At 32.6% G+C, this 72,089-nt stretch overlaps 3 protein-coding genes and 1 pseudogene across 3 annotated transcripts; 1 reads left to right on the forward strand and 3 right to left on the reverse strand.

Annotated features, from left to right (window-relative positions):
• Positions 1-8,971: 8,971 nt before the first annotated feature.
• On the reverse strand, positions 8,972-9,892 carry LOC141516888 (olfactory receptor 4P4-like). Its single transcript, XM_074227846.1, has one exon. The coding sequence runs from the start codon at positions 9,890-9,892 to the stop codon at positions 8,972-8,974; it is 921 nt and encodes a 306-aa protein (XP_074083947.1).
• Positions 9,893-29,380: 19,488 nt separating this feature from the next.
• Positions 29,381-31,864, reverse strand: LOC141519582 (PACRG-like protein pseudogene; annotated as a pseudogene).
• Positions 31,865-35,532: 3,668 nt separating this feature from the next.
• LOC141519583 (olfactory receptor 10AG1-like) lies at positions 35,533-36,492 on the forward strand. Its single transcript, XM_074231785.1, has one exon. It carries the CDS (start codon positions 35,554-35,556, stop codon positions 36,490-36,492), a length of 939 nt encoding a protein of 312 aa, XP_074087886.1. The 5' UTR covers positions 35,533-35,553.
• Positions 36,493-51,494: 15,002 nt separating this feature from the next.
• On the reverse strand, positions 51,495-52,415 carry LOC141516889 (olfactory receptor 4P4-like). Its single transcript, XM_074227847.1, has one exon. The coding sequence runs from the start codon at positions 52,413-52,415 to the stop codon at positions 51,495-51,497; it is 921 nt and encodes a 306-aa protein (XP_074083948.1).
• Positions 52,416-72,089: the final 19,674 nt, after the last annotated feature.

The raw sequence follows: 72,089 nt of genomic DNA on the forward strand, positions 1-72,089 counted from the left end.
TACACTACAAATTGAGATAAATTAACTTGAGCATAGATTAATCAGTGATTATGTCACATCTCCCCTTAAGATTTCTGACTGCATAGTTCAAAGTTATAAAAGGCTAATGTCATTAATATATGTGCATTTTTTATCCTTTATTATTTAGTCTTATTGCTTCTCAATATTCTGTTTTGTTCAGACAAACATAATCAAAAGCAGTTGGTCATGAAAGCAGGGAGCCAGACCAAATTAATTATAAGATTAGTAGAGTCAGGGAATGGAAAATAGGCATTTTGGGGAAATCCATTCCCGATTTTAATCAAAGCTGAGATTCACACTTCAAAAAACCATGATAGGGATACTAGATTGTTTTTGGAAAACTATATGTAAGTAACTGCTAAGAGAAACATTGGAGAACTTTGTTTGCTTTGAAAGTAGCTAATATAGAACAGCTAATTCTAGATACCTGAATCTGAGAATTTCATGATCTATGATGTTTATAATATATTGTTATTAAGCAGTCAGCATAAAGGAAACAATAGACTTAAAGTTTATATGGGACATCCATATACATACATATGAATAATTTTTCTTTTTTGATATCCTCCAATTATAGAAAGGCAAGATAACTTGGCCTATTGGATCTGTTACTCTAAGTTAGAGGTATAAGGATTCTTTGGAAGAAAGTAAGGAATAATCATCACTATTGAACCTGACCTTGGGTCCGATGACTTTGTGTAAAATCTTTCCTTGTAGGCATATAAGAAATGCTATCTAATTCTAGAGAGAGGTGATGAAGTCTGAGTGCAGATTAAAGTATACATTTTTTTAAAAAAATTTCTTTTCTGTATTCATACATTTTCCTTTGTAATATGACTAATATGTACCCATATTTTGCATGAATTCACATGTCTAAGCTGTATCATAATTTTTGTTTTCTCAGGTGAAAGGTGGGAGGGAAAGTACTGGAAGCTATTTCTTAATTTTTTTTTTAATTTATCTCCAAAAATTTTACAGGTAATTGGGAAAAATTAAAAATAAGAAATATAATCTGCATGTTTTTAACATCCTGCCTTATAATTTATGTGGTACATAGATATTTCATTAAACTGAGCCTAATAATTTTTCAATATTACCTCTAAAGTATGTGCTAGTCCTATGTCTGTGATTCAATGAGCCAATGCAATATTGCATAGCAGTGAGAAGGTGAAGTTTTCTGAATTTGAAGAGGCTCAGTTCCTACATTCTAATCTAATAACATTGCTATTTCAATAAATGAATTAAAATTATTTTCTTGTGCATTGTCAAAATTTCCTACACTAGAGGTCTATTATATATATATATATATATATATATATATATATATATACATACATATTGAATTATAATGAGACTTTTACCATGCACACCATTCTGACTTGTTTGCAGTTCATACAATAATAGAATATTAGATTTAGAACTAGAAGGAATCTCAGAGATTACCTAGTGCAAATCAGTTTTTTAATTGAGGAATCAGTGATTCAAAGAAGTAATAACTTTCTCAATTCACACAGGTAATAAATACAGAATTTAATTTAATTTGGTAATTTATATTCAGGTCTGAATGCTAGTTCTTCACTGCTTTCAAAAATGAACACTTCTTTTTGTAATTAATATACATATTTGTTTATTATTCAAGATTCTTAAAATTGCAAGTACTAGATTCCTTTTGTAACTTGACTTTTAAAAATATAATAAGAGACATTGTAAACAGTTGATTTTAAAATTTTTAAAGTTTTAAAAACTTCTATGCTATTCTATATGTCTTTTTTTTGGCTTCTTCCAATTTTTTTTCAGTACATGATTAATATTGAAATATTGTAAGCACAATATTTAGCGGTAAATTTTTTTTCAAATTTTCTTTTCAAAAACAACAATAAACACATTTTATCAAGTCTGCTTTCTTTGTCTGTGATCAATTAATAATAAATAGAAATTATAGTATAAATTGAATCTTACTTATTTTTAAATTTTCTAAGCTTATCTATGGAAATTTGTTCATTTCTTGCATTTCCTTTTACATCACTAAACTGCTAAATTTTTCTTTGGATATTTAAAGTATTTGTTGAATAATACATTTTTTTTTTAGGTTTTTGCAAGGCAAACGGGGTTAAGTGGCTTGCCCAAGTCTACACAGCTAGGTAATTATTAAGTGTCTGAGAAAGTATTTGAACCCAGGTACTCCTGACTCCAGGGCCGGTGCTTCATCCACTACGCCACCTAGCCGCCCCAATAATACATATTTTAATAAACATAAAGGAGTTTCCACCCTTCCTTCTTTCCAGGAATTATTGGTAATGCATTTCTTTGTCTTTAGTGGAGATTAGTCCTTTGGGTGCTATTCCTATATGCCATTCACTACTCTTAAATTTCAAGTAATGGGAAAATTGAAGCACTATTAATTTTTTTCAAAGATGGTACATTTTCAGAAAAAAAAACAGGGCCTAAAAAAGTTTTTTGGCTTATTTTGAAAGGTTCCAGAAGTAATATACCTACAAATGTATCACTAATCTGTTATAGTTTCTTTGCTATTGTGTGATGAACCCAAACTGCTTTTATTTTTCTTTTGTGTTGAGTTGCTTGTCATCATTAAATCCTTTTTTTTCTCATCTAGACTCACTTCATTTCTTATGCTTTTGCTTAGTCATTGCTACCACCAGCCCAGATTATCTTCTTTGGAGAAATCTTTAGGGAGATATTTATTTGTACCTATGATTTCAGAAGGCTAAGGGACACCTCCTTCAATGATAGACAAAAGTAATTGTTCAGATGTCTGGAGTCACTGATAAGTATTATTTTTCCCAATTTCATATGAAAGTTACATATCTGAAAAGGACTTCCATTTCTAATTCTCAATTATATATGCATTAATTATATATGCAGCATATTATGATTTCTTTAATGTGAACATGCTATTTGAATGCAATTTTCTCTCATGTCCTCCAAAATGTTAATGAATGCTTAAACTAAAACAATTCATAAATCACATTGTGAATTCTCCAATGGAGATTCATTGACTAAAATTTCACTCAATAGGTGATTTTACTATCTGACTCTAATGCTCACATAAAGAGATATGCCTTATAAATGCCTTAGTAAGAAATTGATACAATATTCAAGCCTATATGAAGGATAATCAAATTTTACTTTGGTTGATACTTACAGAGCATAATATGCATGCTTTTAAACAGGGGATTGATTTTACCTATCCCTAACATTACATTTAGTATAAAGAGAAATCATAAAATCATTCCATAAAATTCACCTGACAATTCAATCATTGTATTATTCTGTTCTCTCATCCATTGCTTCTGTCACAATACTTCACTGACCTTTAAATATATTGGAGCATCTTCTTATGAGTGAGGGAAGAGAATCATGATTCATGATATTTTCTATCACAGAGATGAAATATAACTATTAAATTTTAGTGAGTATTAATGATAAGGGATTGAGTAGGATTACTCAGTGGTCCCATTATTTGATTTTATTCCAATCATATGCAAACATAGATTTCAACATTTATCCTTTTACAAGCTTTTGTGTTCCTCACCTTTCCCACCACCCAACCCTTCCTCCCTTTTCTTCATGGAGAGGGTCAATTTGATATATGTTGTGCAAGTACTATGGTGCTTACAATATTTCCATATTAGTCATGTATGAAAGAAAAATTAGAACCAAGCCAAAAAAAAATAAATGTAGAAAAGCACAAAAGTTTTTTTAAAAAGTGAACATAATATGCTTTCCTCTGCCAACTGGCTCCATAGTGTGTTCTCTGGAATATTCCATATCAAGTCTCACAGAATTGTCCTTGATCACTGAACTGATGAGAACTGAGTCCATCAAAGTTGACCATTTCACAATGTTGCTGTTAATGTGCACAATGTTCCCCTGAGTTATCTCACATTGATCAGTTTCAGTAGTTGCAAGTCTTTTCAGTTTTTTCTATTCTACGGTCACAATGATTTCTCATAAAACTATAATATTCCATTCCATTCATATTGCATAACTTGCTGAGTCATTCCCCAGTTGATGGTCATTCCCTAGATTTTCAATTCTTGGCTACTTTAAAAAGAGAAGCTATAAATATTCATGTATGTGTGAGTCTTTTCCCCCTTTTTATGATCCTTTTAGAATATAGAACTGGTAGTCACATTGCTGGGTAAAATAGCATGCCCAGTTGGATTGCCCTATTGTAATTGTTCCAAACAGTATTCCAAAATAGTTGGATCAGTTCATAACGCCACCAAAAATGCATTTGTATTCCTGGTTTCACATGACCACTCCAATAATAATAATTTTCCATTTTTGTCATTGTAGCCAATGTGATGTTAGCAGTATTTTCATTTCTCTAATAACAATTTTTGCACTATATATATATATATATATATATATATATATATATAATTTCTTCATCTGTCAACTACCTATTCATTTATCAACTGAACAGTAGTGTATATTCTTAAAATTTTGACTCAGTTCCTTATATAGTTTCAAAATGAGTCTTTTATCAGAAACACATTGGAAAAATTGTTTTCAGTTTTCTGCATTTCTAATCTTGGTTTTATTCCAAAGAGGATTTTTTTTTTAATTTAATGTAGTTGATATTTTCCATTTTTGAATTGATGATGCTCTCCATGTCTTCCTTGATCATCAACACATCCCTTCTCTATGGATCTGGTAGCCTATTCCTGGATCTTCTAACTGGCATATTGCATCAACCATTATGGATAAATTCTTTATTCATTTTGACTGTATGTTGGTATAGGTAATGAGATGTTAATTTATGCCTACCTTTTTTCTACTCTTTCTAATTTTCCCAACAATTTTAGTCAAATCCTGAATTCTTATCCCAGAATTTAGAGACTCTGGGTTTATCAAATAGGGCATTACTGTCATTCTCTATTGTTTACATTTACCCAATTGCAATTTATAAGATTAGATTTTTATTTAATTTGCTTTTTTTAGTTGGTTGTTTTTATTTTAGATGAGTTATTTTGCTTTTCCAGTTCATCAATTTTACTTTTTAAAAGAATTGATTTCCCTTTCCAGCTGGTTAATTTTTACTTTAAAAACTACTGCTTTCTTCAGTCAATTTTTCATAATTCTCCTCCATATCTCTCATTTTTTTTCTTAATTTTTGTTCTCTCCTCTCTGAATGTGGAAATATTTTTGAGCTCATTGAATTGATCTTTTTTTGGAATTGAGACCAATTCATAAGCAAGCTTCATATGCTGGCATTTTTTATTGATTTCCATTCTTGAAATGACATTTAATCGTCCTTATCAGAATAGTAGCTTTCTTTGGTGGGCATTCTTCTTGCTTTCTTATTCATTTTGAGAGTTGTGTTCTCCTGGAACTCAGGGGTTGTGCAAAGATTTGTGTGCTTGAGGACTGGGAGTCTGGTCATAGTTTTTCCACTCTGGAGTTTCAGGTGCTCAGGGTTTGTTACCTGCATTAAAGTAACCCATCACAGTCTTGCCTACTGCAATAATGCTTCAAAGTTTGAACTTTGCTGACCAAGATGGGGTTGACGCCATCCCTGTTGGACTGCTGTACCACTGGTCAGCTGAACCAGGACTTAAGCTACATGATGGCTAAGAGCATACTGTTGGGTTCACATATCACTGAAAATTTTAACTTCAAAGAGTTTATGTAAATTTCCCAATATCATACAAGTATTCATGAGGAGATCTGGGATTTAAAATCATCTCCTTTGATATCTCATTACTTTATTGCTTTACCTTTTCTCAGCTGAAATTTCTCCAGTGGATTATTCAAAAGCCTCCGGGAAGAATTATGTTTACTGATTTATTCCACAGAAAATGTTAGAGAGAAGAGAGAATTGACCAAATTCTATTTTCATTGTTATTGCAAATCAGTGAAAAGTATCTTGCTCCAATTCTAATTTCTGCAGAAAGACTTCCTAGTCCTCATTAATCTTATTGTCTTCTCTATGACACTGTGTCCAATTTATTTTCCATTTTTCCATGTAATATTTATTCATCATCTCCTTCATTAATTGTGATCTCTTTGAGAGTTGGATCTTTTTCATTAATTATCTTTCTGTTCCCCTCACTTTTAGTAGTGCTTGGCAAACCATAGGAGTTTTATAAGTAAATTTTTCACTGTATTTCAATAAACTGTGAACTGATTTGATAAATTAAACACAAATAGTGTTTATGCAACCACACCCTTTTGACCCACATAGAACTTGCTTATTCAAATCATCAATAAGACACCCAGGCTATATTTGTTAAAAGCCTAATATTTGGCAGGTAGTACTGTTATAAGTACTGGGTATACAGGGGCAACAGTTAAAAAGTCTTTGCTTATGATTAACTAACAATCTACCTAAGTGAGATAGCAAGCATATATTACATACCTATATATCTATATCTCTATGTCACTTATAGAGATATAGATATTATAGATATATAGATATCATTATAGATATAGTTTAGATGTAGATGTTATATATAATACTATAAAAGATTGTTCTATCAGAAGATATTTAAAAGGATAATCAATAGTTTCAGATAGTAATTGTGTTTAAATTTTGAAGGAAAATGAATTTTAAGAACTAGAATTTAGAAGGGAAGATAATCTATTCAGTGGGGAGGGGTAGAGAAAAGGCCAGAAAGATTGCCATTTGTCAGGAAAATTATTAAAAGCAATTTCATTGTTTTGTCATGACATAGTCAGTCAGTAAACATTTATGAAGTGCCATCTATGTAGGAGGCACTATTAAGCAGCAGGGAGAGAGATATGAAAACGAATGATATTATAATTTTCTATGAAAAAGGAAGCTGAAGGAGGAATGGGAAGTTACTTGACACAGGATCATGATGAACAAGACATGCTTCCAAGTGGGACATGAGATGATTGCACTAGTTAGTCTCCTTAAGTGGAGGTTTAAAAGGGAAAATAAACAATTTTGGAGAGAGTGTGGGAAGATTGGGACATTGATGCATTGGTGGTAGGGTTGTGAACTAATCCAACCATCTTGGAGAGAAATTTGAAGCTTTGCCCAAAGAGCAATAAAGCTGATCATACACATTGACCCAGAAAGACCAATACTAGAACTTTTTTTCCTATAAAAAAAGGAAAAGTTCCACATTTTAATATTTATAGCATTTAATTTATAGCATTAATATTAATATTTTGAAGTGGTAAAGAATTGCAAATTGAGATGATGTCCATCAGTTGGGGGATGCCCATAAGTGAATTGTTGTATAAGAAACAATGAAGTTTGGTAGCTAAATGGATAGAGCACTGGCCTTGGAGTCAGGGGGATCTGAGTTTAAATCCTGTCTCAGATACTTTATACTTATTTAACTTCATGTACTTGGTCATGTCACTTAGCCCCATTGTATTTCAAAAACAAAACAAACAAAAAGTCAAAACCATATAAACAAAAAAAGAGACAATGAATTGTTGGATTTTAGAGAAGAATGGAAAAAATTACAAGAACTGAACACTGAGTGAAGGCAGCAGAACCAAGAGAACATTGAACACAATAACAATAATATTGCGAATTGATCATCTATGATTGATGCAGCTCCTCTCACCAGTTTAAAGATCTAGGGAAAGCCTGGGAGATGTGCTACGGACAATGCCATCCACATTCAGGACAAACAACAACAAAATCAACAAAAAGCACAGAATCTGAATGGATACTACATTCATTTTTCAAAAAAACCCTTCTCTTATGTTTTTCCTTCCTATCCCCCTATCCATGGCTTTCTTTTCTCACACACAAAATGACATACTAATGTGGGCATGTTTACCCTGGGTTGACTTGTACAATTTTTACCAAACTTTTTTTACCAGGGGGGAAGGAGAAAGGGAGGGTGGTAGAAAATATATTCCTTGTGAATATGCAGGTGAATGAATGTTGAAAGGCTTCCATGATATATAATTGGAAAAGTAAAGATAAAATATCTAAATAAATAAATGGAAGTTTGGAGATGAACTTTTTATGCCACCATCCAATAAGAAAAAGTAGTTTTCTAATGAGATGGGAGTATCAAAGATAATATGATTTTGAAGGATGCTGAGATTTTCAATGAAGATATTTAGTAGAACATGACAGATAAGGGACTACAACCTCTTTAGGAAATATGTGGTAAAGGAGACAATTATACAAATCAATGCATTTCTGTTTCACTTGTGCATGAACATCATTTCAGTAATTCTTCTGCTCCTGAATCTAGGATGTAGAAAGAGACTTCTATCTTTGACACATAGGCATAAACAATAGACTATAAAATCTAAATCATTAAATTCATCAACACATCAAGCAAGCAAGGAAGCAATATTTATTAAATAAGTTCTTATTATGTGACAAGCAATGAGCTATACACTAGAGATGGGAGTACAAAGAATAAAAAATTTCTTTATAATTATATTATTTAATTATAATTGTATAATATAATTATATTATAATTAGCTTACTAATTATAATGATAGAATAGATGATTAGTCCTTAAAATACAAAGTTAATAAATTAGATTGTATGATTTAGGATCACAAATCCTACCTGATTCTTCATTTATATACTACTTCTCCCAATTAGAATGTGAATTCCTTTATAGCAGAGAATGTCTGTTTTGCTGTTTGTATTCCTGCTGATTAGCATTATTTTGCACATTGCAATCACAAGGGGGTTTTTTGCTATCCATTAATAATTCATGGAATGTTCAAAAAAATTGAAGTCGTGGCAAGAAAGAAGATGTCCTTCATAAGCACATATATATGTACATGAATAGACATACATGCATACATACATATATATTTATATACAATCACATATATATGCATGCATATATGCATACTTATTTGTATATATTCATTTATACATGGATATATGTGTATACATATACTTGCCTAAGCAAATGTATGTGTATATGTATGTACATTGAAATTTCAAATATCAGTTATATTTTAATCATGAAGATCTCTTTTGGTTCCATACTTTCTGCATGGCATTCTTCATCTCTGTATTTCGCAATGTATAAATGAGAGGATTCAGCAGGGGTGGGATTACTGCACAAAATGTTGTTATCTCCTTATCATTGATATGGATGCTGGGAGGTGGAACATAGATGACAATACAAGGCACAAAAAACAAGACAACAACCATGACATGTGAGCCACAGGTGGAGAGAGCTTTGCGGCGAACCTCTGATGAATGCTTTCTAAGGTTATATAATATGACAATATAAGAGGCCAATAAGACCAGAAAGGTAGCCAAGGCAACCAACCCAGAATTAGCAATGACTAAGATACTTGGAACATATGTGTCTCCACAAACCAGTTTCAGGAGAGGTTTCACATCACATATGTAGTGATCTATCTCATTAGAACCACAGAAAGGCAAGTGAAGGACCATGAGCATTTGGGCAAGAGAATGCCAAAAAGCAAGCCAACAGGCAAGAAGGACCAGCATGTTGCATCTCTGGCGGGTAACAATGACCATGTAATGCAGAGGTTTACAAATGGCAACATATCGATCGAAGGCCATGGACACCAGGACAAGCATCTCCACTCCAGCCAGAAAGTGACCAATAAAGAGTTGAGTCATACAGCTATTGAAGGAGATGTTTCTTCTCTTGGCAACTAAGTTTCTTACCAAACTGGGGATTACAGTAGAAGTAAAAGTCAGATCCATAAGGGATAAGTGACATAGGAAATAGTACATGGGCTGGTGGATCAAGTGGCTACATGTAATGGTAACCAAGATGATGAAATTGCCAAGAAATATCACAAAGTAACAAAGCATAAATAGCATACAACTCAATAGCTTCATTTCTGGGTTCATCAAAAGTCCCAAGAAAATAAATTCAGTGACATTGTTGTCAATTTCCATGTATATAGAATAAATATTGATTATTCAGGAAAATCTTAATTTATTTGAAATTATGGATTTGTCATGTAATCTCCAATTTATACTTGGTAGCTCCTAGTGCATGCAAAACCAATATTAGTATGACCATGAAAAATCCATCTGTTTTAATAGTCTCACTTATATACTTTAAATCAAAAGATCCCACACTGTCATAATTTCATTCACTTCATGGGGAAAAAAATCAATGAAATACATCTAATTTCCCTTTCCACAATATCAACCCATTTATATCTTCACTTCAAAATTGAAAAATGTCTTTAAAATATGAGACATTTTCCCAAAAGATGACTCAAAAGATATATATCTAATATGAGACTCTTTATTTTGAATCAAATACATTTGAAATGGTATTAACTCAATCAGTAGCAAGGGAGATAGAAAAATAAGATTAAATAATCTTATCCTTAATATAACTTCCCTTTTAGCAAGTGTTAGCATTCCCAAATGCTCTAATCATTTAGTAAATAAAGAATATGAAAAAATATTAAATTTCTCTATTATACATTATATCCAGAAAGTAGCTAAATGTTGAAAATCTAAATAAGTTCTAGGGAAATATTAAAAAATGCTAATTTTCCATGACAAATTCTCTAGGAAAGTCAACTTGAATATTCAATGAGAATATTAAGACTTTCAAGAAATAAAGATGGTTATAATTTATTAAGCAAAAGCAGGTGAAGAAGTAATAAATACCAAACAATATGAAAAATTAGGCACAAAATAATGAATTCTTTTTTATTAAAAGTCTGTTAACTTTCCTCCAAACAATTTGAAAATGTTATTTGTATTACTCAAAGGAAGTTACATTCGAAGTCATGATGATTTCAGAGATGGATATGAAGGGAATAGAGCATGGGAATGAATGCTCTGGATATTTAAGAACAAAGATTTTTATTGAAAATGTGGAGAATTTCAAAAGGAAGGACCATGATTAAGCTTTTAGGCAAATTGAGGTGAAGTATGAGAACAAAGATCTGGACAACATTATGTCAAGAGCAGGGCAGTTGAGTGAAAAAGATAAATAATTTTCTTTTTTTTTATTCCAAATCTATGTGTTCTTTTCATCACTCCTCCCTTCTTTTCCCTGTTTGTATTCTCATCCCTTCAATTTATCTAGTCCTAAATTTCTCCATTTTATTTCTTTAAATGAAAAGGACTAGACATAATGAATTGATGACTAGAGAGAGAGGTCATTCATATTTCCTTTGGGATTTTTTTTTTTACATCTTGAGATTATCACATTTTATCGAAAAGTTTCTGATAGTATTAATCCAGGAAAAGCACCTATAAAATATTCAAAGACAGATAATGAATGATTAGTCAGTGAGAAAAATAGAGGAAAAAAGAGAAAAAAATTAGAGAAAAGGAGATGGATTGGCAATATATAAATACATTCATATAATTACATGCAGGCACAATTCAGAAAGAAAAAGTTCAATTTAATTTAATCCAAGAGATTTTTCTTATTTTCAAAATGTTACATAGACTGGAAGTATATGTGTTGTATTTGTTATGAGGCAATGCCTGGCCTTGAATCCCCTCTATGGCTGATTACATTCACTAAGTATTTAAATATGAACTATGGATTTACCCCTTCTTCATCTCCACTTGTAAAAAGAAGATAGCATCATAAATGAGTGATTATTTTAAGAGCATGCTGAAATCCAGAAGGTGTTTCCATAAAAGTCAGCTCATATTATTGCTATAATATCTCATTTCAGTTTAAATATCAGCTCCTCCCAAATAAAACTTTTAAAACCTACCATGTATTATGCTTATCGGTTAAAATGCTATATCTCAGCAACATCAGTATGCTGAATAAGAATCTTATTGTTTATGGATCACAGAATTAGTACTTCAGAAGTAGGAAAAGGCCTCAGAGATTTCCTATGGTAACATATAACTAGAAATAATTGCCCTCTGATAAATCTCATATCAGAATGTAGACAACAAAGACTTAAAATATTCTCAAATGCAGAAAAAGCACATTAAGGGTTTTCATAGATAGATAATTACTAATTAAGAATATATGTAAATGAATTTAAATCTGGAATTTTGCAAGTATTATGCTTTACTCTTTGCCCTTAGAGCAAGAGAAAAAATAAGGTAAAAGTCAACTATTTTTGTCCCTCCAGTCTAATCACTTGGATAAATGTCTTTAGTTCATTTAACCTGTACTTTTATGGTCTTTTATTGAGACTCTGCATCATTCTCAATAGTCTTCTTTGAATGCTTTCTAGATCATATGTACACACTCAAAAAAGTAGCTCAAAAGTCTGGAACACACCACCCCAGTTGTCTTGCAAAGGCAGAGTATCACAGTAATATCACATTTATCCATTCCTTTGATATATAAGATAGGTTAACACTGTACTGAGTGGTGGCATTGCACATTTGATCAAGAACTGATCTAAGTATGTGGAAGGACAAAGTTCATCAATCTCCAACATATTCTGAATGTATGAATAAGAAAAAAATAATTCAGAATCAAAAGATCATTCTCTGATAGATGAAGGAGAACTTAGAAAGTAAGCCATTTTGCATTTTCGGGAATCAGAGCCACACAAAGTTAAGTTTTTATCTAATGTCAGAGAAGTAGTTAAGTAGAAGTACCAATATTTGAAACTAAATCATCTGACTCTAAATCTACCCATTACAATAAGTTGTTCCTTTTGGTAACTCCCCACATATTTCACAATTATAGGTAGGCCAATATTTGATGATTTGACATTGGTAGAGGAAGTGACCTGGCCTAAAATTCCTTTGTTCTATGAAAGATATCAGAAAATAAAATGCATTGGGTATTCTTGGTTGTCCAATTTCAGTACTGATTCAAATGGAACTTTTTCTCACTTGACATATCTTACCAATGTTTTTCAAAGGAAATTGTTTTTAGCCATTGTTCTTCCAGTTTGTAATTGAGAAATCCTAAGTTTGAGAATTAAATTTGAGAAATAGCAATTTTAAAATCTAATGATGCCAATGTCTTGCAGCATGTTTTGAAGAGGAATATAAGTGATTAATGACAATTTTTTTCAGATTAATCCTATAATTTAAACAAGGAAAGACATGTTGGCATTGGATAAGTCATAGAGGTGGTACATATTGGAGGCAAATTATTTCTATGCACATAGAGACTAGAGAATGATGCATTATCCTTTATAACAATTTATGCACAGTAAAATTCCTCCTTCCTTACCATCACATTTGTGAAGGTGATCCAGGGTCATTAAAAGGTATGAATTTTTTTATATATGCATACCTTAGAATAAATTATTCTCACAACTCCTGTCAGTTTCTCCAAAGATTAAAACCATTTTCAACCCTCCTAAGAGAACCCAGTTTGATAAGGACTTAGAACAAATCTAGTCTTCCTTTTAATGCAATGATTCTTACATTGGAATCCATGGACTACCGATGTTATCTAAATGGACTTCAAGGATCTTCACATGTGAATGTAAAAATTATTTCTTTATTTTCATTAATGTATAAGTGAAATTATATATCTCCTTATTATATTTGTTCATGTATTCTCCCAAGAATGGTTTCCTATATTTTATTATACTCCCAAAGGGGCTAATGAAACAAAAAAGGATAAAGAAAAGGACCTAATATATCATTGAAATTTCAAATTCATCTATGAACTTAATTTAATTTATAGCATTTTTCTATTCTGCCCCTCAGTATGATGGAAGTGTATAAAATTCTTGAAAGGAAATGACTATTAACCTTTATTTAAAAACCTAACATTTTATTCAATGAAGACTAAATTTGTTGAAGTTACAGAATGTTGGAATTTGTGATCAAGAGAAATTAGATACATTGGAATCCCATCCATTTATTTTATAAATAATGCAAACTATTTGGAGTAGTAATTATAAGTTCTACTGTTATCTGAGCATCATTCTTTACTCTCTGTATTCAAATTTCCTTCCATAAAGTAAAAAATTAAATTGATTAAATCTCCTTTTGGATAATCTATACTGATAAATATTGGAAAAAGAATTATAAATCTAGCACTTTCAAGATTTATGATAAAAATTGAAAATTTCTTCTTTTTTTCATGTACTAGCTAAAAAAAATAGAAATATATTCTAGTGCAATAAAATGTTTATGCAGCTAATTTCTATGATCCTAAGACATTGATTGAACAAGCTTCTTTTTCAATTATAGTGAGAAAACATTGAAAACATACACTAAAACTTTAAGAAAGGTTGAGAAGAGATCAATGGTATTTCAAAAAATTACAGAAAGTGAGTGAATTGGAAAATGATCTGACATTAGCATCCAGTGTAATGACATTGTATGGGAATTAACTCAATAAATAGAAGTACAATATATGGGATAGAAATACTTACATTTTTCTCCATTTAAACCACCTAATTGATGCTTACAAATTATTCTCTCTATTAAAAGAAAAAATCTGATGCCTGAAAACCTGGAATGCTGCCTGGGTAAGACAGCGTTGGCAAATATGAATTCAGGAGGTCTCCCAAGACACCTTCTTTTGCATCACAATAGCTTTTTCTTCCACTTGAAAAAATACTATAATTCATTAAAATGCTAGAGAAGGGTGATACTAATTGACATTAATGACCTCCTACTGAGCCAAAGTCAAACCAGTGGTGAATAGAAAGGTTTCTGAGGCTACCAGCTCTAAATTAAAAATCTCAATTAAGAAAAGGATGACTGATCAGGCTCCAAATTTAATGGCCTCAGATAAATAATAGTGATGATTTATTTCCCTTAGGATTTTGGACATAGTTACAAATTAAGTTTTGCAATAAAGTACAATATATTGTTTTTCAAATAAAATTATAACCATGTTAATAAACTTTGGGAGAGATATCAAAAAATCATTGAGAAATATCTAATTTGCACTCTGATTCTAAGATCTTGGCAAATTTCCATTATGAATTGTTGAAGTACTATAACCAGAATCAGAATTTTTGATCTGGCTTTCATGTAGTCTAGGTATCCTTAAAATATCTTTACTTAAGCTGATTAGATATTATCTTTTTCTATTTTTCCAGACATCTTAATCCTTTCAAAATTTCTAGTCTCATGAAGTCATTGGCTCCTATTTGGTCAATTCAAAGTTTTAGGTAGCTATTTTCTTGAAAGAGATTTTATATCTCTTATTCCAAGATGTTAGCTATTTTCTCAAATCTTTTATCCTCATCTTTTGTTCATTTTCCTATATTTATTTCCTTTAATAGTTTCATTTCCTTCATTTTAAAAATAATTCTTACATATTTTTAATTCTTTTTTTTCCAGAAATTCTTGTTGATCTCTTTGCAAAGTTGTGTTTTTGTTGGAGGATACCATATAACATATTTGGAATTAGGATCTTTTTCTGAATTGGAATTTGGGGTACTTTTGTCAGCTCATGATAAAATTGTTTTCCCCTCATTCTTCCAACCTTCTTAAAATGATTTTATGTTAAAGCTATAATTGATACTCTTCCAGTGGAAAGGTCTATACTAGACTGTTGTCCTTTTTATACCTTCTACTCCTTTCTTGTTGAATTGAGTGTTGTTCGGGGATTTCTGATTGGGGAACTGCATTTTTTCTATACTCTAAGGAATATTATTCCATTTTTTCCTGGTCAGAATTCAGCAAGAGTTGGACCTAGTTTAAAGTCTAAGTAACATTCATGTGGCCTTCCATTTTTCTAAGAGTTCCAATAGACATCTGCTAGACTCTTATCAATTCACTGGGAAGCTCAGCAAATTAAAAGTGAAAGAACTGGTGACTCACCTTTCTTATGATATTTCTGCCTTGATTAATATATTTAAAAACTTCAGATTGAAGTTGATCTGAGAACCCATTCTATTGCTGAGCCTGAACTATGGAGATGCTGCCTAAGTCTTGTCTTCTCCTAGGAAAACCACAAGGTATTCAGAGCAAGAGATATTTTGCTTTTTGTAATATCAGTCCCAATTGCTAACAACAATGAATCTCACTATTGATATAACTTAATATAAATACAGATTTGTAATAGCCATGTCTATAAATACAAATCTATAATTAAATCTGTAGGGATATATTTTTCTATGTATATACATAAAAATGTGAAAATTACCTATAGTCCAATAGGAATATGGAGTAACAAATTACTTTTTAAAAGTTATTAATTTTCATAGCTAGTGTTTCTGCTAAAGCATTAATTTCTAACATATATAGAGAATTGAGTCAAATTTATATGAATACAAGCCATTCCCTGATAAATCATGAAAGATATGAAGTGTATAGTCCTATGAAAAAATTCTCTAAATCATTAGTGATTAGAGAAATACAAATTAAAACAAGTCTGAGGTACAAACTCAAAACTATCTGTTCGGGTCAGATCACAAAAAAGGGAATGCTCAATGTTGGAGAGGATGTAGGGAAAACTGGGACTGACATTACATTCCTGGTAGAAATGGGAACTAATCCAATCACTCTGGAGAGCAATTTGTGACTTTGCTCAAAGAAATCAATGTATGCATATTGTTTGATCCAACAATACCACTACTAGCTCTATTTCACAGAGTTCTTAATAAAGGGAAAAAAAAAGATTCATGTGCACAAAACATATTTATAACAACTCTTTTTTGTAATGGCAAAGAATTGAAAATTGAGGGAATGCCAATCAATTGAGGAATGGCTGAACAAATTATTATAAATGAATATTATGAAGTACTATTTTTCCATAAGAAATCATGAGTGGCTGGACTTTTAAAAAGCCTGGAAAGACTTGCATTAGCTGATACTGACTGAAGTGTGAAAAACCAAGAGACCATTTTCCACATTAATGACAACATTGTGAGTTGGATCAACTATGTTAGATGCAGTTCTTTTAGAATTTCAGTGATGAAGGAGAATCTTGAGAGATCTCTTGTGGAAAATCATATTGACATCCAGAAAAAAAGTTAAAGAAAGGAGTCTCTAAGGTGCTTGTTTTTGTGAATGTGTGTTTGTGGGTTTGTGGGTTTGTGTGTGTGTGTGTGTGTGTGTGTGTGTGTGTGTGTGTGAGAGAGAGAGAGAGAGAGAGAGAGAGAGAGAGAGAGAGAGAGGAGGGAGAGGGAGTGACAGAGGGAGGGAGGGAGAAGTAAAGAAAGACTTTACCTCCTTAGCTTCTGCTTATTTTATACAAAAGCATTATTGACTCAATTTTTACTGGACAAAAGTAGCATGCTACTATATTCAGTCTCTTTTAAATAGCTTTATTTGAAATTTCTGAACATTTCATTTAAAAAACAAGTTAGGTGTGAGATCCTTCAATATCTACATTATTCTAATAAGAAAATCACATCTTATTGACCCTAATTATTGTATATGTTTTCAATGTATTTTCAAAATTTTATTCTTGAGCATCTCATCCCTCCTGACCTCATTTTGTCCTCTCAAGGGAGGGTTGATTCACTTCCAATGTTTCCTCTGCATCTGTTTCCTTCACATTTTCTGATCATCCCTTAAAACTTTGAGTCCCCTTTGTCCATTTGCAAAGGTTCTTTTAAAATGAGAATGGCCAATGATAAATTAAGGCATATTATATGAAAGATTGAGATAGAGGGAATATGTGTCAACTAAGAAAAATGGTGATCTAGGAAAAATCAGGAAGCACTAGATAATTTAAGAATCAATGGTTATAGGAGGTGGGAGAGCATAAGAGTTAGTGGGAGCCTTTTAGGCACAGTACAGCCCATGTCCCCAGAGACTGACAAAGGCAGAGAGGTCCCAGCAACGAAACAAGTCTCAGGGAAGGACCAACAATGTCTGTATCCTGGGACCACCAAGGCAAAAGACAGAGCTGGGTCAGGAACAAACCACTGCTAAATAAGCTGCACATAAAGGAGGAAACAAACCACTGCAAAGGCAAGGTCTGGACTATATAGCTAACATCTTGGTCCACTACAAGGCAGGGATCAGATTCCACATCCCGCATAAAAAGCTTGGATCTATACTCCCTATTCCCCAGGAGCAGAAGTAAAAGAACCAAGATGAGCAACAAAGCTAAAAGTGTTCATGATAGAAAAATACTTTGCAGACAAAGATGATAACTAAGCCATGTCAAATGAAGAAAATAGTGAAAAATCATTCACAGGGGATGTCTCACAAGAGTTTATGAATTGGACTCAAATCCAAAATCTCATAGAAGAGTTTTAAAATAATTTAAAAACCAAAGAAGAAAAATGGAAAAAAAAGAGATGACAGTCATGCAGATAAATTATGAAAATTTGACCAGAAAATTCAAAACCTTTAAAAAGGAAACACAAAAGATAACAGTAAGAAGATACTAAAGAAGAAATTGAAGAAATACATATACCACAATTCCCCAATTGCTGGACATTCACTCATTTTCCAATATTTTGCCACCACAAATAGAGCAGCTATATTTTTGTACAACTGATTTTTTTTTTTTACCATTTTTCAAGAACTCTTCAGGGTAAAGATGTAGTGGAGGTATTGGTGGATCTAAGGGTATGCTCATTTTTATTGCACTTTGGGAATAATTCCAAATTGTTCTCCAAAAAGGTGGGATGAGTTCACAGCTCCACCAATAATGTATTAGTGTACCAGATTTCCCATATCCCTTCCAGCATTTCACATTGTCCTTTCTGTCATATTAGCAAATCTGAGAGTTGTGAATTGGTACTTCAGAGATACTTCAATTTGCATTTCTCAAATCAGTAAAGATTTGGAGCAATTTTCCATATGAGTATAAATAGCTTTGATGTCCTCATCTGTATATTGCCTTTGCATATCCTTTGACCATTTATCAATTGGGGATTTTTTTAATAAATTTTGCTCAGTTATTGATATATTTTAGAAAAGAGTCCTTTGTCAGAAATACTAATTGTAAATGTTGTTTTCCAATTTACTACATTTTTTTTTTTTTTTTTAGTTTTTGCAAGGCAGTGGGGATAAGTGGCTTGCCAAAGGCCCAAGGGAATTATTAAGTGTCTGAGGCCAGATTTGAACTCAGGTACTCCTGACTCCAGGGCTGATGCTCTATCCACTGAGCCACCTAGCCACCCCAACTACATATCTTTTGATCTTGGCTATTGTGGTTTAGTTTGTGCAAAAACTTTTTAATCTAATGTAATCAAAATTATTGAGTTTGTTTTTTAATGATGTTCTCTATATCTTCCTTGGTCATAAACTCCTTCCTTTTGCATAGATCTGAAAGGTAAATTATTCCTTGACTTCCTAATTTGCTAACAAATTGTTTTATTTCACACTCCTGTACTAAATTTGATCTTATCTTGTGTAGGTATGAGATGTTTGTCTAATCCAAGTTTCTGCCATACTAACTTCCAATTTTCTCAATAGCTTTTATCAAAAAAGAGTGTTATTATTCCAGAAGCTGTACTCTTTGGGTTTATCAAAAAGGAGATTACTATAATATTTTTTTTCCTGCTGTATCTTTTGTAGCTATTCTATTCAACTGATCCACGACTATATTTCATAAGTACCAGACAATTTTGATGACTGATGTTTTATAATTAGATCTGGTAAGGCTAAACTACCCTCTTTTGCACTTTTTTTCATTAAATCCCTTTGTATTCCCGACTTTTTCTTTCTCCATATGAATTGTTACAATTTTTTCTAGCTCATTAAAGTAAATTTTTGGAAGTTTGATTGGTAAGGTACTAAATAAGTAAGTTTAATTTAGAAAAAATTGTCATTTTTATTATATTAGCTCAGCCTATCCATGAGAAGTTCTTTTAATCTGATTTTATATGTGGGAAATGTGTTTAAAAGTTATTTTCATAGAGTTTCTGAGTCTGCCTTGGCAGGTAGGCTCCCAAATATTTTATATTGCCTGAAGTTATTTTAAATTAGATTTCTTTTTCTAGCTCTTCCTGCTGTATCTTGTTAGTAATATATGGAAATACTGAGGATTTATGTGAGGTTATATTAATATCCTGTGACTGGAAAAGTTGCTAATTGTTTCTAGTAGTTTTTTAGATGATTTTTTTAAGGATTCTCTAGGTATACTATCATATCATCTGCAAAGAGAGTTTTCTTTCTTCCTTTCCAATTCTAATTCCTTCAGTTTATTTTTTCTTCTCTTATTGCTGAAGTTAACATTTCTAATACAAGATTGAAAAATAGTGGTGATAACAGGCATCCTGGTTTCAACCCTGATCTTAATGGGAATGATTCTAGCCTATCCCCATTGCATATAATGATTGTTGATAGTTTCAGATAGATACCATTTATCAGTCTAAGGAACAATCCATTTATTCCTACTCTATCTTGTGTTTTTAGTAGGAATGGGTGCTGTATTTTGTCAAAGGATTTTTCAGCATCTGTTGAGATCATCATGATTTCTGTGAGGACTGTTATTAATATAATCAATTATACTAACAGTTTTCCTAATATTGAACCAAGCCTGCTTGCATAAATCCTACTTGGTCATAGTGTGTTATTCTAGTAATAACTTGCTGTAATTGCATTGAATATATTTTATTTAAGATTTTCCCATCCTTTTCATTAGGGAAATTGGTCTATAATTTTCTTTCTCTGTTTTGACTCTTCCTGCTTTAGGTATCAGCACAATATTGGTGTCATAGAAGGAGGTAGGCAGAGTTCCTTCTTCACCTCTTTTTTTTTTTTCCCAAAGAGTTTATGTAGAATTGGAACCAATTGTTCCTTAAATGTTTGATAGAATTCACTTGTGAATCCATCTGGCCTTTGAGATTTTTTTCTTTGGGAGTTCAATGATGGCTTGCTGAAAATCTTTTTCTGAGATAGTGTTATTTAGGTATTTAACTTCTTCATTTAACTGGGACACCTTATATTTTTGTAAATGTTCATTCATTACACTTAGATTATTGAATTTATTTGCATACAATTGGGCAAAATAATTCTAAATTATTTTAATTTCCTTGTCATTGTTGGTGAGTTCACCTCTTTACAATTATGAAAGTAGAAATTTGGTTTTCTTCTTTTTTGATAAATCAAATTAAACAAAGGGTGATCAATTTTATTGCTTTTTTTTTCATAAAACCAGCACTTGGTTTTATTTATTAGTTCAATATTTTTCTTGTTTTGATTTTATTAATTTATCCCTTTATTTTTAGAATTTCTATTTTGATATTTAATTGGAAATTTTTAATTTCTTCTTTCTTTAATTTTTTTAAGGACAGGTTTAGGTCATTGATTTCCTCTTTCTCTATTTTATTCATGTAAGCATTTAAAGATATAATATATCCCCTAATAACTGCCCTGGCTGTATTCCATAAGTTTTGGTATGTTGTCTCATTATTACCCTTATCTAGGATGAAATCATTAATTCTATTATTTGTTGTTTGATCCATTTGTTCTTTAAAATGGGGTTATTTAGTTTCCAATTAGTTTTAGTTCTATCTCTCTTTGGCCTATTACTGCACATGATTTTTATTGCCTTATGATCTGAGAAGGAAGTATTCACTATTCTTGCCTTTTTATATTTTATTAGAAGATTTGTAATGCAATGCCCTAGTACATGATCAATTTTTGTGTAAGTGCCATATATACTGCAGAAAAAAAAAATATTCCTTTCTATCCCCATTCAATTTCCTCCATAGGTCTATCATATCTAAGTTTGCTAACAATCTATTTATCTCATTAACTTCCTTATTGTTTATTTTATGATTAGATTTATCTAAATCTGAGAGTGGGAGGTTGAGATCTCCCCCTAGTAGACTTTTGCTGTCTGAGTCTTCCTGTAGCTATTTCAACTTCTCTAAGAATTTGGATGCTGTCCCCTTTGGGTGAATATATATTTAATATTGAAATTGCTTTATTGTCTATGGTACATGTTAAGAGGATATAGTTTCCTTCTTTATCCCTTTTAATGCTATCTATTTTTGCAGCTGCTTTGTCTGAGATAAGGATTGCCACCCCTGCTTTTTACACTTCTGCTGAAGCAAAATATATTTTGATCCAAACTTTGTCTTTTACTCTATATGTATCTCTGTGTCAAATGAGTTTCTTGTAAACGGTATATTATAGGAATCTGATTTTTAATCCATCTGCAATTTGCTTATGTTTTAAGGGAGATTTCATCCCAAACATTCAAAGTTATACTTTCTAACTCTTTCTTGCCCTCCATGCTATCTTCCTTCTGTTTGTATTTTCCCCCTTTTTTCTCTTTATCCATATTCCCTAGTGTTTTGTTTCTGAATACCACCACCTTCAGTGTGTTTGCCCTCTTATATCAACTCCAAGATTTTTCTTCATTTATCTTTTGCAACTCTTTTTCCAGTTGGTCTATTCTATTTTTGAAGGACTTCTGTATTTTTCCAAGTGTAGTTTTGAGAGAATCAGTTTCCTTTTGCATTCACTGAATGGAGGATTTGAGAGAATTATTTTCTTTTAGCATTTGCCTAATTGAGAATTTGAAAGAATCATTTTTTTTTGCATTTTCCCAGTTGAATAGCTGAGTTATTCTCATTTTGTATTTTCCAATTATATTTTCCAAGGATTTGTTCTCTTGTTGTAAGATGCTAATTTTCTCTTGCAATGTATTAATTTTCTCTTGAGTTTCTTTTCCCAATTTTTCCAATTGATTTTTAAACTCCTTCCTGATTTCTTCAAGGAACTCTATCTGGGTTGGAGACCAATTCATCTTCTCATCAGTGCTGGATCTCTGGGTTAGAATCTGTCTTTTCTAAGTATTTCTCCATGCCCCCCCCCCTCCTTTTCTCTGACCTTTTTTCATCTTGTGTTTGGGGGGGAGCTGACTCTCAGAGGTTTGCTTTTGAAGATCCTAGATACTTTGTTCACTCAGCTTAGTCATTCCAAGAGCCAACCAGTAGGTAGGGCTGGTTGCTTTCTCTGGAGTGAGGTCCTCAGCAGCAGGGTCTGAGTTGACCTTGAACACTGGGCTGGGCCCTGGGGGGAGGGAGTTAATCTCTTTCCACTGAGTGAACTCTTTTGCCCTGAGGGGGTGGGGGTAGGGTGGGGGCTGCTTATTGTTTGTTCTGTGAGAAGGGCTCCCCTGAAAGAAAGGAGCTCAGATCCCTGACCAGCTGGTTGTTCTCCAGGCATGCCAGAGACTCTGTGCTGGAACTCACCCTCCAGTAGCTCTTCTCTCCCACTCCCCAACCTCCACAGCTAAAGGTTGGATCTAGCACCATCCACTCACCAAAGTCTCTATGGCTGAGGCTGGCTCTCTGGCTTCCCCCAGCTGCTCTCCTGGTACTCATCTTCTGCTCTTGTCTCCGGGTTCATCCACGATCCCCTGAGATGACCTTCTTGGTAGGTGTTCTCCTAGCTTCTCTTTCTGGGTTTTGTTGTTCAAATTTCTGTTAAGAGGTTTCTCTCATGTTATTTCTGAGGGGAAAGAGAAAGCACATATCACAGTGCCTCTCTTCTTTCTGCCATCTTGGCCAGAAGTCCTATAGCATAGATATTTAAAAACTTTTTTTTCTTGTTTGTGGGTATATACTGTCTTTTGTAACATGGCTTATTCATATTTTACATGAATTCACATATATGAGCTATATCATATTGCTTGTTATCTTAGAGAAAATGTGGGAGAGAAAGAATTGGTAATCATTATTTTAAATTGATCTCCAAAAAATTTACAGATAATTGGGAAATATTTAAGAAAAGAAATAAATAAAAAGAAAAATGCATAACTTCTGAATATGCTGGTGGATGAATGTTTTAGTATTAACTCAAGACATTTCACTAAATTAAGCCTAATAATTTTTCAAATGAGAAATAAAGTCATAAGATTATATGGGCTCCAAGTTTCATTCTAGATTCAATGATCCAAGGCAATATTTCTTAGCAGTGAGGAGGTGAAGTTTTCTGAAATTCAAGAGGCTCAGTTCCAAGATTTTAATCAGATAATTTCTAAAATCAGTGGAAAGTATCTTGCTAAAGTTCTAATTTCTTTTACAAATTCTAATTTTTCATCCTCCTCCTTAATCTTGTCTCCTCTATGACATTTTGTTGTTATTTTCCCTTTTTATTTGCATATATTTATACATAATCTTATCTATTAACTGTAAACTCCTTGAGAGGTGAATTTTTCCTTTAATTATCCTTCTGTTCCCCTTATTTTTAGCAGTGCTTGACAAACAATAGGAATTTAATAAATAAAAATTTTTACTGAGCTTAAAAAAATTAAGCTAATGTGATAAATTAAATCTAAATAGGTTTTATGCAACCATTCCCTTTAGACCACATAGAACTTCCTTATTCAAACCATCAATCAGATAAGCAGGTCCTATTTGTTAAAAGTCTACCATTTGGTAGTCTGTACTGTTCTAGAAACTATGTATACAAAGACAACAGCTGAAAAGTGTTTACTATTGAGAAACTAACCTTCGACCTTGGTGAGATAGCAGTTATACATATAGATATTATATATAAGACTATAAATATTGTTCTAAGAGGAATATATCTATATTTAAAGGGATCAACAATGGCTTCAGATAGCAAATGCTATTCAATTTAAGTTTTGAAGACAACTGAATTATAAAAACTAGAATTTAGAAGGGAGGTAATCTAGTCAAAGAGAAGTAGAGAAAAGGTCAGGAAGATTGTCATTTGTGAGGAAAATTATTAAAAGCAATTAAACTGGGGGCATCTAGGTGGCACAGTGGAGAAAGCACAAATTCTGGAGTCAGGAGGACCTAAATTGAAATCAGACCTCAGCCACTTAATAGTTACCTAACTGTGCGACCCTGGGCAAGTCACAATCCCATTGCCTTGCCCCCCAAAAATCAATTTAACTGGTTTGACATGTCAAAGACAGTCAATAAATATTAAATAAATGCCTTCTATGTAGCAGGCTGTTAATAGGTGGGGAAGGAGATATGCAAAGGAATGATATTATAATTTTATATGAAAAAGGAAGCTGAAAGAGGAGTGGGAAGTTACCTGACACAAAATCATAACTAAGTGCAAAGAAATGCATCCAAGGGGGAAATGAGATTATTGAACTAGATTCTCTCCTTAAGTGTAAATTTAAAAGGAAAAATAATCAATGTTGGAGAGGGTGTGGGAAGATTGGGACATTGATGCATTGGTGGTAGAACTGATCCAACCGATCCAACCATTCTGGAGAGCAATTTGGAATTATGATCAAAGAGCAATGAAAATGATCACACTCTCACCCAGGAAGAAGATTCAGATTCAGAAGAAATAATAAAAAAAAATAGGAAAAATTCCATATGTTCCAAAATAATTATAGCATTTCTTTTTTAGTGGCAAAGAATTGGAAATTGGGAGGATGTGCATCAATTAGGGGAATGCCCATAACTGAATTGTTCTATAAGAAACAATGAAGGAGCTATAGCTAAATGACTCAGTAAATAGGGCAGTGGCCTTGGAGTCAGGAAGAGGAGTTCAAATCTGGTCTCATACACTTAACACTTAGCTGGTTGATCTTGGACATGTCATTTAAACCCATTGTCTTGCAAAAACATAACAAACAAAAGTAAAAGAAACAATGAATAGTCCAACTTTAGAGAAGAATGGAAAGAATTACAAGAATTGATGCTGAGCAAAAGAGAGCAGAACCAAGAAAATATTGTACACATTATTTATAAAATTGTGAATTGATCAACTTTGATGAGTGTAGCTCTTCTTAGAAATGCAGACCTAGGACAACCCTGGGTTACCTATAGAGTTGTAATCCTTTAGAATTCTCCATCATACCTTATTGAACATTTTTATTGGAAATATCACCACTCTTCAAAATCACATTACCTTTGGTATTCTCATGTATTAGAAAACTATTTTTGGGGCACCTAGGGGGTGTAGTGGATAAAGCACTGGCCCTGGAGTCAGGAGTACCTGGGTTCAAATCAGGTCTCAAACCCTTAATAATTACCTAGCTGTGTGGCCTTGGGCAAGCCACTTAACCCCATTTGCCTTGCAAAAACCTAAAACAAAAAAAACAAAAAAAACCTATTTTTTCTTATTGGATATTGGAGTAAAAAGCTGCCATCCTCATACACAAAATGACTAATATGTGCACATATTTAACCCGGGTTCTTGTACAATTTTTACTGGACTGTTCGCTGCTGTGGGGCTAGGGAGGAAGGGAATGTGGTAGAAAATGTATAACTTATGAATATGCTGGTGGATGAATGTTGAAACTTTTTCATGACATTAATTGGAAAATCTTAAAAAGCAAAATATCAAAATAAACAAATGGAGGCTTGGGATTGAGCTTTTTACTCCAACATCCAATAAGAAAAAATAGTTTTCTAATAGATGAGAGTATCAAGGGTAATGTGATTTTGAAGAGTGGTGATATTTCCAATAAAAATGTTCAGTAGGTTATGGTGGAGAATTCTAAGGGATTATATCTCTAAAAGAAATATGTGGGAAGGTAGGTAATATGTAACAATTCATCTCTGTTTTACTTGTGCATGAACATTGTTTCAGTAATTTTTCTGCTCCTGGATCTCAGACATAGAGGCAGACTTTTATCTTTGTCACATAGTCAAAAACAATGAAGTATTAAACCTAAATCAATCCAATAATCAATTGATAAATCAGTGAAGCAAGAAAGCAACATTTATTAAATAAGTTCTTATTATGTGTCAATGAGCTGTATTTTTATTTTTTTATTTTATTTTTTTAGGGTTTTTTGCAAGGCAAATGGAGTTAAGTGGCTTGCCCAAGGCCACACAGCTAGGTAATTATTAAGTGGCTGAGACCGAATTTGAACCCAGGTACTCCTGACTCCAGGGACAGAGCTTTATCCACTGTGCCACCTAGGCAGCCCGAGCTGTATTTTTAAATAGAGATTGATAGAGAATAGGCTCGATGTACAAAAATCTGGGTTCAAATATTTTCTTAGGCATAAATTCACTAACTTTTTGTATGATACTGAGATTTTCCATGCAACTTTTTGGTTCCTCTAAAGGATGATGTTGAATCTGATGATTTTAAAGTAACTCTTTCTAGATCTATCATGATCTATTTAAATATTAAAGTAAGTTATTTTTAGTGTATAATGATTAGGACATATTTTGGCATAATCTTCCATGAAGAGATATTTTCTTTTCAGGAATTGCTTCTAACAAAACTGAATCATATGACATTTTATGTGAGCAGAAGAAGAAGGCATTCTGACTCTATGGAAGCTCATTTCTTTGGACTGAAACTGAACATAGCATGTCATTTTATTTATATAGAGTGCTAGTAGTGACTTTCAATGTAACTCAATACCAGTTTCACACATATTTCCATTATCTATCTCCTCTCCTCATTCCTTGTGCCAAGACTAATCTAGTCATATATCTTTGGCATTTAAATCCAGAAGGGGACATAGGATGACTCTAATAGGTATCTACCCATTTTTTCTCTCCACTCATTCCCAGTTTCAGATAAATATAAAATGAAGGCAAAAAAAAAATAACAAGTTCTAATAACTTCTCTAAGATCACAAAAGCAATAAAAGGTTAGATTTCAAATTCTCTATTAAAAGTGTTCAAATAATTTTGACAATATCTCTCTTGTTAACAACATTAAAAAATACATGGAAAAATCTCAAAATAGAAAGAACCCTGTTCAATGAAATATAGAAATAAGAGTAGGGGTAATAAAATGATTCATGGGCATTTAAAAATTAAAAATACCAAAAATTACTAACATTGGAAAATAGCATGAATATTGAAAAAATATGTAGATTTTTTTCTCTCAATAACCCTGTGATAGAGAATGAAAGAATCATAGTCAATATTTTATAAAGAAGAAAAGTTTCAATGAGATCTTTTGATTCAACAATCATAAAAGTGTTATTAAATAGCAGCAATAAGGCTGCAAGCAAGTTGCTCTAAATTTAAACCCTGATCTCTTTCCACTGTCCCTTGCTGCCTCATTATACTGGACTTAGAGCAAATTGCACTGGACTTAGAGTAAAAAGTAGATAGCTAATTAAAAATTAACAAGTGGCCTTGAGATAAAGTTATTCCCATAGAAGACAGGACTCCCTTCTATTTAAGAATTCTGGCTGCTTTGAGATCAAAAGCTATTTCTGATGTTGATCTCTGCTTTGCAATTCATTTTTTTTTTCATTCCTGGAATTATTGAATGGAAAGACCAATCTTGTTGAACTTGGAACTCAATTGCATAACTTAAGAGTTATAGGTCCTGAGTTCAAATATCTTCTCTAATTTCTACTATCTGCGTATTTTGGAGATATCAATCGATTACCCTGGACATTCTATCATTAAATTTTACTTGTATAAAATGCTATGGTTAGAGTGAACTGTACTAGAACTCCATTACATTCATCTCTAAATATATAGTCTCAAGATCAAGAAACATTACAACGTACAGTGAGAAGAGATTTCAACTCACATTACAGAGAATACTGATTATCCAACACCACTCATGACCCTTAACAGAAAGGTAAAGTTGAATAAAATCATTCGGCATGCAGGAGCTTCAGATTTCTCATATTCAGAATGATGGGAATTTAATAATTGATGCCATACATATCTTACAGGAGGTTTTCAATTATAATGATCTAATGTATATACAGAATTTTACCACCTTAACCTTATGGTAATGTCAGTTTTCAGAGGTTAGTATAATTTCCTTTTTTTTTTTTAAAGAATAACATATTTAAAAAGTATTTTAATTGGAAAGGGTTAACAAATTAACACTAAAAATTTGTAAATGCAAATTTGAATTTCAAGAACTGAATTCTTAAATGTAACAATTTGCAATCTATATTATTTTAGGTAAGAAAATATAAAAAGTATATTTACTAATATATTACACAGAACCTAAACTGCTGAATAGTTTTAGCAAGTTATATAAAATAATAATTTACATGTTGCCAGATTAAAGAATTTTATACTATTTAAAAATTCACCATTTGAAATGATATATACATATGCTTTCACTAGTAATGCATTTCACATTATAAAAGTATTTTTTATGAATTTTTATAAACACTCATTTATGAGTAAGTTACTAAAAAATTTAACCTCTAACTAATTCCTATGATTCTGTTAGGTCTAAAAACTCAAAAGTATGATAGAGTAAATATGAAAAATTAGTGCAATCACTTGTCATATTATAATTAAAAATACTAAAATATAAATATCAAATCTGAAATTGTAAACAAAACTGTGGTTTTTAATGTATAGCAACTGTAGCAGAAAAAAAATTGTTTGATACACCACACAAAGTTGCACTATAGAAATTCCTTAATTTTCCATAATTTTAATGCTGATAAATGCTTGTTTGTTATCATTCACTAAAATCAATTTCATGTATTAATTTTATCATGTAAATAACAAATCAGCAGTTGTGATTAAATAATATTAAATTAATATATCAATTAAAACATAATGTTTGTTAATATTTAAATTTAATATATTAAATTATTTTAATATGTAATACTTAATGTATTAAATTAAATAAATCATATATATAATATCGAAAGGGATCCAATCATGTTCACTACAAGATTCTGACATATCTCACCACTTAGTCAAATTTTTTTTCATTACTTTGGTTTAAGGGCAGATGCATGTGAACTTTGATAATCATGAGGTCACCACTTCCACCTTGTTTTAACTGTAGAGCATTGGTGGTTGGCTCTTTGAATTTCTTGTCTATTACTTTCTTGGAAAGATTTGCAAGCAAATGCTTCAGATGATCATTGAAAGAAGGTCCAAGGATACCCCCTCGTTCTATTAAAGCATTCAATTCTCTTTCAAACACTTCACCATCTGAACAGGTCAGAGATAACTCTCAAGATAGAAATTAGTCTAGAAATCAGTTTTTTTCAGTATCGCCTTCAATCAAAAGTAAGTCTTTCCTTGGTTTGCTACAAACATATATAGCTATTTAGTCTCTCTTCAATCCTCTGGTAAAGTTAAAAGAAGAGGATTGAATAGAACAGTTTCAGTGAAACCGTTCCACTGTCATTTGTGTTTTACTGAACCATGTAACTTGGAGTAAATAGTAGCAAAAGGAGAAGGGTCAAAAGTTTTAGGATAAAGTTTATCACATGGCCTAGAGTCACGTTTCTTTACAAAACCTGCAGAATTGTTAGAGGGATGTGACTTGTTTTGGAATTCTACAGATCAATGTTTTATTTGGGATCCTGATGATGTTCTTTGTTCATAGGTCCCTGTGATTCTGTTTCTCATTTGTTGGTTTCCATGACCCTGTTTTCTGCATTCTTCCTTCTTAGGAGTTGCTCCTGCTCCCCAGGGGCACTTGATTCCATCATAGTCATCCTACCAAATAGCTCTGGGTCCTGAATCCCTAAGTCCCCCCTACACAGGTCGTAATCGGCAGAGGTCCCCGACCCTTGGACATCTGCTCCAGCTAGTCCAGGAGGCAGCGGAGGGCAGAGGAAGACCGGAGAGCTCCAAAGATGTCTCATCTACCTCGACCCAGCTTCTGATTTACATTATTTTCAAATCTTTCATTAAAAAAAGAATGATCTAAATCTGATTTTCTCCCATGCCCAAAAGGTAAGGAAGGATTGTGAATTTTTCCTTTATTCAGGCTTTAGGGATGATTGAGTGTTGTCTAGACAAATGGTACATGGAGAGGCATTGGACTCTGGAATCATAATATTCAAATCTTTCAATTTAGCACAACCTTGCATGTTAGTTTGAGTTAAAAAAGATGATCAAGGACAGTTACGTGGCACAGTGAATAGGTCACTGACCCTGGAGTCAGGAGGACCTGAGTTCAAATGTGACCTCAGAAACCTAGTTATGTGACATTTGGCAAGTCACTTAACCCTATTGCCTTGCAAAATAAAAAAAAAAAAATTAAAATTAACAGAAAAAAGTACCTGTTTTTTAAAAAAATGAGAGCTATTCTAGATAACCTTTTTTTGTTGTTTGAACTCTACTTCCTATGATTTTTAATTTCACCTTTTGTGTTGTAATCATATGATTCTTGACAGAAATCAAAATTCAGTCAATAGAATGGTTACATTAACATAAATTCTTAATAGAAATCAAACAATGGAGACAGCATATCACACTTGTCAGTTTTACATAGGAATCATTACCAGTTCAAATATGAACAAAGGATAGCAAATTGCAAATAATAAAAACTTTCGCTTTTTATTGATAGGAACTCATAGTTAATAATCAGATATATTGGAAAAAGCAAAATGGGTACAAAACCTCAAAGGAAATATATTATTTAAACCATTTCAACTGAAATTAAATTGAAGTACACTAAAGTCTGGAATGATTCATCCTTTAAATCTATCATTTTCTGAAAGAACAATTAAAACCACATACATTATTACATCTTTCTTTAAAAATATTTTAGTTGGAAGACCACCAATTTTCTGCAGATATAGTCACAAGCAAAGGATAAGACTTGACATGGTTAATATTAAGGAATGCCAAAATTGTAAGGAAAAGAAAAGCAATTCAGTTTCCTTGTGACTCAGAGTCTGTATATAATGTCCACTCCCATTCATTTGAATTTTTATGAAAATTAGAGTCAATGGGGTAGATGTGCCCTGGATATGAATTTTCTTTTAACACTGGACTCTGTTATTGAAGTTGGAAAATACACACAATCTTTCTTAAATAATTACAACTGTTCTTTTTTTCTTTCCTTTCTTTTTTTTTTTTTTAAGTTTTTGCGAGGCAATGGGGTTAAATGATTTCTCCAAGGTCACACAGCTAGGTAATTAAGTGTCTGAGGTCATATTTGAAGTCAGGTCCTCCTGACTCCAGGGCTACTGGTTTATCCACTGGGTCACCTAGCTGCCCTGATACAATTGTTCTTATCTAAATATAATCTATAAAATTTACTTGATATAGTAATTATAATTTTTAAAAACTATATATATATATGTATGTATATGTATATATATATATATATATATATATATATATATATATATATATATATCACAAATGCTTCCAGGAATAACTCACCTTCTAGTTCTTCTTTAATCAAACCCTTTTGCTGTAGCAAAGTCATATGCAAAATTGGACTGACAAAGTTACTTTACATACAACACACCTTTCATGTGTCTACTGAGAAAATGGAAGCATATTAAATGTGCTCTATAGTCTTAAAGGCAATTTTTGGGATTGATTTTTCTTCTTTCTCCTTAAATAGACATTACCTTCTGAAATTCATCAGAGTTTCTTACATTACTTTGTTCATCAAAATATGGAACCTGGAGTCATATTTCAGATGTTTAACTTTTAAATGTAAGGACACCAAATTTTGTATAAAATAAGGATATTATAAATGTTACAATTTGTATTGGATTTCTCTGCCAGCATATTCAATTATTAAGGAAATAGATGATCCAAATATTAAAACAAGGAAAGAAGCATACATTTGGAATGATGGGAACCTTAATTATCTGCACAATTCATTTGTATTTTTTTTTTGCTAGATAAGAAGTTGATATAAACCCTAAATAAAAAACTGGGGAGGCAGATGCTAATATTATGCACTTTTTAGATAAAGAGATAGGATAAGAAAATTAAAATACCTTAGAGTAATAAATCAAGTAAATGGAAGAGGGAGGATATGAACTCTAGTATTCTTTAATCAAATCCTGGTTTTTTACTGATTTTTGTTTGCTTTCTTTTATGTTTACTTATTTATTTAGCTCTTCTGAACACAAGTAAAAATAAAGAATAGGATATGAAAAAGTTCAAGTGAGTTATATGATGAAATTGATTGACATGATGACACATTTGACAGTTATACTATTATGATTTTACTTCTGTTTTCTCAGCTAAAGAAAATGATTTTTTTTAAACTATAAAAGACAAATAGCTATGATTATAACTAACCAGAAGATACAAAAAAACACTTAACACTTTTTGGGTTCAAGTCACTTGGATCAGTTAGATAATGTCCCTTGGAAAGTAAAAAACTGCTATCTAATCTGATTGCTGATGGGCCATTAAAACATTGATGGAAAAGAATAAACACTGTACAAAACATTCATGAGAAAGGAGAATGGATTCTTTGAATTATGGGTACAAGAATTTGATTTGGATTCCTCATAATTCCATGAAGTACAGCATTAAAAATGGTTAACAAAAACACGAAAAGTAGCTAACTAGAAAAGGAAATCATGAATATAAAGAATCAACATGAGAATCTAAAGCAGATTAGATGACACTAACCTAATTTCCTTTTTTAAACAATATATCAAGATATTAGGAGAAAGTTAGAGATAAAATAGATTTTATAAAGGCAATTCGTAAAGTATTTGCCAAGCCTTCATGTTCTGTGAATGGTTTTTTGTGTTTGTATGAATAATATTGTATATTTTTATATAGTACTGTCTGACGAATGTCTGTTTAGAAGAAAAAATTCAGGAAAATATATTTAGTACCCGTGTTGTTTGGCTCCTGTTTAGTCAATTTTTAATCATGGCCAACACTTAGTGACCCAAATGGGGTTTTCTAGGCAGAGCTAGTGTAGATTGAGCTTTCTTTATCCAATTTATTTTATATAAGGGGAAAGTGAGACAAAAATGATTAGGTGACTTTCCCAGGGTTACATAACTAGGAAGTATCTGTGGTCAGATTTGAATTCTCAAAATGATTTTTTTTCTGATTACAGGTCTGAGACTCTGTCTACTGTGCCACATAAGTTGTTGCTTATAATTTTACTGTTTTTGTATAACTATGTTGTAACCTTTATATGACAGTCTTTTTGGAAATGATGAAATCATTGTTATTAAAGAGTTACTATCTAGGCAGCCAGATTGTGGAGTAAATAGTGTGCTGACCTTAGAGTAAGGAAAACCTTAGAACAATATGACCTCAGACACTCAGATGTATTATACATAATAATTTAATTTTGTCTCCCTTAGTTTACTCAGTTGTAAAAAGAATATAATAATAATAATATCCAGAAAAATTGTAAGAATCAAATGAAACAGTATAAATGAAGTGTTTAGTAAAGTGCTTGTCTTTCCCCTGACTCAAAGGAGAGTTATTTAGTGTTATAATATATACAATTAATTAAAATAAAGCTACATGAATAATAATGGCCATTAGAAATCTGTGGGATATATTTTGGGATAGCAGGCATGCATAAAGCTTCAGAAACTATATCCTAACATAACCCTACTCATGTTTAATAAACATGTAGCAATCTAATAGAAAAAGTCAGAGAGAGCAGAAATCTTGCCCCAAAGGAATTTATGATATAGAGACAGGCCTAATAAAGCATATACATGTGTGTCTATTAACCCATGACATAGAATTCAATGATTAAACTTGTAGAATCAAAAATTGAGCTCTTGCAATTTAGCCAATGGAGAGATTATTTCAAGCAGGAGTGGTTGAGGAAAGGAAATATGAAGAAGGAAAATGAAACTTTGAGAAAATTTGGGAACTTTGTCCAGCCAGGAATCAAATATCATTCTCTAACTAAAGCCCAAAATTCATAAGTGTAGAGATTAATAAGCCAAGTGCAATTAGTCTTTTTATCTTATGACTTTTCCAGTGAGAGTTTTGATATATTAAAGAGATAGATTGTGAGTCAATATAAGAAATTAAATGGAAATTTTAGGATTGTGTTGTGGAAAAGTGATGACCCTCAAAGGTCAGTAGACAACACAGGGAAAGCTCAGAAATATATAAAATATAGAATAGTGTTGTAATATAAACTCAAATTATATAACAGATTATAAACAAACCATAAAAGAGAAAGAAAAAATGTATAAATTAAAGGCATAAAATTTTACATAGATATTATAAAAAATTAGGGTGCCACACACCTCACTCCCATGATATGGAATGAATGATTTCAATGATATTCTCACTTTATCCAGAACTACTCTTTGATGACTCACTTGGGAAAACACTGGAATTGGAGTGAGGAAGACCTGAATTCAAATCCAGAATCAGATACTGCCTAGATGTGAGAACCTTAACAAGTTCAAAATGGATGCTTTGGAGAGGAAAACAAGAAAACTCTGGATATTTTTGTCAAGACTATTCCAAATTGCGTGACAAAGGGTCAGACTTGCCTGACCAACACGAACTCTTTGCAAAATATATGGTATGTCCTCTCAAGGGATTGCATGCTTTTTTTAAAAAAATAATTAACAAAAATTATCCTATTTCATTCTGTTACATATTTTTGAACTTTGGAATGATGAGTCAATTTTAATATGTCTGGCTTTTTTAACTCCAAATTTAATTTAGATGTCCTCCAATCATAATCATTTAATTTTTACTTTGGAAGAAAATATAATAGAAGGGGAAGCTGGGTGCACAGTAGATAGAGCACCGGCCCTGGAGTCAGGAGTATCTGAGTTCAAATCTGGACTTAGACAATAATAATTACCTAGCTGTGTGGGCTTGGCCAAGCCACTTAACCCCATTGCTTTGCAAAAACTAAAAAGAAATGCAGAATACAGAACATTTGGTTTAATAATACAATAATAGAATATTAATACATAATAGGTTGTGAAATGTTATAGCTGTTTAATGTCTAGCCACAGAACACTAGTGGAAATGCCCTAAGACAAAATGTCAAAGATGAGCAGGAGCTTAAAAAATGATAGCTTATGAGTACTACAACTGAGCAATCTCATTTTACAGAATTAGGAGGCATTCCTTATAATGAGAAGTGAATTGTCTGTACTGGATTCAATATTTCTAGAGAAGAAATCTAAGGAAATAATGGCAGAAGCAAATCTTACTCGTGTGAATGAATTTGTTCTTTTGGGATTCTCTGATTTACCCAATCTTCAAGATATTCTTTTTGGTATTTTCTTAGTCATTTACCTAAACATTATGATTGGAAATGGTCTCATTATTGTAATCACAAGATCTGATGCAGCTCTCCACACCCCCATGTATTTTTTCCTTGGTAATTTTGCTTTCCTGGAAATCTGCTACACTTCTGTAACTCTTCCTAGACTGCTGTACGACCTTTGGACTCGGAACAAAAATATTTCTTTGCTGGCTTGTGCTGCTCAACTTTGCTTCTTCCTTATTCTGGCAGTACCTGAGAGTATCCTTCTGGTTGTGATGGCATATGACCGCTATGTGGCCATCTGTAAACCACTCTATTATACTCTTATTATGAACCACAAGGTGTGTGTCCAGCTGGTCATTGCCTCCTGGCTAAGTGGGATGCCCATTATAGTAGCACAGACCTACCAGATTTTCTCATTACACTTCTGCAATTCTAATATAATCAATCACATTTTCTGTGACATGCCATCATTAATGAAGTTGACCTGTGGGGGGACATTTTGGAATGAAGCCTCTGTCTATGCAGATACTGTTTTATTTGGCTTTGTTCCTCTAGTGTTAATACTTTTCTCCTATAATAGAATTTTCACTACCATCAAAAAGCTTCCATCAGTAATGGGAAGATCCAAAGCCTTCTCTACTTGCTCTTCCCATATCATGGTTGTGGGGTTATTTTATGGATCTGGTATTATTTCATATTTACAACCCAAGACCAGTTCTATGACAGGAATAGAAAAAATGCTATCTCTTTTCTACACAAGTATAACTCCTTTGTTTAACCCCTTGATTTATAGCCTTAGGAACAAGGATGTCATTTTGGCAATGAAAAAATTATTTTCTAAATTAACAGTTTATAAATGAATGAGATAAAATTGCCTATTAATTTATTCTATCTGCTAGCTTCACTATTTGTCCAGGACAATAGTTCATGTTTTATTTTTGTCTTTGACATTGTTATCATTTTCACCTTTTCTCTAGAAGATGTGTGATCACATCAGGCATCAATGCTATAGCTCTTCTATGTTATTAAAGAGTAAAAGTATTCTATATTTCAAACATTCATATTAAGAAATTATCTTTCCTGTGAAAGTGAGATGTCCAACTTACTTTGAGATATTTAGTTAAATATATTAGACCAACATCATGGCTTATCTTAAAAAGATGTACAGATAATTGAGGTTATTGTCAAGAAGAAACTGCAAATTTTGCTTTCTGTTATTAGATGGTCTGAGTTGTCTTTTCCTGAAAGCCAATATCACTATAAACATTAATCCCTGCCTTCACGAGGAATTTATTCACCACAAATTTGTTACTAGAGATATGATGTATCATAGAAACAAATGTTTTACCTTACTTTAGTACATTTTTGTTTAGTTTATTGTAAATGCTATTTATATTGTTCTTAAAATACTTCATTCCTTGCTTTGGATTATTTCACATTCTATGTTTTCCAAATATCCTTTGTCATTCTTCCTTAAAATAGCATTAATATTCCAATATTTTCATAAGCCACTAATTTTTATTCATTCAAAAAGTGATAAATAGTTATTTCTTTTCTCTTTCTTTCACCCTTATACAAGTATATCATATATCTGATCATGACACTGAACTGCTCAAGAATCTTCAGGATTTCCCCTAGGACAAACAAACATTTATGTCATTATTCTAATAACCGATACATGACCTATATAGATGACCTATACATTTTCTGCCACCTCATTTTATTTGAACTTTACAAAAGATTACTCAGATATTTTCCATCACTCAATGTTAAAGATAAACTAACCTATTTGCTCTTCTCCACATATAATTTTCATGTCTTTCACTTTGTGTCTTTGCATAGCCTGTGCTCCTGTCTAAAATGCTATGTCTCTTTAGCAATCATATTATATACATATATATATATGTAGTCTGTGTATATACATGTGTATGTGCATTCATTTTCATAGATATATGCATGTTAAAGTATACTTGCATAAGCACTTGCGTATTTGCATGTATGTACATTGAAAATCTAGAAAACTGGATACATTTTAATCAAGAAGAAGTTTTAGGTTCTATACTTTCCTCGTGATATTCTTCATCTTTGTATTTTGCAATTAAAAACAACTGCTTTTGGTTGTACTGGAAAATGCTGTAATCTCTTTATCTTTCATGTGGATGCTGGGAGGTGGAATATAAATGACAATACCAGATGACAACTATTACTTGTGAGCCATAGGTGCACAGAGCTTTGCGGCAAACCTCTGAAGAATATTTTCTATGGTTATTTAATATGATACGATAAGAGGCCAATAATACCAGAAAGGTAGCCAAGACAACCATCTCATAATTAGCAATTACTAAGATACTAGAAACATTTGTATCTCCACAAGTCAGGTTCAGGAAAGGTTTACACATCACAATAGAATTGATCTATCTCATTAGAACCACAGAAAGGAAAGTGAAGGCCCAGGAAGATTTGGTCAATAGAATGCCAAAAAGCAAGCCACCAGGCAAGAGGGACCAGTATGTTGTTTATTGCTGAGGTTTACAAATAACATATTTATCAAAGGCCATGGACACCAGGATGAACGTCTCCACTCTGACCAGAAAGTGACCAATAAAGAGTTGATTTATACACCTATAGAAGGAGATGTTTCTTCTCTTGGCCATTATATCTGTTACCAAACTAGGGATTATGATAGATATGTCAGATCCAAGAGGATTAACTGGTATAGGAAGTATTACATGGGTTGGTGGATCAGGCAACTACAAGTAATTGAAACCAAAATTATGAAATTCCCAAGAAACATCACAAAGTAACAAAGCATAAATTGCATCCAACTCAATAGTTTCCACACATAAAAAGCCCCAAGAAAACAAATTCAGTGACATTGTTGTGAATTTCCATGTATTCAAAATAAATGTTGACTATTCAAGAACAACTTAATTCATCTGAAATTTTATAGTTCATAATAAATCATCTCCAATTTTTACTTGACAGTTCCTAATGGATGGAAAACCAAAATATATAGGAGCATGGAAAATTCATGTGTTTTAATAGCCTCTCATATACTATATTTCTTAAATCATAAGATCCCACATAATCATAAATTTCATTCAGTTCATGGAAAATCCTCAAAAAATATGTCTAAAATTCCTCTTGGCACAATATCAAATAGTTCCATTTCAAAATTGTAAAATAACTTTATAATGTGTGACTAAAAGATGACTTAAAAAAAAGAATATGTAATTGAGTAAAAGACTTCTTATCTTTGATTCAAATTGGCTTGATTCAATCAATGGCAAGGGAGTAAATAAAAATAGGACCAAAAAAGATATCTTTACTACAGTTAATACTTTTTAGATAATGGCAGCATTCCCAAATGTTGCAATCATTTAGGAAATAAATAATATGAAAACAAAATATTAAATTTCTCAATATTACATGATAAATAAACACTAGTAAAACATTCAATCCCAAAATAAGTACTCAGGAAACTTTAAGGATAAGGAGGATAGGGAATAATAAATAATATGGCAAGTCAGGGTCAAAATATGAATGCATTTTTAAATTAAAATGCATTTTAAATTAAATAAATTTTAAATTAAAATTAAAAAATTAAATTAAATTTCCTCTAAATCAATTTTAAAATGTTCTTTGAATTTGCAATGTCATGATGAATTAAGAGATAAATATGAAGGGAACAGTACACTGGGAAGTTCAGCAAATTCAAAGTGAAGCTGGTTCTCCTATCATGTCTACCTTGATTAAGATATTGAGAACATCAGATCGAAATTGATCTGAGAACCCCTTCCATTGCTGGGCCAATTATAGAGATGCTGCCTAAATTTTGTCTAATCTGAGGAAGATCATAAGGCATTCTGCTCTTTGTAATGTTGGTCCCAAATGGTACAACAATGAATCTTATTAATCCCATTTTAGATAGATAAAGATACAGATATATATATAGGTATATGAATAAATACCTATAATAGAAATTTATGGATGTATATACATATAAATGTGAAAACTGCCTATAGCCTAGTGGGAATATGAAGAAACAAATTATTTATTTAATCATTTAATACAGAAATCTGGGAAACAATTTTCAGTGTTTTTGCTAAAGGATTCCTTTCTATAACATAGAGAACTGAGTTAGATTAATAAGAATTCTCTAATTGATAAATTATTGAAGAATATGAATAGGCAGTTTTCAGATGAAATTAAAGCTGTGTATAGTCACATAAAATGCTCTAATTCATTATTGGCTAGAGAAATGTAAATTAAGATAACTATGAGGTACAAACTCAAAGTTTTCTGATTGGATTAGATGACAAAAATGGAAATGCGCAATGTCGGAGAGAATATGGGAAAACTGGGACTAATATTGCACTTTTTATGAAGTTGTGCACTAATCCAACTATTCTGGAGAGCAATTTGCAACTATGCCCAAAATGAAATTAAATTGTGCCTACCCACAATCCCACTTCTAGCTCGGTATCCCAAAAAAATTTTACAAAAGGAGAAAAGACCCACAAGTACAAAAATATTTAAAGCAGTTGTTTGTGATAGGAAAGAATTGGAAGTTGAGGGGATGCTTATCCACTGAGGAAAGGTTGAACAAGCTATTGTAAATTAAATTTATGGAGGACTATTCTTCAGTAAGAAATTCTGAGTAGCCAGACTTTGAAAAAGCTTGAAATGTTCCCCAGTTGATATTCAAAGGATACGAATAGACAGTTGTCCAATTACTAAATTAAAGCTATATACAGTCATATGAATAAATGCTCCAAATCAATATTGATCAGGGAAATTAAATTAAAACAACCCTGAGGTATCACTTTACACCTATCAGATTGTTTAAGGTAACAAAAAGGGAAAATGATTAATTTTCGAGAGGTTGTGGGAGGATTGAGACATTGATGCATTGCTGATGGAATTGTGAACTGATCTAACCATTCTGGAGAGCAATATGGAACTCCGTCCAAAGAGCAAAAAAAAAACCTATTCATTCTCTTTGACCCAGCAATTTCAATTCTAGGCTTATAACCAGAAGAAATGATAAAACATGGTAAAAGTCCCACATGTTCCAAAATATTCATGGCAGCTCTTTTTTGACGTGGCAAAGAATTAGAAATTAAAGTTATATCCATCAATTGGGGAATGGTTACGTAAGTTATGGTACATGAATACTATGGAATATTATCTATAAGATACCTCAGGTTCCATAAGAAACCATAAATAATCATATTCCAGAGAAGCATGGAATGAATTTCAGGATCTGATGCTGAGAGAAGGGAGCAGAACCAAGAGAACACTCTACATATTAAAACAGCATTCTGCGATGATCAACCTTGATGGAAGAAGCTTTTTTTCAACAGTTCAGAGAGATAAACAACTGTAATAGACTAGCTATGGACAATGTTATCCCCTTCAAGAGGAAGAATAACAAATCAAAAAAAAATCCTTCATAATCTGATGAACACTTTATGAAAAATATCCCTTATGTAACTCGTTTCCCATAATTTTAATTCCTCATACCAAAAATGAGTAATCTGTAAACATGTTTATTGCAAATATATGTATATATATATATATATATATATATATATATATATGTGCACACACACATTATATATATATGCACACACACAATGTTAACCTGATTGATTGCCTCTGAGGGGAAAGGGACAGGAAGAGAGGGTGGAAAGAAATTTTGTAACTTAAAATATACATAGGTATGTGGATTAATGTGGAAAAACTTTCATAACTTCTTTTTGGAAAAAATATCTATTAAAAAACCTTAAAAGTCTTCCATGAGCTGATGGTGAGTGAAGTGAGCAATACAATGAGAATATTACACACATTAATGGCAACATTGAAAGATACATCAACCAGGATGGATGCATTTCCTCTCAACAGTTCAGTGAACAAGGACAATCCTGAGAGGTCTGTTATAGAAAATGATATCCACATCCAGAAAAAGAAGCAAAATGATGGTTTGTCTGTGTCTTTATGTGTGTGTGTGTGTGTGTGTGTGTGTGTGTGTTTGTGTGTGTGTGTATGTGTGTGTGTGTGTGTGTGTGTGTGTGTGCGAGAGACAGACAGACAGACAGACAAACAGAGACAGAGATAGAAAGAGAGAGAAATTCTTTAATTTTTTTTATCTTAGCATACCTCCCTAGCTTCTGTTTATTTCACACATAATCATTATTGTCTCAATATTTACAGTACAACAAACAGCATCTTACTCTATACAATTTCAGTTCAATGGTTTTATTTGAATTTCCTGTACATTTCATTTAAAAATCAATGTAATTGGTGACTTCCTTGGATATACAAATTATGCTAAAAAGAAAAACAAATCTTATTTACCCTAATTATTTTAAATGTTTTCACTATATTTTCAAAATTTCTTTCATAAATCTAGCTCATCTCTTCTGATCTCATTTTGTCATCTCAAGGGAGGATTGATACACTTCAAATATTTCATTCATATACTCTGTTCAACCTTTTTATTTTTGGGTCCCCTTTGTCCACTGGTATGGGTTCTTTAAAAATTGGAATTGTTAATGATCAATTAACACATTTTAAATAAAAGATTGAGATAGGAAGGGGCAGCTAGGTGGTACAGTGGATAGAGCACTGGCCCTGGAGTCAGGAGTACCTGGGTTCAAATCCGACCTCAGGCACTTAATAATTACCTAGCCATCTGGCCCTGGGCAAGCCATTAACCCCATTGCCTTGTAAAAAAAAGTCTTAAAAAGATTGAGATAGGAGAACTATAATATCTGTGATATTATAAAAAGTGATCTAGAAAAATCAAGAATATATAATTTAAGAATCATTGATTGAGAAATCATGCTAAACATGAACATTTGCCTACAATATGTATAGAAGTAATGAAACTGAAAATACATGATAGAATTAGAAACATTTTGATCAAAAATTTAAAAACTGGAAAAGGATCTATTTGTACAAAATATTGATAGCAACTCTTTTTACAAGGACAAAGAATCAATGATTGAAGGTATTACAATTAGTTAGGAAATGGAAGAACAAGTTTGTTATGTGATTGTAATGAAATTAGTATTTCACTATAAGAAATGCTAAGGAGAACAATTTAAGAAAAACTGGGAAGACTTACATGAACTGATTCTCTGTGAAGTGAGAAGAATGTCTTGGATCCTCCCTTCTCATGTCCCTTCCCCTCAACGGCCAACAGTGTAGTGAATATTGAGCATATAACTTTGTGTTTAACATGTTTATAGATTAGTAATTTTCTGAATGAGGAATTAGGACTAAGGGAACATCAAGAAAACCATGAGATAGGAACAAAAAGAATAAGAAAAACTTTCTTTAAGTGCCTGTAGTGTTTGTTCATGTTCTGCACGTTTTTCTTTGTGTTGTTTTGTTTTGTTTTGTTTTTCTTCCTCTGAATGTACACTGCATTGTACATATCGCGTCTACCGGGGTTATTCCAGCTCTCTGAACTGCTGAAAGGGGCTACATCCATCAAGATTGATCAGCTCACAAAGTTGCTGATAATATGTATTTTGTTCTCTGGGTTCATAATTGAACATCTCAATAGCAAAAGCAATAGAAATCATATGATTATATCAATAGATAGATCTGCCATAGAGAATTCTATTTCTTCCTCCCTGTCTCCCTCCCTCCCTTCCCTCCTTTTTTCCTTCCTTCTTTCCTTCCTTCCTTCCCTCTTTCCTTCCCTCCGTCTTTTCCTCTTTCCTTCCCTCCTTCTTTTCCTCCTTCCTTCCCTCTTTCCCTCCTTCCTTCCTTCCTTCCTTCCTTCCTTCCTTCCTTCCTTCCTTCCTTCCTTCCTTCCTTCCTTCCTTCCTTCCTTCTTTCCTTTCTTCTCTACTTCCATTTTTGTCTTCGTGGACAAAACAACTAATGTGGAAATATTTTACATGATTGCACATGTATAGCTCACTATCTCAGGGAAGAGTGAGCAGAGGGTTAGGGTTAGGGTTAGGGAATGGAAAGTTAGAATTTAGACTATATAAGGAATATTAAAATGCATTTTTACATGTTATTGGGGAAATACAATATTATTAAAACATGAATATTGCGACATACATATTTTCTGAAATGTGGTATTTGTTAAGGTGTTTCTTTCCATAAGAACTGGCATCAACATACTAGAAAATTAATTTATTAATGAACTATATATGCAAATAAAGTTTGTAAAATGAAATAAATATAATTTAAAGTCGAATGAGAAAGAACACTGAGAATTAGCGGAAATGAATAAAATAGAATAAAACACTATAGAACTGATTAAAATCTCTAAAACATTCAACAAAAACCAGCATATAAAATGATAGAAAGATAGGAAAATAGGCAACAATAAATTATATAGTATATGGATATATGAATAGGTAAATATTATATATAAATTGATAGATGAAGGATAAGATAGGTAGTTAGACAATAAATATGTTTATTCATAATTAATTTAATTGCATACTGCAACATCTGTATTTTTAAAAATAATTATAGCTAGATATATGCAACTCAATTTTAATACCTATATCTATAATTATTTTTAAAAATAAAGATGCTGCATTAGGGATGATGAGGAAGACAGAACTGATGATCAATATATAGTCTTCTAGAGTTTCATTGATTTGAACAAAACATTTATCTAGTATTGTTTTCATTAACCATTTTTATAGTTTAAGATTTCTATAATCAGAGGACTTTGTTCTTTCAAAACATTATGAAATATAAAATATAAAAATCTTATTTTATAATTTTATGTAATTGCAAAGAGGGTAAGGAAAGGATATTGAGTTTCCAGTGATTGCTTAGCTGCAAAGTGCTAGAGTCAAATATAAAAGCATGATTCCCTGTTTGAGTAATCATTTTAGTTTTTCCATATTGCTTTATTACAGAATAGTTCAACTTTGGAACAGGAGATCTCACTTCTCATTAAAAAGTGGGAAAAATCTCTGGGGGAAAACCTGTCCCAAGATTGTAGAGAGCAAGAATCTTTTTTTAAATGACTCTTGAATAGTTTGGACCCAAAGTTACTTTCTTTTTTTTTTAGGTTTTTTTCTAGGCAATGGGGTTAAGTGGCTTGCCCAATGCCACACAGCTAGGTAATTATTAAGTGTCTGAGTTCAGATTTGAACCCAGGTCCTCCTGATTCCAGGGAGAGTGTTTTATCCACTGCGCCACCTAGCCACCCTCAAAGTTACTTTCAACAGGGAAATTGGACCCAACTGCATTAACCTTATGTATGTATGAGTGAAAAATCTGTGCATAGTTGTGTATGTATTGTGGCAGTGCTATCATTGTATCAGAAAATTTAATTAATCAATAGAGAGGAGTCATAGAGGAAAGAGAAGAGTATCAAACTTTCAGTGAGAGTACTTGTGACACAGTTACAATTTATACACTTATTCTTAACATGTCTGGGACAAGTTCTCAAATTTGTTTTATGCTCACTCTCCTTAGCATAAATAGGGTTAGTCGCACAAGCAGAATTTCATGTGATGTGTAAAGAGCTTTGAATTAAGAATACAATATGTAAATGCTACATTAAAAGTTATTATTATTGTTATTATTATTATTATTATTATTATTATTATTGTTTCTGAAAATCATTAAAAAAGAGGTGGTGGAGCCAAGATGGCAACAGTAGAGGACCTTCTCTCAGTTAATCTGGAGCAAAACTTATAAACTAAGGACTATAACTACATTTTCAAGAGACAGAACCCACAGAAGGATCCAGTGAGGCAACTCTCCAACCCAAGGTAACCTGGAAAAGAGTGGAAAGGCTCATCTCCACAGGATTGGAGGGGTGGCCCACTAGATGGGGTGGCCTGCCAGAACAAGGGAACTTCAGCCACAGGGAGGCAGCTCAAGGGCACTGGGAGCAAAGGCTCGCAGTAGTGGGGGCAGTTTCCTGACCTCTCCTAACCAGGGAGCACCAGGCACAACTTGGAGGAACAGCAGGGGACCTCTGCCAGAGGGAGCATGTGAAGCCCAGCCCTTAGGGCACACAACAAACAGCTTGGCCAGAGCAGCCCAGATCCAGGAATCTGAAGCAGGCAGAGCTGGTAAACAGGAGCCCCCAGGGCATGAGCCCATTTTTGCCTAGGGAGGAGAGTAAAGAGAGAGACTGGTGAGCTCTGTCCTCTGCCCCTGGAACAGAACTCTGGGGTTCTGACCACATTTAGATCCTGATAGAAGTCTAGGTGGCCCCATAGAACAGCAGGGCCCCCCCCCCACCTTAGCCCCATGGCAGAGGGGAGCAATTATGGCCATTCACAGACCAGGAGGGAGGACAGACCCTCTCACATTGAGATCCTTGTGGGAGGGTGTCTCAAAAGCACAGGAAGGACCCCAAAACCAGGCTCAGGCTGGGAAAATGAGTAAGCAGAGAAAAAAGAGGAACACCATTGAGAAATACTTTGCCTGTGATCCCAAGAAGGATCAAAACACTCAATCTGAAGTTGAGGGGGTACAAGCTCCTGTATCTAAAGACTCCAAGAAAAACAGAAATTAGGCTCAGGCTATGACAGAGCAAAAAATAAAGCCTTTGAAAATCAAGTGAGGGAGATAGAGGAAAAATTGGGAAAAGAAATGATAGAGATGCAGGAAAAACATGAAAATGAAGTCAGCAGCTTAGTCAAGGAGATCCAAAAAAAATGATGAAGAAAATAACATGTTAAAAACCAGCAGAGGTCAAATGGATAAAACAGTTCAAAAAGTTATTGAGGAGAAGAATGCTTTAAAAAGAAGAATTGGCCAGATGGAAAAGGAGATAAGAAAGTTCTCTGAGGAAAACAAATCCTTCAGACAAAGAATAGAACTCAGGGAGATTGCTGATTTTATGATAAATCAGGACTCAATACTTCAAAACCAAAAGAATGAAAAAATTAGAAGAAAATGTGAAACATCTCATTGAAAAAAACAGCTGTTATGGAAAAGAGATTTAGGAAAGATAACTTAAAAATTATTTTAATACCTGAAAGTCATGACCAGGAAAAGAGCTTTGACATCATTTTCAAAGAATTGTTACAAGTAAATTGCCCTAATATCCTAGAAGCAGAGGGCAAAATAGAAATGAAGAGAATCCACCAATCTCCCCAAGAAAGAGATCCAAAAAAAAAAAAAACAGGAATATTATAGCCAAGTATAGAACCCAAAGAGAAAATATTACAAGCAGCCAAAAGGACACAACTCAAATACCATGGAGCTGCAATCAGTATCACACAGGACTTAGCAGCAACTACATTGAAAGCTTGTAGGGCTTGGAATATAATATTCTGGATGGCAAAAGAGCTTAGCATGCAACTGAGAATGAACTACCCAGCAAAACTGAATGTCCTCTTCCAGGGAAAAAAATGGACTTTCAATGAAAAAGGGGAATTTCAAATGTTCCTGTTGGAATGGCCAGAGCTGGACAAGAAGGTTTGATCTTCAAATACAGAACTCAGGTGAAGCACAGAGATTGGAGGAGAGGAGGAAAATATGAGGGACTTAATGATGATGAACTACATGCATTCCTGTATAGAAAAATGATATTGATAATACTCATATGAACCTTCTTATTTAATAGAGCAGGTAGAAGTAGCTTTTATAGATGAAGCACAGGAGAAAACTGAATTTGAAGGTATAATGTCATATAAAAACAGAGTCAATAGATAAAAGCCAAATGTAATGGGAGAAAGAAAAAGGAGAGAGGGAATAGGCTAAGATATTTCATATAATAAGATTTTTCTTTATTACAATGATATGGAAGGGGAAAGGCAAGGGCAAATGAGGGAATCTTCGCTCTCATCAGAGATGGGTAGGAGAGGAAACAGCATATATACTCAATGGGGTATAGACATCTGGAGTAAGAAGGAGAGAAGGGGGACAAGGGGAACAGAGGGTATGTGAATGATGGAAGAGAGGATGGACCATGGGGGAGAGTGGTTAGATATAACGCATTTTGTTTTTTCTTCTTGCAAGGGGCTGGGATTGGATGGCCTGTCCAGGACCATAGGGCTGGGTGGATGCTGGGTAAGGGGTGGTGTGTGTGTTCAGGTCCTCTTGGCCCCAGGACTGCGTATTTGTCTGCTGCACCACTTAGCTCCCCTAAAGCAGAGACAAAGTGAAAGAAGAGAGAAAATATAGTTCATGGTAGTGGAGAAGTATGGAAGGAGGGAGTTGCGATCAGCAATGGCAATGGTGGAAAAATATGGAAGTAACTTTTGTGATGGACTTATCATAAAGATTGTGATCCATCCGTGACAGAGCTGGTGGTGTTGGAACACAAACTGAAGCACATTTATTATTATTATTATTATTATTATTATTATTATTATTATTTTCTGGAAGGTGTTGCAGGGTAAATGGTTGGCCTTCCTAGGTGATGGTTGGGTGTCTGAGGCCAAATTGGGACCTGGGTGCTCCTGTCTCAAGGGCCCATGATCTTTAATCTTTTTCTCTCCCCTTTAACTTTACTGCTTATGCAGGTTTATATTTTCTTGGGGGGAAGGGTATTGTGTTTATTTTTAAACAAGAATATTTTAGTAATGTATAAAATAAGTATTATTTGTACAAAATAAGAATAAATAAATAAATAAATAAATAATTTTTAAAAAAAATAGAGGCATGGGGTAAGAATTGACTCTTTCCAAGTCAGGGAAGTTTGAAATTTTCTCTATATCGATGTGTATATTTTTTTGGTGGAGGGGAGAAGCACTTCACTAATATCCTTGTAAATTCGAACTCAAATAATCCTAATCCAGATGATAATGCTGAAAAATATTTACATAAAACCTTGCTGGAATCAGCTCCCCCTAACAAGGAATAGATCTTATCTCTGTCCAACTTTGGAATAATTTTCACTCCAAATAAGACCACAATCAGAAAGTAAAAATCAAAAATACACAAAAAACAAATGTATCTAAAGAGACAAAATATTGTTCTATTAATATACTAATGAATAAATATTTATTTTGATCAAGGCTAAGAATTCTGCATTAATATCATATTATTTGTCACAGTTTCCTTCTAAACTTCATGATTTCCTACAGCATCTACCAGTAATTTTACCCCAAAACAGAATATTTCAGCGAGCTGACATGTTCCAGATAGCCTTCCATGTGCAAAGAATTGGAAATTGAGGAAAATCACATCATTTGGAGAATGGCTTAAAAAATAGGTATAGGAATGTTATGGAGCACATTGTTCTATAAGCAATCATAAAAAGTTGGATTCTAGAGAAGTATGGAAAGCATTATATGGACACATGCTGAGCCAAGGGAGCATAACCACGAGAATATTGTCCACATTAACAACATAATTAATATTCAACTATGATGGATGCAGCTCCTCTCAGCAGTTCAGAGTTAGAACAACTCTGGGAAAACTGTTACAGTCAACACTATCTAAATCCAGTTGAAAAAGAACTACAGAATCTGAATGGACACTATATCCATCATTTGAAAATTTATCCTAACTTTTTCCTTAGGTTTTCTTTCTTTTCTCATAGTCCTAATTCCTCAACACAAACCGACGAATAGCTTAAATAATGAATACCAATTTACATGTACATTATTTATTCACTACACTATTTGCTGCTGAGGGGAGGGAGGTGGATGCGAGTCTGGGAGAAAGATGTGTGACATGGATATGCAAGTAAATGGATGTTGAAATAAAATATAAATCAAAAATATCCTTCTACGATTCTTCTAGTATATTCTGACACTACAGATTGAGATACATTAACTTTGAACATAACAAAGATTTATTATTGATTACATTGCAACTTCCCATGAGACTTCTGATCTGAGGGTTCAAAATTAAAGATGGGCACTGACATTTACATGAGTTCATTTTTGTCCAGTCATTCCTTTATTTTACGATGAATGCCACATGAGGTTCAGTCTTGTTCAGATAATCGCAATCATAAGCAGGTGTTTCTGAAAACAGGGATCTGGGATTAATTGATTATATGAAAAGTAGAACTGTGAAAATTTAAAAAGAAAAATTTGGGTGAATCTCTTTCTGACATCAATCAAATCAGACATTCATACTTAAGGTAAGCATGAAAGATAGTCAATAGTATATTTTGGAAGGTAATATGTAACAATGTCTCTTTTAGGAATAGCTACTAAAATGAGCATTGAAGAATGCTTTTTGGTTCAGAAGCAGCAGCTGTATAATTGCTTATTCTGGATACCTGAAAGTTCTCTGAGAAATTCAAGAATTAGAATATGCTTATGATAGGATGGAAGTAAGGAAACTGAACAAGATAGATACAATAGACTTAATATTTTCTTGATAAACACAAAAGACATATATATATATATATATATATATATATATATATGCATGTGTGTAGATAAAAATTCTTTTTTTCCTTTTATTTTTGAGTTCATGTGTAAGAATTATAGAAATATAGGTAACGTATCCCGGTTCTGTTACTCAAATTATAGGTGTAGTATAGTCATTGTGCAACTTGATTTGGAGTCAGAAAGAATTTGGTTAATTTTATACTTTGTATCTCTAATTAGAAAATTGTTCAGAGAAAATAATGAAATCTCAGTACAGATTAAAGCATAGCTTTTTAAATAAAATGTTTATTATTTGTGTGTTCCAGAAATGGCTATTATGTATACATGGTTTGCATGAAGTCACATATGCAATCTATACAATATTGATTGTCTTCTCAAAGGGATGTGGATGGGTGACAGAGAAGGAAAGATTTGGAAATCATTTTTTTATTTCAAAACTTTTGAAAGATATTGGAAAACATTTAACAAAAGAAATGAAATATAATATTAAAATATCCTGTCTTATACACTTACAAATTACATAACTCTAAAAATTAATTTAATTAAGACAACATATTATTCATATGCAAAACAATGTAATGAAGCTTTATGGTGTCTAAGGTATGCTCTATATATCTATGATCCAATGATCCCATGAAATCTATCAAATCCGGCAGGAGATATTTTTAAAGGGTCAATTGTATGATTAAAATTGGATAAAATCTCAAAAAAGTAATTGATAAGTTGCTTTTAATCTAGTGTTGAATTAGACATGTGTATGACAATACTCAAATAATAGAACAATAATGTATTTTAATGCAAATCAAAAAGCAGATTGGATAATTAATAACCCTGATAAATTAATTTTAGAAGGAGCAGAAAACTTGGAGTATTTATCTCTTAATAGTGAATTAATTATATAGAAATTTCCTCTGGAAGTCATGAGAAAATAGACATCTGATAGCAGTTTTCATATGACAAGTTTCTCCTAAAATTATTAGCTAAAAAAGATATATGAAGTCATCAGGGAAAAAATAACATAAAAGTTAATGGGTGACCAAAAACGAAACAATCTGGTAACTTGACAATTTCCTCTTAGTCTAGGTCTATTTGGGGACTTAATTATTCTTGACAGGATTAAGAAATGCCCTAAGTGTGTGAGAACAAGATATGAAATAAAAGACTACAAAGAGATTATCAGAGTCTTGCATCCTTTTAATTGTATATCATTCAACAAATTTATTGTTTATTAACACAAAGAAAATTTCATTAAATAGGATCCCTGCTTTATACATGGATTTAAAGGACAAATAAATACATTGTTTATGAATGAGTTTGTGAAAATGGATTTTAGGGTATATACATATCTATCAGGGAATTAACAAAGTTGAATGTATACATATATGTATGTTTATATCTATGTCTAGGCATAGAATGCATATGCAAATGTCATGTATATATGCATATATGTACATGTATACTTTCATCTATGCATGGGTATAAGTGTGTACATAAAATAGTATAAGGACATGTATGTGTATGTGTGTATTTTTTTAAAGAATATTGATATATCTCAATCATGAGGACCATTTTTGGTTCCATATTTTCCGCATGGCATTCTTCATCTCTGTATTTCGCAATGTATAAATGAGAGGGTTCAACAGGGGCGTGATCACAGCATAAAACAATGTAATTTCCTTATCATCGATGTGGATGCTGGGAGGTGGAACATAGATGGCAATACAGGGAACAAAAAACAAAACAACAACCATGACATATGAACCACAGGTGGAGAGAGCTTTGCGGCGAACCTCTGATGAACGCTTTCTTAGGTTAAATAATATGACAATATAAGAGGCCAATAAGACCAGAAAGGTAGCCAAGGCAACCATCCCAGAATTAGCAATGACTAAGATACTAGGAACATATGTATCCCCACAAACCAATTTCAGGAGAGGTTTCACATCACATATGTAGTGATCTATCTCATTAGAACCACAGAAGGGCAAGTGAAGGACCATAAGCATTTGAGCAAGAGAATGCCAAAAAGCAAGCCACCAAGCAAGAAGGACCAGCATGTTACATTTCTGGCGGGTAACAATGACCATGTAATGCAGAGGTTTACAGATGGCAACATATCGATCAAAGGCCATGGACACCAGAATAAGCATCTCCACTCCAGCCAGAAAGTGACCAGTAAAGAGTTGTGTCATACAGCTATTGAAAGAGATGTTTTTTCTCTTGGCAGCCAAGTCTCTCACCAATCTTGGGATTATGGTAGAAGTATAGGCCAGATCCATGAGGGATAAGTGGCATAGGAAATAGTACATGGGCTGGTGGATCAAGTGACTACAAGTAATGGTAACAAAGATGATGAAATTCCCTAGAAATATTGCAAAGTAACAAAGCATAAATAGCATACAACTCATTATCTTCATCTCTGGGTCCATCAAAAGACCCAAGAAAATAAATTCAGTGACATTGTTCTGAATTTCCATGTATTCAGAATAAGTAATAATTATTCAAGAAACCATTAATTCATTTGAAATTACGTAAATTATGACACTTCATCTCCAATATGTACTAGGTAGTTCCTTATGCGGGTTAAACCAATATGTGTACAACCACAGAAAATCCTTCTGTTTTAATAACCTCACTTATATACCATAAATCAAAAGATCCTACATTTTCATTATTTCATTATATTCATGGAAAATCATCAAAAAATTCTAGTTTCCCTTTCCACAATAACAAACCGTCTATACCTTCATTTCAAAAATGGTAAAATACCCTTATAATATATGACCTTATCCTAAAAATTGACTTTAAAATGTATTTCCTATAAGAACCTCTTTATCTATAGTCCAAATACTTTTGAAATTGAGTTGATTCAGGGTAAGGGAGTAAATAAAAGCAAATCAAAAAAGGTATTATTCATTTTTTGCAAATGGTAGCATACACAAATGCTGTAATCATTTAGGGAATAAAGAATATGAAAACAAAATAAGTTCCTTGGTGATATATGATGCCCCCAAAGTAGTATTGAATCTCAAAATAAGTTCTCAAGAAATATCTTAAAAATTCCTATTTTTTTCAAGACAAATTCTCTAGTACAGTCAACCTGAATGTTCAATGAGGATATTAAAGATTTTCAATTAATAAATAGGATGAAAAAAATTTAAACAAAAATGGGTAAAGAAGATAAGGAAGACCAAATAATACAAGTTAGACACAATATAAGGAATAGATTCTTTTTAATTAAAGCCTGCTAATTTTGCCCCCAAAATAATTTTAAAATGTTCTTTGGATTACTCAATGGTAGCTTCATTGAAAATCATGATTGCTTCAGAGATGTATATGCAGGGAATAGGGATTAGGAATGAATGCTCTGGAAATGTCTAAGATCTTTATTGAGAATGGTGGGAACTTCATGAGGATGGATGGTGATTAAGCTTTTAGGTAATTTGAGATGAAGCTTGAGAAGAAAGATCAGGACAAGTTTATGTTATAAGGGTGGATCAGCCAACAGGAAAAGATTATTTTCTGTACTTTTGTAATTCCAAACTTCTTCACTCTCTGTCACTCTTCCCTTTTTTCTTTTCTGTATGTATTCCTATACCCTCAATTTACTCAGTCCTAAATTTCTCAATTTTATTTCTTTTAACGCAAAAGACTATGTAGACATAATGATTTGATCATTATATAGGGAAATTATTCATGTTTCCTGTAGAATTTTTTTTACATCTTGCGAACATCACATTTTATCCAGAAGTTTGTTATAGTCTTAAATCCAGGAAGGGCACCTATAAAAATATTCAAAGACAAATGATAAATAGTGTATGACGAGTTAGTGTAAAAATAGGGGAAAAAAAAGAAAGCGAGAAAGGAAGATGGATAGGAAATATATATATTTATTCATATAATTACAGTCAAAATTTATATAGAAAACAGTTCAATTCAATTCATTACAGCAAAATTTTTACTTATTTTCAATTTGTTTCATAGACAGGAGGAATATGTATTGAATTTACTATGAAAACATAACTAGCTGTGAATCCATTCTCTAGCTGATTAACCTCACCAGCTGTTTAAACATTAACTATGCATTTACATTGTCTCTGTCTTACTTCATTCAGTAGTAAATTAAAGATATCTTCAGTTCCAATCCCAGAGGATCATTCATTATATGAAATGAGTTATTATTTGAAGAGGACATTGCAAAACATACATCAACTCATACTCTTACTTTAATTTTAATTCAGTACAACTAAAAAATAATCTTCTTCCCAAAAAACATTTATAACTTTAAATGTATTATAACTTATTACTTCAAATGTGCAATCTCAGCAACAAGAGAATGTTGAGTTGAAATCCTAGTCTTTCTGGGTCACAAAATTAGAATTTCAGAACTAGTTAGGGTCTCAGAGACTACTTATGCTAACGTGTAACTAGAAAGAATTGCCCTCTGATATAGTTCATATCAGAATGTGGTTAATCAGACATTTAAAGTATTCTCAAATGCAGGAAAACATATTATTTCCCAAAGTAACTCATTTTTAGAATTATTATAATTATATTACAACTAATTATGAATATTTTTAATTGAACCTAAATCTGTACTTTTACACCGTTTGCTCATTAACCTTTGATTTGCCTCTGGGTCAAGTGAAAAATTAAATAAACAAAACTGTATGTCTCCCTCAAACCTGATCACGTAGTTAAATATATTTGGTTCATTAACCTGTACTTTTATGTGCTATACTGAGGTTCTACATCATTTTCAGTGACCTTCTCTGGATGCTTTTCATCTGGACTCAAAGAACAGATGTTTTCCTTCTATATTCAATCAAAAAAAATGATCAAAATTCTGGAAAATACTAATACAGCTCTCTGCCAAGGATAAAGTGTCACATCTAGCCCTGGTAATGATACATACGGTAGTCTAATACTGCACTGAAAGGTAGTATTCTATAGCTGATAGAGACGACCTCAGATTGTGGAACGATATACATATTGACTGTAAGACTAAGAAAAAATAATTTAGAATTAAAAGATGCTTCATTGAAAGATGAGAGACATTAGAAAGTAAACAAGTTTACATTTAGGAATAGGGCACAAAAATTAGGTTTTTGTTTAATATCATAGAGATAGTAGGTGGAAGTGTCAATGTTCGAAACTATATCAGCTGCCTCTAAACCCAGTACATTACAATAAATTGTTCCCTTTTGGCAACTACTCAAATATTCCAAGATAGTAAGTAAAGCAATATTTGATGACTTGGCATTGGTATAGGGACTGACCTGATCTAAAATTCCTTAAGTCTATAAAAGATAACAACAGTAAACAAAATGCATTTCAGTTCAGATTCATGTGGAATTTGCTATCTGCTACCCTATCTTCCCAATCGTTTTCAAATAAAATTGTTTTTGCCATTGCTCTCCAAACTTGTTATTGGGGAAATCCGAAATTAGGGCAGAGGCTGATTTTAAAAATCTGTTGCTTTCCAATGTCTTATAAAGGATAAGGGTGATTATTAAATATTTTTCAGAAGAAGCATATAATTTCGACAAGGAGAAACATATGTTGCCATAGGATAAGTCCGAGAGGTTCCAGATTGTGGAACCAAATTATTCCTATGCTCATAGAGGCTAGAGAAATAATGTATTGTCCTATAGAATGATTTAGTCAGGGTTAAAATAGAATTAGTTCTACCTTGCCAGCACATTTGTGGTTGTTGTCCTATCTTCCTAGAGTCTAAAGAAATGATGCATCATCCTCTTCAATGTTTTATGCATAGTTAAAATAGATTTCCTTCTACCTTGCCATAACATTTGTGCTAGTGGATCTAGAGTCATTAAACAGTATGAATTTTTATACATATGTATTCATAAGAATAAATTATTCTCCCAGTTCCTGCAAATTCTCTCCAGAGGTTGAAGCCATTTTTAACCCTTCTAAAAGAATTCAATCTTATATGGATTTATAACAAAGATTGCCTTCCTTGTGATGAAATACTTCTTAAATTGGGATCCATGGACCATTAATGTTATCTAAATAGACTTCAAGGATCTGTAAATGTGGGTGTAAAAATTTATATTTATATATTTATATACATTTATATTAACTTCTAAGTAAAATTATACATTTTGTTATATTATCATATTTACTTACATATTTTCCTAAGAATATATTCCTGTTTTATTATACTCCCAAAGGGGTTTGTGACACAAAAGAATAAAGAATGCGAGCTAATATATTATTGAATTTTCAAAAGAAATCAATCTATGAATTTAAGTTCATTTGTAACATTTTTCTGCTCTCCCTTATATGATGGAATGGTATGAAATTCTGGGAGGGTAATGATGATTAACTTTCATTTAAAAAACTCATTCTATTTTATTCAATGTAAACTTTCAAATGATTAATATGTTGAATTCACAGAATGTTTGAAATTTTGAGCAAGGAAAGCAAGATATTTTGGAATCCCATCCATTAATTTTATAGATACTGCACCTTGGCTTTTTGAGAGTGGTGCTTATAAATTCTAATGTGATCTGAGCATCATTATTTAATCTCTCTAATTCAAATTTCTTCCAAAAAATTAATCATTTAAATTAGTTATATGTCCTTTTGATAATCTGCAATGACAAAATATTGGGAAAAGATTATAAAGCCAGAGCTCAAATCCAAATTTGAAAATTTATGATAACACTTGAAATATTCTGCTTTCCCTCATGACCCAAATGCTTATGCATCTAATTTCTAGGAAGCTAAAACATTTATTGAACATATGTTTTTTATCAACTATTGTAAGAAAACAGTGAAAACCTGCACAATAAAACTCTATGACATGCTGAGAAGAGATTAAGAATATTAAATAATGGTTAAATGAGTGAATTGTAAAAAAAATATGATATAAGTATCTAGTGTAGTGACATGGTACGTGGTCTAAGCTCAGTAAATAGAAATATAATGTAAAAGACAAAAATACTTACATTTTCTCCATGTCACCCAGCTACTTGATTCTTCCATGTTATTCACTCACTTAAAAAAAAAATCTGATGCCTGAAAATCTGGAATGCTGCCTGGGCAGAATGATTTGGCAAATATAGATTCAGGTGCTGTCCCAAGACACTCTCTGTTGCATCACATTGTCTTTTTTCCTCCATTAGAAGAAATGAATAATTTAACTCTATCTCATTAAAATAGTAGGGTAAGGGTGCTAGTAACTGACATTCATGACATCTCTCACTGAATCAAAGTCAAGATAATGGTGAATAAATAGATGTCTGAGGCTCCCATTTCTATTAAGGAGAGATTAACCAATCCGGCTCTAAATTTAATGGCAATGTGATGATTAATAGTGATGATTTCCCACAGGATTCTGGACACAGCCACAAATTAGACTGTACAATAAACACAAAATATAGTGTCTTTCAAATAAAATTATTCCCTTGTTAATGAAATTTAGGCAAGATATTCCAAAGTTCATTGAAAATTAAGTTAATTTGTATTCTAGTTCAAAGATGTGGGAAATTTTCCACTAATAATTCCTGAAGTACTACAAATAGGATCAGAACTTTTTACCAGGTTATCATGTTTTCTAGTTGTTTTTAAAATACCTTTACTTAAATTATTAAAATTATTTTCTATTTTTGTTGATGATTTGTTCTGAAATATCTTATTGAGTAATTAGAGTCTATTTAATCAATTCTAATTTTGAGATTTATTTTCTTGGTTCAGGTTTTATCTCTTTTTCCAAGAAAATAATTATATTTTAAATCAATTGTTCTACATCTATTTATTTTATTTTCCTATTTTCCTCTGATGGTCTCATTTAATTTTAAAAGTATTTCTATATTTTTTTAAGTTCTTAATTTTTTTCTATAAATTTTTGTTGACCATTTTGAAAATGTTTTCATTAAAGCATGTCATATAAAACATTTAGAACTATTTTCTTTTTTGTGACTTTTACTTTGGGGCAATTTTGTCAGGTCATTGTAAATTTTTTTTATTCTTTCAAACTTCTTAAATTATGATTTTATGTTAAGGCTATTAACTAATGCTCTTCTAGAGGAAAAGTCTACAATTTTTTTTCTTCTTTTTTATATCTTCTGCTGTATTCTTGTTGAATTGAGTATTGGTATTCTAGGACTTTGGTTTGGGAACCTGCAGTTTTTCTGTGTTTCCAAAATATTGTGAACTAAAATAAAATAAGGACTATTCCATTCTTCTCTGCTCAGAACTCAACAAAGAGTTTGAGCTAGTTTTCAGTCTAACTATCATTCCTGTGGGCTTGCTGTTTTATTTCTACCTTTATTAATATATTGAGAACTTCAGATTGAAGTTAACCTGAGAAACCATTCCTTTGCTGAGTCAGATCTATACAGAGGCTGCATAAGTCTTGTCTAAGAAAAACCACAAAGTCTTCAGGACAATAGGGGTTTTACTCTTTGTAATATTGGTCCAAATTAATATGAACAATGAATCTCACTATTGAGTGATAGATAGCTATTATTACATACATACACAAACCTATTTAGGTATGTGTAGAAATACACATATATGTGTTTTTGTATATTTGTATGTATACATATACATATAAAAATGCAAATTGCCTATAGTCCAATGGAAATGGGAAATGATAAATTATTATACAAAAGTTATTTAATGCGGAAAACTGGGAAACAATTTTCACAGTTAGTTTCTGCTACAGGATTCATTTCTAAAATATAGAGAACTGGGTAAAAGTTAGAATGTAGACCATACTCTAAATGATCAGTCATCAAAGGATATTAACAAGCAGTTTTCAGATGAAGAAATTAAAATTGTTGGTAGTCATATGGAAAAAATTCTCTAAGTCATTACTAACTAAAGAAATGAAAATTAAAATAAATCTGAGTTACCTATTTATTTGACTAAGATTACAGAAAAAAGAATGTTGGAGATTGCTGATGGCTCCTCGAGTAAGTTTGGGTTAGAAGGTCAGTTGTGACTAAGTGACCTAAGCTCTCCTGACCCTCAAGCTGAAGACTTTCCAAGGAACTTTGATTTGATAACACAACTGTATCATTCATAGCCTCACTTGTTGATAGCCCTGTTTCTGAACTTCTTGATCTAGGTTACATCCTGCTTAAAATAGTTACAAAATAGAGTTTTTTATCCTGTGCTAATTTTGTGGTTTTTCTACTAGAAGAACGGTTTGATACTTTGAATGAAGGGCTTTGTTAGTTGTCCTGCTAGCACCCCCACCGAGGTGTACGCATGTTTCTTGTTCTCTCCTGGGCTGAACTGATCTCCTGATGGTCAGGGCATCACAACATTTGGTACCCAACATGGGGCAGGTGCAGGAACTTGAAGCTGTCCGGAGGCTGAGGTAGTCCTTCAGGAGAAGAAAAACCCCTTCTTAAGACTGTGAATAATCCTGGGATTTAAGGTAGGGGAAGACTTGAGGATGGCCATTCTGCAGTGATGTCTTTTTATTTTTATTTGCCAAAGGAGGTACAGAGGGTGTACTAGGGAATGCACTTTTGATAGAACTAAAAGAAGACAGGGCAGGACATAATTATTTTGAATAAACTGGCTAAAGAGAAAGGCTTAGAAATGATCATAAAACAAATAGATAAGTATTTAAAGACTGTTTATGATGGTCTCCATGGTTCCCTAGGAAAGGAGAATTGAGCTGAGAAGGTACTTTGAATCTCTGATTGGAGAACAGTATATGAACAGATAAATGAATATTAATATGATAACATGCTCTTGAGTTTTTCTTTTCCCTGATTCTTCACTGTGATTCTGCCAGAGTGTTTTCCCCCTCCTTCTCCTTCTCTGTGTACATTTTACATGTCTGGCTCTTATCTTTCAATCTTGAAGTTTTGCAAAAAAAGAATATTTTTTGAATAAGGACTAACCAGAGAGAGAGAGAGAGAGAGAGAGAGAGAGAGAGAGAGAGAGAGAGAGAGAATTAGTTCATGAAGATTTGGATAAACAAGTATTAAAAAGGAAATTTATTTGGAGTTAAAAGAATCAGGAAAAAGACGGTGTATATTACCAAATATGTTCCATAAAGAAATAATAAAAACAACTTTTTAATTTGAAAAATTTGGGGAAAAATATTCAATAAAGACAAGTCAGGTTAATTCTATAGTATATAATTTGGGTACTATATAATGCCAAAAATAATTGAATAAAAGAAATATGGGGAAACTAAATAGTTAATCTTTACCAGAATGGTATCATAACATTATAGCTTCAGGAATTTATCAATATAGATCCTGATAATGTTAATTATTACAGAAAATCATGGGTCAAGTGAGAATTTTAGAACAGAAAATTCTACCCCCTAAAGAATAAAAATAAGTTATTTGGTTTACTCTATTTGAAGAACAGGGATGGGGATATTCCAATTAGTCTGAGAGATTTTTGAATGACTGTTTGCCTTCTCAAAAATTAAAATAGTTAAAATCCAGAAGTGTTAAATATTAATACCCTTGTATAGAAAAATGTATTGTGATAAATGGATTGTTGTCTGTATTTTCTCCAGTGTGAGATCTAGATGGGGTTTCCCCTGGAATTCAGAGGCCTTTCTGGTTCAAAGTGCTCTAATTCTGTTTGTTGTGTTTTATATGTGTTTGTTTTAAAAATACACACAGTGGAAAAGCTCTTAGCTGGCTCTGCCTGGTCAGACCTGCTTTCATATCTTTGTGTTCTGGTTGGCCAATCTTCTTTCCTTTCTCTCTTTTTCCAAAAACTCATGATCAGCACCACAGGAGTTTTTCCTGAGAATCATGTTTTTTTTTTTTTTTGGGGGGGGGGGGAGGAGTTCTATTATTTTCTCTCATTTTTTTTTGTTTTCTAGTCTGATTGTCTAACAGAGTTTAACTTACTGATTTGGCAAATTATACTTATAAGGGAACTAGTAGAAATTTAAATTGTCCCTAAAATTATTTTTTCTTGAATGATTTTGATAAAAGAGTTTATGGAAAAGAATAATGGAACAGGATATTCAGGGGATATGTAAGTAATTCAGTCTGAGTAATGGGTTCTGAAAAAAATTTGGATAGAGAATAAAAAGGGTCACAAGGAAAAGTGAAAAGGTATATAGAGACTACTAGAGTTTTTAACCATTTGTAAAGTATGGAAGCTGATTTAAGCATGTGGAAAGTAAGTATGAGCAAGTCTGACTTTGTATGAATAAGAGATTTTACAAGTCAGTGTAGTAAGTGAAAAAAGTATAGAGATCTATAAGTCTATATGGAAATATGTGTTTAAATGAGGTTGGGATAATCTGAAAATTGCATTAAACTGCCACTTTTGCAATATCTGGCAGTGAATTGATTAGAAAATTAATCATCCCCATAAAGTGAAAAGTTTTATATGAAAGCAATGGCTAGGGAAATGTTTCCTGTTTCTTCACATTGTGTGTTAATCCTGTGTTCAAAGTTATCTGCAAATAGATGTAACTGAATTAAAGGGTTTGTAAAAATATAATATAGATTTTTTTGGTTATGATGTTTTTTGTCTCCTCCAGAGTCAGGAGGAAAAAAGAATTAATGGGAATGCTAAAATAGATAGGGTCAGAATGGCCTTGATAGAGGTTGGGACTCTGCCAAACCTTGTTAGTGCAGACTTCTGAGTTATATGCTCTTAATAGGCTTTATAATTGCTAAATAATAAGATATAGTTCATATATTTGAAATAACTTGGGTAAAAGAAGAATGATAATACAGTAAAGGTAAAGAATTAATATATATACTACCTTGCTACCTCAAAATATGGGGAATCTCCAATTCCCAGAACATCAATTTGTTTTTGAGGATAGAAAGTTGTTATTAAGTTAGAGCACTGAGAAATTAGAATGGCACTGATATAGCTCTGATACAGCTAAGAATTTGCAAACTCTTATATTTTGAAAAGGAAAATAATTTAAGGTAATTTTGAATATGAGTTTTGGAATTTATAAGAGATTATAAGAGATTATTAAGAGAACTATAAAGAAAATCTTATAGTCCTAAAATGTTTAGAAAAATCTGGTCTTAAGAATTTTTTTATTAGAAAGTATTAGGGCATAAAGGGAATATACTTTAAATTGAATATTTGCTATGTATAATTAGTAAACTTTGTATAAAAATAGATTAAAACAATAATTTTTGAAAATTTTTAATTATGTTACAATAACAAAATATGAATGAATTAATGTGTCATACATCACATTTGAAAAGATTTGTTATGAGAAAATTAGAGAATACCTTGCCAACAAGTTATATCTCTCAAAGTAATTTTGGCCCAGAAAGTTTGTGAAAAGCTTTGTTTTTCCATCTCATGAAAATTTATATATACATATGTGTATATATGAATTCATTGAGAATCTTATTTTCTTTTTGAAAGTGGGAGTTTATTTGTAATAAGAGGAAAATAAGCTTATAATACAGACATGTAAAAGAAATTTGCATGTGAAATATATTCAGGTCTAAGGTTAACTTTAAGAGAACTTGTTTTATTTTTTCTTTAAGATAATGAGACATCAGCCTGTAAATCTTATATATCATGTAGGTTAAGAGTTAAATGTTCAATTTTAAAGAAGTAAAATGGCTAACTCATGGCTAACTGTAAGAGATTGAGAAGTATATATTAACTGCAATTATTTCTAATAATATTGAATATATGTGAGGGTGATTTGAAAGGTGATTGGGAAATTGAATATTAGGTAACCCATAGTTAGATAACAAACTGATGAGCAAGATGTTGAAAAAGTTATGTGATCTAGTTTGTCTATATAGACTATTTTATTGTAGTAATATCTAAGCTTAGAATTAATAATTGATTACTTTGTAGAGATAATAAGGGAAAATATCAGAACTTATGACCCTCTTGGTTCCCTGAAATTTTTAAACAATATGATAGACCTTATTCTAAACCTGTAGGTCCAAGTATATATGCAATAATAGAAAAAAATTATCTTATATTATTGGTATTAAGATAATGTCCACAATTCCTTAACATTTTTACAGATAGTAAGTCTAATTATCATGTTGTCAAATGCATAGAAACAGCCTTTATCCTTCATAGCACTGATGTACTATTATATCCACTCTTTTTAAATTAATTTTTATTAAAGATGTTATTTCAGTTTTACAATTTTCCCTGAAATCTTACTTCCCTTCCCCCACCCCCACCCCCCCACCCCCAGAAAGCAATCTGTCAGTTTTTCCTTTGTTTCCATGTTGTACTTTGATCCAATTTGGGTGTGATGAGAGAGAAATCATATCCTTAGAGAAGAGACAAGAAGTCTAAGAGGTAACAAGATCAGACAATAAGATATGTGTTTTTCTAAATTGAAGGGAATAGTCCTTGAACTTTGTTCAAACTCCACAGCTCCTTATCTGGATACAGATGGCACTCTCCTTTGCAGACAGCCCAAAATTGCTCCTGATTGTTGCACTGATGGAATGAGCAAGTCCTTCAAGGTTGAACATCACTCCCATGTTGCTGTTAGGCTGTACAGTGTTTTTCTGGTTCTGCTCATCTCACTCAGCATCAGTTCATGCAAATCCATCCAGGCTTCCCTGAAATCCCATCCTTCATGGTTTCTAATAGAACAATAGTGTTCCACGACATACACATACCACAGTTTGCTAAGCCATTCCCCAATTGAAGGCCATTTACTTGATTTCCAATTCTTCACCACCACAAAAAAGGCTGCTATAAATATTTTTGTACAAGTAATGTTTTTATACTTTTTCATCATCTCTTCAGGATTATATCCACTGTTTAAAGAATTACTAGAAGTTATTAGAAATAGATACAATTCCTTTATTTATTGAACATATAAATTCCCATCCTGGATTGCCTGGACTTAGATATATGAAGGTAATTATAAGATCAATCAATTAACTCTTCTACTCCTTAAAAGCTTAGAAGAAGAGTAAACTAAACTATCTCAAAAAAATTCACCAGAATCCTTCTTTACTAAGGAAAGAATTGAAAATCACCAGAGATCTAGCTTGAAATATAGTAAAATCCTCTCCACAAAGGGGTATTACCTATCCTTCCAAATTAGTTTAAGAATTCTAGAGGCCAAAATCCTAATGAGTTATGGTATATGGATGTGAGTCATTATGTACCTTTTGGAAAAACGAAATCTATTCATCTTACTGTAGATACATTTAGTTCTATACAATGGCAAAGTTCAGAGGTTACTCAAGGCGTGACTGATCATTTATTCCATTTTTATAGGAATATCAAAATCCATAAAAGCAGATAATGACCCTGTACATAATTCTATGGCATTTAAACAATTTTGTCTATATTACAATATAAAACATATTATAGTCATTCATTATAATCTCACAGGTCAAGCCTATAATTGAGAAGAATAGGTCTTTAAAAATACTCCCACATAAACAGAAAAGGGGGAATGTGGGGGGGAGGAGGCAGATACTGGACACACCTAAATAAAACTTTGTATTCATTAATTATTTGACTATGGATGATAAGAATAAAACTGTGGCTGAAAAACACTTTGATTACAAAATTACTATAGATAACATAATAAATAGTACTTATGAAGTAATGTGGAAGGATACAAAAAATGGACATTTGAAAAGACTTAATCAATCACTAATCTGGCGTCAAGGGTATGCTTTTCTTTTGTCCACAGATGGAGAAACTGTCTGGATGCCAGATGGAAACATCAGATTGTTCAGACCAGATGATCAAGTAATACAGAAAATGAATAAATTATACTTAAGAAATCGATAAAGAAAACACAAGAGGAGAAGGAAGGACATACCACACAAGAGGAAAAGACAACATAGACTTATAGAACAAATTGTGATACATGTATCAATCATGAATAATTTGGGGACTGCAAAAGGAACTGAATATTGGATTAATTTTCAAAACTATACTGTGGAGAAAAGAGTATGACTGAAGTTGTTTTGACAAGGGAAGATGAAAATTTTTGGGGATAGAACAAAGTTACTTTTGGAAATATCAAAGAAGAGATGCTGAGAAATTAGGTATATTTTTTGACTTTAATAGTATCACACCCCATATAGAGGAATTTATGATCATTACTGAGAAAAAGAGGGGAAATAATATTAGCTGTTACAATTGCATTATTTGAATATGTGTAGGTAAAGGAGTTATGAATAAGGAAAAGATAGAAACAAAGTATACTTAAGAATTGTCAGAAACTGTAACTACAATATTTATTTATCAGAAGAAGACTTTATGAAAATCTATCATTTGATTAATGCATTATAAACTTTTGTAATGAACAGTTTGTGTTAGGGCAGAAAATATATATTTGAGCAAGAAATTTTATGACTGGTTGTCTTCTCCACCTGTAATTGATACATGGTTACATAGTATTATTTCTGTTTTCAGCTTTCTTGAAATTATGATATCGATCATTTGTTGTTTGTCTCTCATTTTAAAAACTAATTTTTGGTATTGATAATTTGTATAAGTTGTACAATTTGTATAAATTGTATAATTTGTATAAAGGCATCCAAGAAGCCTCCCAGTGAGACTTGATTCCTGAAAAGACAGGCAGTAAGATAATTAATTGGTTTCAACATCTTCCTCTCTTTGGGCATTGGATCCAGAGTATTATACAATTGTGTCTTATATTGAATCTCTTGATGTTTCAACTTTGCTGTTTTCCAGATTTAGTCAAAATATTTTTTCTGTAACCAAAGCTGGTATATATGCTATCGATAGGATTCAGTATCATGTAACCCAGATTGAACATCAGGTTGGGCAATTGTGAGCTTGTTGTGTAAACAGAAAAGGGGGGAAGTGATGACTGCTGGAGCAAGTTTGAGTTAGAAGGTCAATTAAGACTAAATGACCTAAGCTCTGGTGACCCTTGAGCTGAAGGCTTTCCACAGAACTCTGTTTTGATAATACAACTGCATCATCCCGGGCCTCACTCATTAATAGCCCTGTTTCCTAACTTCTTGACCTAGGTTACACCCTTCCAGATTACATCCTGCCCAAAATAGAGTTTCATCATTGTTTTTATCCTGTATGCTAACTTTGTGGTTTTCTGCTAGAAGAACTGTTTGATACTTTGAATAAACAACTCTGCTAGTTGCCCTGCTAACACCCCCACCCAAGTGTACACATGTTTTGTTTTGTTTTTTTCTCTTCTGAGCTGAAATTTTCTGATGGTCAGGGAATCACAACAGGAGAGGATGTGGGAAAACTGGGAAACTAATGGATTGCTGGTGGAGTTGAACTAATCTAATCATTCTGAGGAGCAATTTGCAACTATGCCCAAAGGGAAATTAAACAGTGCATACCATTTGATGCAGTGATTACCACTACTAGATCTATATTCCAATGTTAGCTTAAAAAAGGGGAAAGACCCACATGAACAAAACCATTTCAGGCTGGTTTTTTTGGTAATATCAAATAATTGGAAATTGAGGGACTGTCCATCAATTGGGGCAATGGCTGAATAAGTTATGCTAAATGAATGATATGGAATTCTATTCTTCTGTAAGAAATCATGAGCAGTCATACTTTAACTGGAAAGACATGAATTGATGCCAAGTGAAGAGAACAAAATCAGGAGACCACTATACACATTAATGGCAGCATTCTGAGCAGCTCTTCTCACTAGTTGGGTGATCAAAGACAATCCTGAGAGACCTGTTATAGAAAACGATATCCACATCCAGAAAAAAGTAAAACTATGAAGTCTGAATACAGAGTAAAGAATATTATGTTCATGTTTTACAATTTATTTTATGTTGTTTTTTTCTTTCTCTTCTTTTCCCCCTTAGTTCTAAATCTTGTTTCATAACATGACTAAGACAGAAACATATCAACATCATTGTATATGTGCAATTTATACCAATTATTCTCTGACATGGGGAGGGGCATTAAGGGGAGGATAGTAAGAAATTGTGGAGCTCATAAGCTTACAGATGGGTAATAAGTGAAAAAAAGACAAATATAAGATAAAGAAAAAAATAATTATTTTATCTTTTTTTACTATAAATTATCAGAAATGTTTAAAATTAATTTTTTGGTTTATTTCATAATGATGAATGCAGAGAGTCAGATATTACATTTAAAATAAAATTACTGAATATTGTACTTAAAGATAAACATTCATTATTAAAATGATCAACAGTTGCCATTTCAAATATTTTTGCATCATGTCCTGAAATGTTGCTTTTATTTCTTTAAATTTGATATGTGGAACAGCTAGGTGGCATAGTAGATAGAGCACTGACCTTGAAATCAGTAGTATCTGATTCAAATATGACCTCAGATACTTAATAATGGCCTAGCTGTGTGACCTTGGGCAAGTCATTTAACCCCCTTGCCTTAAATAAATAATTTTTTTTAAAAAAACATTGGTATATACTAGTAAATACAGCCATCTCAGTAAATCTGCATGTTCACATTTTCAAACAAAATATAAACTATATTTGACTAACCTGCAGCAGTATGTAAAATAAGCAAAGCTTTAAATGTAAGACTTTCTTTGAAATGCTTTTTAATAAGACATCAAAATAATGGAAAACAAAACTTTAAAAATCACTTTAGTAACCCATGGGCTTTTTACATATCCACCAATAAACTGGAAGTGATTCATGACTACAGTCTTTTAGAGTATGAGAATTTAAACCAACTAAAGATCAATTATTATAAAGAAGGTGACCTTGCTCTACCATATTTAAAACTATGCTATTAACTAGCAATTATCAAAACTGACTAGTATTGGTTAAGAAATAGAGGAATAGGGCAGAGCCAAAATATTAGAAAGAGAACAGCCTTTCCTAGGAACTCTCTCAAAAATATTCCAAAAACCTTAAAATTATGGCCTTAACTAAATTTTCAAGAGGCAGAACCCACAAAAAGATCCAGTGAGGCAATTGTCCAGCCCAAGGTAACCTCTAAAATTGTGGGGAAACTCTCTTCCACAGGGGTGGAGGGGCTGGCAGTGCAGCCAGGATCATTGCTAGAGTGAGGGAGCTCCAGTCCTCCTAGAACAGCCCACTGGGTGCCTAGAAGCCTGGGTTCCAGGCAGGCTCCCCGCAGAAGAAGCAGGTTCCTGATCTTGCAAACCAGGGAACACCAAGCACAACTTTAAAGATCAGTTGGGGAAACCTCTGCCAGAGTAAGTGGGAGCCAGCATGACCCTCAGCACAGCCCAGATCCCAGGTAATGGAAGCAGGTGCACAGATTCACCGGGCACCAAGCTGTGAGCAGAGTGCTCAGTTCACGCAAGATGAGGGGGGTAGGGGAAAGACCATCGAGGTCACTCTTCTGGTCCTGGGACAAGACTCTTGTGATTTGTCCATATTCAGACCGTGGTCACCATCTGGGGACCCCCTATTGCCTTCCAAATACCAGAGCACAGGAGGAGAGCAGCAGAGTCTCACATACTGAGGTCCTTATAGGGGTCTCAAAAGCTCAGGAAGAACCCCAAACTAGGCACAGGCTGGGGAAATGTGTAAATAGAAAAAAAAAGGAACCCGATCATAGACAATTACTTTAGTTCCATGGAGTACCAAAACACACAATCAGAAGATGAGAAAGTTCCAGCTTCTGCATCTAAATCTTCCAAGGAAATATAGAAGATGGTATCAGGTTATGGCAGAGCTCAAAGAAGATTTTGAAAATCAAGTGAGGGAGATGGAGGAAAAATTGGAAAGAGAAATAAGAGAAATGCAGGAAAAATGTGAAAACCAAGTCAACAACTTAGTCAAGGAGATCCAAAAAAATGCTGAAGAAAATAACATACTAAAAACTAGTTTAAGTTAAATGGAAAAAAAAAATAGTTCAAAACGTTAATGGGGAGAAAAATATCTTAAAAAAGCAGACTTGGACCAATGGAAAATGAGATAAGAAAGCAAGAAAACAAATCCTTCAAATGTAGAATGGAGCTAAAGGAAGCTGATGTGATGACTGCAATGAATCAGTACACAATAAAACAATATCAAAAGAATCAAAAACTCAAAGAAAATGTGAAATAACTTATTGAAAAAAATTGATCTGGAAAACTCCAGAAGAGATAATTCAAAATTATTGGGTTATCTGAAATTCGTGATCAGGAAAATTGTCTTGACTTCATTTTCAAACAATTTTTTTTTAGATTTTTGCCAAGCAATGGGGTTAGGTGGCTTGTCCAAAGCCACACAGCTAGGTAATTATTAAATATTTGAGGCAGGATTTGAACTCAGGTACTCCTAACTCCAGGGCCAGTGCTCTATCCACTGTGCCCCTTAGCTGCCCCTTTTTACAAATAATTTCCATAGAAAAATTGTCCTGATATCCAGGAAGCAGAGGGCAAAATAGAAATTGAGAGACCAGCATTCTCCTGCTGAAAGAGATCCAAAAAAAAAAAAAAAAAAAAAACCCAACCCCCCGGAATATTATAGCAAAGTTCCAAAACTACCAAGTCTAAGAGAAAATATTACAATCAGTCAGAAACAAGCAATTAAAATATCATGGTAATACAGTCAGGATTAACCAGGACTTAGCAGCATCCATATTCAAAGGGCTTGGAATATAATATTCCAGAAGGCAGAAGAACTTGGAATGCAACCACGAATCAACTACCAAGCAAAACTGAAAATCTTCTAGCAGGGGAAAAGATGGACTTTCAATGAGACCGGAATTTCAAATATTCCTGTTGAAACAGCCAGAGCTGAATAGAAAGCTTGATCTTCGAGTACAGGACTCAGGTAAGGCATAGAGAGGGTGGACAAGAACAAATTATGAGGGATTTAATGCTGTTGAGCTGCATGTATTCCTGCATGGGGAGATCATACAGATAATATTCATATGAACCTCATTTTTTAGAGCAGGTACAGGATATAGATGAGCCACAGGAGAGAGTTGAATTTGAAGGTATAATATATTTTATAAATGGAATCAATGGGAGAAAAGAAAATGTACTGGGAGAAAGGAAAGGAAGAATAGACTAAGATATTTCAGGTAAAAGAATCAAGAAATAGCTTTTGCTATGGTATGGAAGGGGGGAAGGGGGGAATGAAGGAGCTTCATTCTCAATAGAAATGGCTCAGAGACGAAGCAATATGTATATATATATATATATATATATATATATATATATATATATATACTTCATTGTGCATAGAAATCTAGAAGAAAAAGGAGAGGAATGGGATAGGAGAAAGAGAGAGGGGAAGCAAGAGACAGAGGAGAGGTTAGATCATGGGAGAGGATAGTCAGATATAATGTAGTTTCTTTTTTACTTTTTTGTAAGGTGGTGGGATTGGATGACCTGTCTGGGATGAATGGGTGCTGGGTCTCTGGGTGGGGATGTTGGCTTGGGGCCTCTTGGCCCCAGGGCTGGTGCTCTGTTTGCTATGCCATTCGGTTGTCACACAGTACTCTTTTGAAGAGGGACAGAGTGAAAGGAGGAAGAAAATATAATAATTCGTAGTGGGGAGAAATTGATGGAGGGAATTACAATCAGTAACAGCAACTATTGAATTAACTTCTCTGATATGCTTATGATAAAAGAATGCAATCCACCACAGAGACAGAGCTGATGTTGGTGGAAAACAGACTGAAGCACCTTTCTTTTTTCTCTTTCATTCACTTCATTTCTCGAGAATTTTTTATGGGGGGAAGGGATTATGTTTACTCTTACAATAAGACAGTAATAAATAAATAAGCAAATTAATCAATAAAATATATCAAAAATTGAAATAGATGAATGGATCAGTGGATTAAGATAGGTTCAAAAGAAAACAGTTGGACCAAATGGTCAAAGGATTTGAACAGACTGTTTTCAAATGAAGAAATTAAAGCCATACATAATTTTCTGCAAAAATGCTCCAAATTATTACTCATTAGAGAAATTCAAATTAAAACAGTTATGAAGTTCCACCTCATACCTCTCAGATTGGCTAAGATGGCAAAAAGGAAAAATGATCAATGTTGGAGAGGTTGTGGGAGTATTGGGACATTAATGCATTGTAGGTGGAGCTGTGAACTGATCCAATGGTTCTGGAGAGCTATATGGAACTATGCCCAAAGAGCAATAAAACCCATTAAGCCATATGTCCCAGCAATTCCATAACTAGGCCTATATATAAAAGGAATCATAAATAAATGTTACAAAATATTCATAGAAACTCTTTGTAATTGCAAAGAATTGGAAATTGAGGGGATACCCATCAATTTGGGAATGGCTGAGCAAGTATATACCTATAATTTGTGCCGAAGTAATAGGACAGAAAATACCTGGTAGAACTGAAAACATTTCTAAATAATATTTTTTAAATGGAGGAAAACCCATTTGGACAAAATATTTATTGCAGCTCTTTTTTGTGAGGGAAAAGAATGTGAGATTTAGGGTAATCCCATTAATTGGAAAACGTTTGCACAAGTTTTGTTATATGATTGTTAAAGAAAGAAAACTGTACTATAAGATAAGGAAAATGAATAAAAAAACCTTAGACATACATAAATTGATACTATGATATGAACAGAATATATTGGGTAATAGCAACAATATTATATGATGATGAATTTTAAACGACTCAGCTCTTTTTACATCAAAATAATGATTAATACTATCCCAAAGGCCTAATGATGAAAAAATTGTATCCACCTCCAGAAAAAGAACTTAAGTTGTCTGATATGGATTGAAAGGTATGATTGTCCCCACCAACCCCTTCCCCATTCCTTCTTTCCAGTAAAGATATATATTATCAGAATGCTTTCATCTCTCAAAACATTATGGGGTAGAAAATGTAAATCTCATTTTATAATTTTATGTAATTGTAAAATGAGGGTGAAAAAAGGATATTGACTTTCCATTGGTTGCTCAGGAGTGAAGTACTAGAGTCAATTCTAAGATCTCCTGATTGAGTGATCATTCCAATTTTCCTTATTGCCTCACTACAACGTCATTCAATTTTGAACCAGAAACCTTCACTTCTCATTAAAAATAGTCAAACTCACTGAGAAAAAACCTGTCCCCAGAGAGTAAAGGACAACAAGAATGTTTCTATTTAAATGACTGATTGTTTTGAACTCAAAGGTCTTTCCAAGAGGGAAGGTGGATGCAATTGCATAATCTATGTTTATGTTTGCGTGAGCATCTGTGCATATGTGTGGTTGTGCTGTGTCAGTGATGGCAGTTTTATATTAAGTTTAATTGATCAGTG

This window comes from Macrotis lagotis, chromosome 3 (genome assembly GCF_037893015.1).
Source record: "Macrotis lagotis isolate mMagLag1 chromosome 3, bilby.v1.9.chrom.fasta, whole genome shotgun sequence".
NCBI lineage: Eukaryota > Metazoa > Chordata > Mammalia > Peramelemorphia > Peramelidae > Macrotis > Macrotis lagotis.

What these genes read in the sequence shown, in the direction of transcription:
- LOC141519583 (XM_074231785.1), top strand. Translation starts at nt 35,554, where the DNA reads ATGGCAGAAGCAAATCTTACTCGTGTGAATGAATTTGTTCTTTTGGGA.
- LOC141516889 (XM_074227847.1), bottom strand. Translation starts at nt 52,415, where the DNA reads ATGGAAATTCAGAACAATGTCACTGAATTTATTTTCTTGGGTCTTTTG.
- LOC141516888 (XM_074227846.1), bottom strand. Translation starts at nt 9,892, where the DNA reads ATGGAAATTGACAACAATGTCACTGAATTTATTTTCTTGGGACTTTTG.